We start from the raw sequence: 68,610 nt of genomic DNA, 5'->3' as shown, positions 1-68,610 counted from the left end.
TGAATAAGAAAAGTACAAGTAGGGGTGCCTGGGTGGCTCAGTGGGTTAAAGCCTCTGCCTTCAGCTCAGGTCATGATCCCAGGGTCCTGGATTTGAGCCCCGCATCAGGCTCTCTGCTGGGCAGGGAGCCTGCTTCACCACCCCCCCACCCCCGCGCCCCCTCTCTGCCTGCCTCTCTGCCTACTTGTGATCTCTGTCTGTCAAATAAATAAATAAAATCTTAAAAAAAAGAAAAGAAAAGAAAACTACAAGTATAGAACATGAAAGGCCTGGTCATTTTTATCTTCAGCTCTGAGAATTTGAAAAATGATACACTCACAGTGACTTTTTTTAATTCAAGAGTAGGGACTACCTTGTGTTCTGCTCATCTTGTGCTTCTTGCAAAAGCAGCACTCAGTGAAAATCACTATTATTCCCTTTAGATCCTGTTTCTCCCCTCTTAGTACCAATGTGTGAAATTCCTTGTTTGTTTAAGCAGGCTCCAACTTGATACTGTTACTTGCAACCCAAGAATCCTAACTAAGGTCACTACATTTGCCCTCTGAACTACTGCTCAATTTTCTCACTCTTTCCCCAAAGGGCCCGTAGTAGTGCCTGACAGGGCTTCCCCAAGAACCCTCATGCTTACTGTGTGGGCCACAAACAGGAAAACAGCTTTTTCACAGGTTCTCCCTGCAGTGGTAAATTATTTTGATCAGTCACTGTAACTTTCCTCTCCCTCCTTTAGGCTATACATTATACCTCCCATTAGCTATTTTGAGTTTAATGGGCAGCCCCAAATCCTAAAACAGCATTTTATCTCATTCTTGCATCTTCTAGCACCACACTCAACCTCATATTAGAGTTTATGGGCCTTCCTTCCCATCTGATTTGGGAGTCCTCCAAAATAGGAAGGGTGTTCAAATGCTAGGCAGCCAAAAATGTCAAATATTCTATATAACCCCATTAATCAGGACTTGAAGCATCTCCTTTGGAGGATGTTCTGGTCCTCTCCCTTGGGAAACTTAGAGCATTTTCTCTGGGGACAACCCCCATAAACATACGCTTGGCTTGGGTCCTGCCAATCACTCCTCTCCCCAACTCCACATTCATAGTTAGGGTAGTAATGATTTGTCCTGGACCATACAGTCAAATGTCACCATAAGCATGGTATCTAAGGCTTCCTGCTAGACCTGTCTCAGCGCCTGACTCTCAAAGGCCTGTGAGTATATGAGTGAAGAGAAATCACCAGCATGCTCACAGACCTACAGCACACAGTTACAAGAAGTAACCAGCCTAGCACTGGGAAACATGAGCCCCTGAAGTGTAGTCTAGTACCTGACACACCTGATCTGTCTCAGAACTTACCTGTGACTTCCCTCTTTTGATCCAGGAAAGCTTTTTTTAATAGTGTTGCTCCTCACTATTGGACAAAGTAATTTGGCACCCCTGGAAGCAAAGTTAACAAAAAATATAAACTTTTCCTCTTCTTTCCTCTTCTTTATTTTTCTAACATAGTCCCTACTCTGATACCCTCAAAAATATTATCAGGGCAGGTGGACAATAACTAGGACAAGCCTGAACTAAATAGATCATCAAGGTTACCAAGGCCATGAACTCCAGAAAGGGGTCGAGGGAGTGAGGGAATTGACTTCCTTCTGAATTTTTTTTTTTAAGACTTTATTTATTTATTTGACAAACGGAGATCACAAGTAGGCAGAGAAGCAGGCAGAGAAAGAGGTGGAAGCAGGCTCCCTGCTGAGCAGAGAGCCCGATGCTGGTCTCGATCCCAGCACCCTGAGCCACCCAGGTGCCCCTTCCTTCTGAATTTTAAGTTAATTTCTGAATTGGTGTTCTGGATCTGTCTTGATAATAACAAGTTAGAAAACAAAAAATGTTTCCAATGTAATCCTAGAAGAGTTGTTCATACCCATAAACATTATGAGTATTTCTAGTTTCCCATATTTGATAGGGTGGGACTAGTTATTAACAACAGATATCTTCTCATGACCTGTGTTTAGCCCCTGTGTAATTACATGTCATCGCCTTTCATTGAGATCAAATAAAAATACTCAAGTTGTAAAATCTCCCACTTGGTCTAGTATCACCATTATATTAGTGTGACTTTTTTAGCTATAAATGACAGAAAACAAACTTAAACCAAATAAAAGGGTGGTCTTACTTGACACACAGCTAAGTAGAGGTGCTCAAACAGTGTTAGCTGGAACCAGATTCATTCTCAGTTCTCCTTCCCTCTGAGGTTTCCCCAGGTGGTGACAAGGATAGTGTCCAGCACCTGCAGGCTACATTCTACCTGCTTAGCAACTCCATCCAGCAGAATGCAAGTTTCTCCACATAACTGCAGAAAAATTCTGGGGGTTGAGTCTTATTGGCTTAGCTTGGGTCACATGATCACCCCTGCACCAATCACTGAGTCCAGCGAGATGGAATGTCCTAATTGTACAGGCCTAGGTCATGTGGCACCCTTGGAAGCAGAGTATGGGGTCAGCTGCACCCAAGCTACATAGATTGAGAGTTTGGAAGGGGCAGTTCCTCAGAAACAATATGGGCAGACAAGAAACAGTTTCACTACTCTTGAAGAGCCATTGTTCATGCTTTTCAAGGTTTTGGAGAATTTACATATGAGTGTATATATATATATATATATATATATGTATATATAATGACTATATAAATATTATATATAAATGAATAAATAAAACACTTCCCGGATAAATTCACATGACCAATCATTTTGTCCAGTAACCCCTGAACAGGAACAGGGGTCCCGAAACCCCCACCCCTTCATATTGTTAAATCTACACAGGACAGATAAAATCCACCCTGTTTATGTCCTCTGAAGTCTAGGGACTTTATAATACCTGCTCTAACATCCAGTGCTGGAAACAACCAACTCCATAGGAAGTGGCTAAGCCATCCTGTATAAGGAACACAGTGTGCTGGACTATTTCGGACTGTCTATTCAGAGCCAGGAAATCCACACAATCCCAGATCCTACCTAATTTTTTTTTCTTCTCTGTCACAAAAGGGAATCAATGGGATGTGAAACTCAGAGATGGTGCAGTTAATCAGTAGGTCTTCAAAGTGAGCTAAAAAATCACACATCTCAGACGATATAGACTTCCTGCACTGTTTTCTAAAGGGCGTAGGTTTCCAGCTTCAAGCTTATGTTGCTTATCCTAAGCCAGTCACTCCTCATTCTTAGAGAAAATTATTCCTGGTTTTGGTCCTTCCATGACACCTTCTCTTTCCACTTCTGAATTTGGGGAATCCTCTAAATTAAAGCTTTAAGGTAGAAGATTCAAAGTGGAAACAGAGAGGGTGGGAATTTTTAGCTCTTCATTGCCTTGATTTTCCTGTGGCTTCTACTTCTGGATGAAGTGAAAACATCCAGAAGCTCTGTCCCTGCATACTTCTGGTAAATACTCTAGCCTACACTTGATCCCTACTAAGGTGCCTACCTCTCCTAAACACCACCAGGGTCAACATATAACTACAGCTTTTTCACCTCTTCCCTCATCTCCACAAGACCTGTAGTCTCACAATCAGGGCTAAAAATCACATCTGACCCACTGAATTTCTGTCATGGAAGGTGACTTGTGTGCTTGCTTCTTGTAAATTCACCATTAAGCAACATTTGGGACCTAATGACTTTCTTGGCTGGCCTTCCTCCTAGGATTCTGCCTCCATAAGACAAAGATGGGACCTTCTGGGAGGCCTGGCCAGGGCCTCCTCTTTTGAGCATTGAAAATAGCTTAAACTCCAGGCCCATCTTCACTTCCTCTTTCCCTGATGTTTTTCAGCTTTAGGGATGTTAGAGCCAGGATTTCTTCTTGGCCAGGAGCTCCCTGACCCCCAACTTCCTCCAGTGTTCTGCCTTTCAGAGCCTCAGAAGTGTCCATCTTCATACCTCTTTCTCTAGACCTATAGGGCCATCATTAGCACTTTCAACTGTCCCATTTAGTCCTCAGGTATAGTTGTCATTGGAGTCTTCGCTGGATAGCAACAATCACGTCAGTAGATTCAGTTTCCCTTACTCCAAGACTTGAGCTGCCTCCTCTCCTCCTTTTCTCATGTTACTTTCAACAGTTGGCACAATCTAAAAGACCACTTTGGGTATGGCAGCTGAAATTTTCCCTAAAGCCCCTTTCTCATGGGGGACCTGATTCATACTGCTTGGATCTTCAGCTCTTATTTCCTCCACCTTCTATAAAAGCATCTCTAGCCTCAATTCAAAAGCAGGTATCTTTTCTCATACTCTCTGACAGAGCAGAGAGAAAAAATCTGTGCAAACCTGTGGTTATAAATCCTGCAGGGGGTGCCTGGATGGCTCATTAAGTTAAGTGTCTGACTCTTGATTTTGGCTGCAGTCATGATCTCAGGGTTGTGAGATCAAGCTCCATGTCAAGCCCTACATCCAGCCTTTCATTGCGCCCTCCCTGCATTGGGCTCCATGCTTGGCATGGAACCTGCTTAAGATTCTCTCTCTCTCTCTCCCTCTGCCCCTCCTCTCTCTCTCTCTCCTTCTCAAATAAGTAGATACATAGATAGTAGATATTAAACCCCCTGAACTACTAATTTGGTCAGAACATTCAGCACTCAGCCAGCTGACACTGAAGCCTTGATAACCTTGAATACTTCCTTTGTCCCTCAGAGGTTCTGCTATCACTTCTCCACATCTGGTATCCACCACTCACAGCATCTCAGCAGAGCGCTCCACAAAGAACACACTTTCCTCATGCCAGGGATGGTCTTCCTCAAAAATACTCCCAACTTTTGGATCCTCATAAATCTCTATATTAACTGAAAGGCCTTTTCTTTTACCTGCTCCAGTCCCTAAGCCAATAATTCTGGTGGCAGCTGGGGCTCTTTTAATACAGGAGAACTTCTAACCATATCCAAGACAGAAACTCTGTTCCCTGTTATTTCCAAGACCGCAGGCTAGTTAACATCTTTAGCAAACTTGAGTAGGGCTGTGTTCTCACCCCTTCTAAAGACCTCACTGGACCCTCTTCATCTGCCTAAGTCCCTAGAAGAAGTTTGCACAGCTTCTTCAGTTTCAGGTTTTTCACAGTTCCACAATTTTTTCCAGTTTTCCACAATTCATAGAGGCTTCTAGAAGTCTTTTATCTACCTCCATGTGCAATTTTCAAATGTTATCTTGGTCACTGCCCTAAACAGTTTAGTTGGCTTTATTTCTAGCAGTAGTGATAAGTCCATGGTACAGATATAAACTTCAGGAAGATATAAAGATACACAGATACAGATATACAGATAGCATGTAGAAATCCCAGCTAGAACCCCCAAAACATAACCCACATATCCTCAGGCTCATTTGCCTGTATGAAACAAGGTTGTATTATTTAATAACCTTTTTGTACCAAGTTATTCTAGCATAAGCCCCCATTTGCCTACTTATAAGGAATTAACCCCACCTCAAAATGTCTCTCAGTTATTTCTCAGAGTCTCTCCAGGGCCTCTTGAGTCCTCAAGAATAAGTCCAAAGGCTGGTCATCTTGCCACGATATTTTCAGCTTTGGTGGCAGATGATTCCCAAGAGCTGGCAGCTCCCAGGAGTTTACTGTGTCTCCAAGGGTAGCCACAAGCAGCAACCCATTCCGGCCTCCAGGAGAGAAGATGCACTGTTGTCCTGGCTGTTCCCACCTTTGGAGTGGTTTCCTAAGATCTGAATCATTCAGCCTTACTCTCCCTGACGCCTCATTGGAATTGGATGTGGGAGTCGAGGAGGAAGGAAGATTGAGGGATACCTGTGCTCCCCTCCAACCCACTCCTCACAGAGAGCATACTATCACTACTTTGCAATTACCCCGTCACAGGCCTGTTTTTCTCTCCGGACCACAAACTCCTTGTTTACCACTGTGCAGGCCTTACATTAGGTTCATTGATGGAATAGAACACTATGGTAGCCATATATGCAGCGAACTGTGAGGCCACAGGGGAAGAAACAATTAACATTCCCTGGAAAGGATGCAAAAAGCAGTACTTAAGGCCTGGTCTTGAAGAATAAATAAGGGTTCACCAAGAAGATGAGGAAAAGTAAGAGTAGAAGCAAAGGTGCTCTAAGCCAACATACAGCATATCAAACAAGACAGAAGTTTTGTTTGTTTGTTTTTTCCATCATATCACAGGCCAGAGGTAAGCCAGTAGTCCAGATGCGGTAGAAGGATCTATGCATTTGCCCTCAGCTTAAACTCAGGGAAATCCTATTATTCAAAGCAAGGAAGGAATAGTAACAGCCACACATGCTGGCTTGAGGGGACAGACCATGGAAATGTCAGGAAAAGAACAGCTTATTTAGAGAACAGAAAAGTTCAGGATGCTTGGAGAGTAGAGTGTGAGGGGCAGACCAGTGGGAGATGAGGAGGCCTTGATTGTAAAGGTCCCCTATCTACTTCCGGCCTCATTTTCTTACCCATCTCCCTACACGCACTCACACCTTTGCATCATCAACTTTGGCCTTCCTCCTGTCAGGATCAGAGAGGCCTCAGGGCTCTCTCTGCAGAATATTCTTTATCCTAGTTCTTCATTATAACTTCTCATCATTCAAGTCTCAGCTCAAAAGTTGCCTCCTCAAAGTGGCCCTCCATGATGATGCTAGCCAAAGTAGTCCCCTTGAATCAACTTTTATTCCAGCACCTATTTTCATTTACTACTAGGACTTACCACAGCCTGAAATAATGTGGCTTGCATTTTTTTTTTTTTTTAATTGACTGTACCTCCAGTTAGAAAGTAAATTCTAGGAGAACCTGGGTGGCTCAGAAGGTGAAGTGTCTGACTTCAGCTCAGGTCATGATACCAGCATCCTGGGATTGAGACCCATGTTGGGCTCTCTACTCAGCAGGAAACCTGCTTCTCCCTCTGCCTGCTGCTCTCCCTGTTTGTGCTCAGTCTCTCATGCTCAATCTCTCTCTTTCAAATAAATACGATTTTTTTTAAAAAGAAAGAAAGTAGGGACGCCTGGGTGGCTCAGTTGGTTAAGCGGCTGCCTTCGGCTCAGGTCATGATCCCAGCGTCCTGGGATCGAGTCCCACATCGGGCTCCTTGCTTGGCAGGGAGCCTGCTTCTCCCTCTGCCTCTGCCTGTGCTTGCTCTCGCTTCTCTCTCTATGACAAATAAATAAATAAAAAATCTTTAAAAAAAAAAAAAGAAAGAAAGAAAGTAAGTTCTATGAAGTCAGATGTTTGGATGTATGCTTTGTATTTCTGTATAACTAATACCTAGAACACTGCTCCATAAATGTTTATCAAATGCACTTAGTTTCATTCCTTTGTTCTTTTTAATTGTGACCTAGAGAAGTTACGAGATTTGCTTGAAGCCATGGGTGTCTCAGTGTTCTCTAAGCACCTTCACATGTCTGAGTCATCAACTCTGCCACCCTCCAAATTTGTTACAATATCTCCACCAAAATGTTAGTTTTAGGTTTTAAATATTTCACAATCTTGGATGTGTTAAGCATGCCAGAACACTTACTGGACACATAATCATTCCAAAAGAATTCACCCTTAGGAATTTTATTTAAAGTGTGTGATTAGACAGTATGGTATTAGCAAAATTAGCATTGACACATAGATTGGTGGGACAGAATAGCGATCCCAGAAATAATCCCACACATATAAGCTCATTGATTTTTGACAAAAGTGCAAAGGCAATTCAACGGAGAAAGGATAGTCTTTTCAATAAATGGTGCTACAACAATTAAATGTCCACATTAAAAAAAAAAAAGAACCCCAACATATACTTCATACCTTATATGAAAATTAACTCAAAATGGATCACAGACGTAAATGTAAAACCTAAAACTGCAACGTTTCTAGAAGAAAACATAAGAGAAAATCCTTGTGACCTTGGGTTAGGCAAAGACTTCTCAGAAATGACATACAAGTACAATCTATAGGGGTGCCTGGGTGGCTCTTGAATTCAGCTCAGATCATGATCCAAGGGTCCTGGGATCGAGCCCCACATCCAGCTTTCTACTCAATGGGGAACCTGCTTCTCACTCTCCCTCTGCCTGCCGTTTCCCCTGCTTGTACGTTCTCAATTTCTGTCAAATGGATAAATCAAATATTTTTTTAAAAATTTAAAAAATGTAAAAGTTTAATCCATAAAATTAAAATATTGATAAACTAGACTTCCTAAAATTAAAAGGTTCTGCTTGCAAAAGACACTGTTAAGAGAATAAAAGAAAAGCTAGGGCGCCTGGGTGGCTCAGTGGGTTAAGCCTCTGCCTTCATCTCAAGTCATGATCTCAGGGTCCTGGAATCAAGTCCCGCATCGGGCTCTCTGCTCAGTGGGGAGCCTGCTTCCTCCTCTCTCTCTCTGCCTGCCTCTCTGCCTACTTGTGATCTCTCTCTGTCAAATAAATAAATAAAATCTTTTAAAATAAATAAATAAAGCACCTGGGTGGCTCAGTCATTAAGTGTCTGCCTTCAGCTCAGGTCATGATCCCAGGGTTCATCAAGCTCCCTGCTCAGCAGGAAACCTGCTTCTCCTTCTCCCACACCCTCTGCTTCTGTTCCCTCTCTCACTCTCTAATAAATAAAATCTTAAAAAAAAAAAAAGAAAGAAAGAAAGAAAGAAAAGCTATGGGCTGAAAGCAAATATTGGCCAATCACTTATCCAACAAAGGTTTTGTACCTAGAGTACTTAAAGAACTTAGTAATAAGAAGACAAACCACTTCATTAAAAAAATGGGCCAAAAATATGAACACTTCACCAAAGAAGAGATACAGGTAACACATAGAATGATGCTCAACACCATTAATGATTAGAGAAACGCAAATTAAAACTACACTGAGAGGGGTGCCTGAGTGGCTCAGTTGGTTAAAGCCTCTGCCTTTGGCTCAGGTCATGGTCTTGGGGTCCTGGGATCGAGCCCCGCATCGGGCTCTCTGCTCAGCGGGGAGCTTGCTTCCTCCTCTCTTCCTGCCTGCCTCTCTGATTACTTGTAATCTCTGTCTATCAAATAAATAAATAAAATCTTAAAAAAAAAAAAACCTACACTGAGACACCACTACACACCTATCAGATTGGCAAACCAACAAACAAAACCTGACGATACTGAGTGCTGGTAAGAACCTGGAGAAATGAAACTCTCAACCATGGCTGGTAGGAATTTAAAATGATACAGTCACCTTGGAAAAATTAAACATACAATTACCATATGATCCATAAATTATACTCATGGGTGTTTACGGAAGAAAAATGAAGACATATGTTCCCACAAAAACCACACACATGATCCCGGGGTCCTGGGATCGAGCCCCACATCGGGCTTCTTGCTCAGTGGGGAGCCTGCTTCCCACCCCCCCGCTCCCCCAGCTTGTGTTCCCTCTCTTGCTGTGTCTCTCTCTGTCAAATAAGTAAATAAAATCTTAAAAAAAAAAACCGCACACAAATGAAATCAGAACATAGTGTAGGTTTGTGATCATCCATGATCACAAAAAACTGGAAACCATGCAATATCTTTTAACTGGTGAATGGACACCTTGTGGTATATCCATATAACTGAATACTACTCAACAATAAAAAGGAACAAATTAGTGATACACTCAACAATATGAATGAAGGTCAGATGCATTATGCTGAGTAAAAGAAGCCAAGAAAAGTGAGTGGCTATATGATTCCATTTATATGTTATTCAGAAAAATACAAAATTATAGGAACAGAAAATAATGACTACCATGAACTGGGAGAGAAGGAGGTGTTAACTATAAAAGGGTAGCGTGAGAGACACTTTTTTTTTTTTAAAGATTTTATTCATTTAATTGACAGAGATCACAAGTAGGCAGAGAGGCAGGCAGAGAGAGAGGGAGGAGGAAGCAGGCTCCCTGCTGAGCAGAGAGCCCAATGTGGGGCTTGATCCCAGGACCCTGGGATCATGACCTGAGCCAAAGGCAAAGGCTTTAACCCACTGAGCCACCCAGGTGCCCCAAGGGACACTTTTTTTGAACAATACAACTGTTCTGTATTTTGGGAGCTTGTTCAGAGGTGTTAGCGGGGGAATGCAGCTACTAGCACGCCCTTGACCAAAGATCTGTCCTCCACTGGGGGAAGGTCATCCTCCTTGACAGAGTTCTGGCAGCTTCAGGAGGGACACACATGGAGCTGTGAGGGAGGGAGGGGATACCCGCCTAGTCAGCCAGATCAGCCATGTCAACCCTAGTGATGAATGCAGAGACAGATGTCGCAGCCAGATTGCCCTCACATCCAAGAACTGTTCTGTATCTTAATTGTGGTGGTGGTTAAATGACTGTACAATTGTTTAAACCAGTGATTCTTAACTGGGAGCAATTCTGGTCCTTAGGAGACATTTGGCAATGTCTAGATACGGTTTTACACACCTCAAAGGGAGAGTGGATGCTATTGGCATCTTTGGGCAGAGGCCAGGGATGCTGCTAAACATTCTGCAGCAGGACAGCCCCTACAAGCTAAGAATTATCTGGCCCCAAATGTCAATAGTGCCAAGGCTGAGAAACCCTGGTCGAAGCCAGAGGTCAGAAAGTATAGCCCAAGGGCTAAATTCAGCCTACCACCTGTCTTTGTACAGCCCACAGGCTAAGAATAGTTTTGAGATCTTGTAATGATTGGGGGAAAAATCAAAAGAATAGCTCATGAAAATTATATAAATCCAAATTTCAGTGTCCATAAATAAAGTCATGCTCATTTATTTATGCATTATCTGCGGACGTTCCAGCATTCCAAAAGTAAAGTTGAGTATTTATGACAGAGACTATGTATCCACAAAGCGTAAAATATTTACTACCTAGCTCTTTATGGTTAAGTTTTTTAACCATCTAAATCATGGAAATGTACACCAAAACAAAACAAAAAAAAAGTAGGTTTTACATACATAAAATTTTTAAGTGAATTTAAAAATGTGAAATTATAAGATGCCTACACTGATTTAGTATGAGCTGTGTGCCAACACTCATTTCTGTAAATGTGCGTGTCCTTTCTGGTTTTTCTGATAGAAGGTAAATAGTGAATAACAGAAATTTATCACTGATTGGGTTCTGATGTGAAATTTTCCTATTTAAAAAAAAAAAAAATCAGGGCACCTGGGTGGCTCAGTGGGTTAAGCCGCTGCCTTCGGCTCAGGTCATGATCTCAGGGTCCTGGGATAGAGTCCCGCATCGGGCTCTCTGCTCAGCAGGGAGCCTGTTTCCTCCTCTCTCTCTGCCTGCCTCTCTGCCTACTTGTGATCTCTCTCTGTCAAATAAATAAATAAAATCTTAAAAAAAAATAAATAAAATAATAAATAAATAAATAAATAAATAAATAAAATAAATTTAAAAAAAAATCATATGCAACATCTCTGACCATGAAGAATCTCATTCAGTTTCCTGGACACAGAGACAGTTCTCCAGAGAAAACATCTGTGATGAAGCAGCTAATACCCCGTGCACTTGTCATCAGATCAGTAACGGGGTCTGACTGGGTCTCTCTGACCGTGACTGTTCCTGGACTGAATGGGGCATTTATCACACTGTCTCGGGCAAACCAGCTGACCATCATGCACATGGGCCCAAGAGCCTGTGAATTAGCTCCTGTCCATTAGCCCCTGTCCAAACACTCTGGCCCTACTACCGTAGTCACGTTATCAGTCCCCTGCAGACCCTGGAAGCGTGATCAGGCATGAGCTCCCTGTCTCCTACCATCCCTCATCTCCACTTGGACAAACTGTCAGTTAATTAGCTAATGTGGGTAAAAATGCTCGTAGCTGAAAAAATGCTCAGCTGCGCTATTATGATAATCATCTGCTGGCTCCCCTCCCTCCAATTCCCTCTACCCCAAAGTCAGCCCACAGGATTCCTTGCTGTCTGCAGATGAGAAAACTGGAGGAGGTCATTGAATGGTCACCCATGTTTAAGGCCAGAGCCCCCCTAGCCTCCTGATGCTATGCCAGCTGGTATTGTAAATCCTGAAGCCCATGGTCTGGATTGACTTTCCTTATTTAAAGGAATTGGCAGGGCGCCTAGGTGGCTCAGTCAGTTAAGCATCTGCCTTTGGCTCAGGTCATGATCTTAGGATCCTGGGATTGAGTCCCACATCATAGGGCTTTCTGCTCAGCGGGGAACCTTCTCCCTCTGCCTGTTGCTCTGTGCTCTCTCTCTCTCTCTCCCTGCCAAATAAAGAAAATCTTTTTTTTTTTTTTTTTAAGATTTCATTTATTTAGGGGTGCCTGGATAGCTCAGTCGTTAAGCATCTGCCTTTGGCTCAGGTCATGATCCCAGGATCCTGGAATCAAGCCCCACATCAGGCTCTCTGCTCAGCAGGAAGCCTGCTTCTCCCTCTCCCACTCTCCTTGCTTGTGTTCGCTCTCTCCCTGTGTCTCTATCAAATAAATAAATAAAAATCTTTAAAGAAAAGAAAAGCTAAAATTTTTTAAAATTTTTCATTTATTTAGTTGAACGAGACAGAGACAGAGAGAGAACAGCAATAGGGAGGAGAGGGAGAAGCAAGCTTCCTGCTGAGCAGGGAGCCCAATCCCAACGGGACTTGATCCCAGGACCCTGGGATCATGACCTGAGCTAAAGGCAGATGCTTAACCAACTGAGCCACCCAGCTGCCATAAATAAAATCTTAAAAAAAAAAAAAAAAAAAGGCACCATGGCAGATCTAGGATTCCCCCAAATTATCAAATTTTGGGTGATGTTTGATTTCTTTCTTCAGCTAGATGGATCATTTAGAAAGTCAAAACAGCCTTTTGAAAAGATTATGTGGGAATCATAGCATTATCTGCTCCAAGTTTACAGAGCTTTAAGCCTGACATTCCTAGGGCCAAAACTCAATTCTCCACCTCTCAATTCAAGCTGCTTTGAGAAATCCCTGTTCAGAAAGTTGATCCCTAAAGGACAGGATGTCGGCTACGGTGCCCCGAGTTGCTGAAGTTTCGTGCAGTTATCAAATGCCAAAACAGGAAGGTGCCCAGGGGCAGACATGTGTTACTCCTATCCATCTCCCCTTTCTCAAAGGTCTTTCTGTGGGGTGGAACTGAAAATAGCCGACCTCAATTGCCCAAAGCCCAATTTCGGAAGAGTTAACTGCACAATTTCACTGTAGCCATATTTGGTCAATTCCTGTGTGTTCCCTGATGCTGCTTAGAGAGCAGTTAGACTATCTTGTTTCTCTCTGCCTATCATCCTTCTCCATCTCCTTTCCTAAAGTCCCGTCAGTTCTCACCAGAACAGCTGTTATGGCCTCTTCCCCAGGTCCCCACTACCATCCCATGCCCCTGCTGACTCCCAGCTCTCCTCCTCAACAGCCAGACAGATCATTCCAAAACACAGTTGTGACCAGTATCATCCACTGCCTAAAAATATTTAATGGCTCTCTATCATTGGCAGAGTAAGTCCGAACTCCCTAACCAGACAATAAAGTCCCTTCAAAATTTTGTCCCCACTCCAACACACTCTGCTTGTACCATACCAGGCCATTCCCCCTTCCCCACCTGTGACTTGAACATGCCAGGCTCTGTGCCCATGCTCACACCTTTTCCTTCCTTCTGGAATGCCCTTTCTACCTCATCTGCATCCATGAAAAACCCTTCTTCAAGAGTCAGCCCGAGGGTGCCTGGGTGGCTCAGGGGGTTAAGCCTCTGCCTTCAGCTCAGGTCATGATCTCAGAATAGGGATCCAGCCTGGCATCGGGCTCTCTGCTCAGCAGGGAGCCTGCTTCCAACTCCCACCTCCACCCCTGCCTGCTTCTCTGCCTACTTGTGATCTCTCTCTCTGTCAAATAAATAAATAAAACTCTTAAAAAAAAAAAAAGCCAGCCCAAATGCCACCTTCTCCAAGAAGCCTTCTATGAGCTCATCTCTGAACTGCCAGAGCCCTTTTTCTCTTGGGCCTGCTTTGCTTTCTATGGTGGATACTAATGTACAGATGCACTTTCCCCCACAGGACAATAGGCATATTAAAAAAAAAAAGTCCTATAACCTAGTGTAGCATATAGTAGGTGTTGGTAATCATGAGTGACAGATGAACAAACTGCAGTAGAAGATCATAGGCTAATAGGCTAACAGGAGCATGAATCAGAGGAAGGGAACTGGGTTGGAAGGAGAAGCACAAGTCACAAAAAAAAAAGCCAACAAGGTTGAAGACTGAGCCAACATCTTAATAACAATAGCTTGCAAAGTCCAGGAATTGTGCTAAGTATTATCCCCTTTACTCAACATAACCACTCTAAAATACAGATACTAGGGGCGCCTGGGTGGCTCAGTGCGTTGAAGCCTCTGCCTTCGGCTCAGGTCATGATTCCAGGGTCCTGGGATTGAGCCCCACATCCAGCTCTCTGCTTGGCGGGGAGTCTGCTTCCTTTCCTCTCTCTCTGGCTGCCTCTCTGCCTGCTTGTGATCTCTGTCTGCCAAATGAATAAATAAAATCTTAAAAATAAATAAATTAATTAATTAATTAAATACAGATACTATTATCATTGACATTTTTCAGATGAGAAACTGAGGCTCCCAGGGGATGAATTCATCATTTCAGCCACTGGCCTCCTTATTGGTCTTTAAATATATCCCACATACTCCCAGTTCTTTTTTTTTTTTTTTTTAAGATTTTTATTTATTTATTTGACAGACATCACAAGTAGGCAGAGAGGCAGAAAGAGAGAGAAGAGGAAGCAGGCTGTCTGCCAAGCAGAGAGCCCATTGTGGGGCTCGATTCCAGGACCCCGAGATCATGACCTGAGCCAAAGGCAGAGGCTTTAACACACTGAGCCACCCAGGTGCCCCTCACACTCCCACTTCTGAGTCTTCACACTTGCTCTACCCTCTGCCTGAAACATTCTTCCCCCAGTACAGGCAGAGCTTGCTTCCTCCCTTCTTGTGGGTCTCTATTTAAATATCACTTTACCAATGAGTTCTCTTCTGGCCACCCTATATAAAATGGCAAATAATCCCCCAATCAGGGCCAAAACCCAGATTTAAAACCAATTTTGACTCCAAAGCCAGATGACAAAGTTATAGTCATGGGGTGGGACGGGGTGGGGGGGTGGTGGTGTCAAAGGGACTAGAAATTCTCATCACTGAACCAATTACTGTGATGATTGGTTGGGTGGCCAGGTCTCAATGACCATCCCTGGAATTGGGCAGGGTAGGGGAAGGGAGGCCCATTTGAACTACATGGATCAAAATGGAGGAGGGATATTCCAACAAAAAATTGGGAGACTGCAAACCAAAGGAAGAGAGAATTCCAGGCAGGTAAAAACAATAAATATTCACAATAGCCAAACCCTACCAATTTAGTGAAGGAGACAGTCTGATCTGTAGATGAACTCACCAGTCCAAATGGACCAAATCATTGACCTAGTAGACCCACGTTGCTCTGGCCTCCAAGAAACTACTCAGCACCAAAAAACTGAGATTCCATTTTTTACTTATCAAATTAGCAAGAATTTTATTTTTAAAGGTTTTTTGTTTTTTTTTTTTTAATTTATTTGAGAGAGTAAGAGTGCAGGGAAGGCAAGAGGAAAGGGAGAAGCAGACGCCCCATAGAGAGCAGGGAGCCCAAGGCAGGGCTTGATCTCAGGACCCTGAGATCACAACCACAACTGAGACACCCAGGTGCCTCAAGATTTTTTTTTTAGTTTTAATACCTCTATCAGGATGCTGGAGTATAATCGGTAGAAACTTTCTTTCTGAAAAGCATTTTGGAAATACATATCAAGATCTCAAAAAATATTTTGATCCTCTCACCCAGTAATTTAACTTCTAGAAAAATTTGCAAAAAAATGTAATCCAAAATATGGGCAAAGATTTAGGCACCAAGGGGGCACCCAGGCAGCTCAGCCGGTTGAGGAGCTGATTGTTGATATCAGCTCAGGTCATGATCTCAGGGTCCTGGGATGAGCACCATGCCAGGCTCTGGGCTCAGTGGGGAATCTGCTTCAGGATTCTCTCTCTCCTTCTGCCCCTCACCCCACTTGCACACACACTCTCTTTCTCTCAAATAAATAAACAATTTTTTTAAAAAAGATTTAGGCACCAAGATTTTCACCACAGAGTTTTAATAATAGTAAAAAAGAAAGCAAAGAAGACAGACAGAAAAGAAGGAGGAAAGAAAGAAAATCTATATGTGTAAAGATTAGGGTTTGGTAAAATGTAGCTCCATATAGAATATTCAGTCATTAAATGATATGGGATAATTTGTATCAATTTGTCGAGTAAGAAAGCATGATACAAAACTGTCTACCAAGTATATTAACCATGTAAAAGCAAGCCACATATGCCCAGAAATGAAAAAGATAAATATATTAAAAATGCTGGTAGCATTTATCTCTCCACGATAGATGGTTTATATATTTTTTCTTCTTACTTGCATATATTTTCCACAATGATCAAATATTACTTAAACATTACTTTGAAAGTAACCCCTTCTTAGCTCCCAAGAATTTGGCCACCCACTTACCATTTCAGCCATTTGGACACCTATGGAGAAACACTTGGTGGGTGACACAAGAGGGTTAACAACACTTTTTGTGTCTTACAACATTTCCCCCATCATTCACAGAAAGATCAGTTTTTCTTGTATTTGCCGGTCCACCATTTGAAAGAATCCATCACTTCCTCATATGATGCTTCTTCTTCTTTTTTTTTAAGTAAAACAAAACCTGGGAATGGACCATAAACTTGTGCTGAACCCTGATATAAAAATGGGTAGGCCTTGGGCTTCCAGCTGCCAATGGAGTGCCAGGGCAGAGGTAAGTAAAAGTGCCCCCATTGTAGGCCTGAAATGCCTCCAAGAATTCTAGCCTGCCACTATTTGAGGTTCTGTGGACACAGTCTGCCTAGAGGGCCCTCAGAAGACAAGGTCTCCCTCACTGCAGGCAATGGCTAATTGCCAGTGATTGCTGACCTGGGAGACAGAGAACAAGATAATGCTTTTATGACAACACAAATGGCACTACCTCCAGGAAGCTTTCCCTGCCTCCTTCCCTGAGCCTCACTACCACTCCAGATTACATTTCTCCCACAAGGAGCTGTGGCTCTGGGTACTTCCCTTGCCCCTCTTGGAGCAAATGTCACCAGTGATGATGTGGCAGCAGGTACTGTGAGAAGACATCCCACAGACCTTGGTTCCCTCTCTGGCTCTGCCACTCAATTCCTGAACCTCAGTTTCCTCAGCTCTAAAATGGAGACAGTAAGCAGCACAGAGAACTGTCCCCATCCTGGGACCTGACAACCTTACCAGGCTTCTGTAACATGATTGTACCCAAAGAAACTGCCAGCCAGCCCAGAGCCACAAGAATACTCCCTAGGCCCAGCCCAGTGGTGGCAGCACCCCCCCCCCGCCCCCCGCCAACCTCCCCACCCAGACCTCCAGCCAGCCGCAGCCAGGGAACAGACAACCAGTGGTGGCTAATGATACCTCTCCCATCTTCTGGACAGAGTAATTGCCAGGTGGGATGGCAGGACCCCAATTATTGAGGGTCTGTCCAGGGGTGTGGTCACAGGCATGTCCAAAACTGAATTCAGCTTCCCCTCAAATGTGTTACCCTTCCTGCTGCACCACCCAGGGGACCCAAGTTGGAAATCAGGATAAGGTCCTCACATCTCCTTGTCTCCCATTCAATCCATCTGTCACCAAGTCCTGTCATTCCCATCTCTCAAATCCACATTTCTTTCCATTCCAGGGCTTCCTGCTGTAGTTCACATCACTATCCACCTCTTCACAGGTCTCCCAGACTTCACACTGCCCCACAGGGAGGCTCTTTCCTTCTGCTGCTGCTGAAGACCCTTCAATAGCTCTCAGAAAACCAGTCTCAGTAAGTTTAATCCCCGCCCCTTGCTCCAGTTTGGTCCAGGCTTACCTTTCTAACCTCATCTCCATTCCCCACCTCCTGTCTGTAGTTTCCCCTTATTCACTGTCCTGTTTCTCACCAGCCTGTTTTTGCTCATGTCATTCCCTGTCATTAATGTCCTTCTCTTCCTCCCTTTCCCATTGACTAGTTCCTTTTCATATTTTAAGAGTTAGCTCAGATTTCCATTCTTCCAGAAGGCTTTTTGCTCCCACATTCCCAACACACACACTCCCAAACTAAGTGTCCTCATTGTTGCCACTTAGTGTGAGCACTGTTTCAAGCACCTTTGATGCTTGTAACTCATTTAATCTTCACAGCAAACCCTGTGCCTAGGTTCTCCTATTATTATCCTCATCTTTGGATACGAAAACCGAGGCTTGCAGAAGTTAAAGTAACATTTCCAAGGCCAAATCAGTGGCTTAGCAGTGCTGAAACCAGGTCTATTTTTTTTTTGTTCAATAAAAAGACCTGCATTGTTCTTTTCTGATTGTAAAAGTACTGAGAAAGGAGTAAAAATCACTCTTCTTTTTGTCAATTTGGTGAATACCTCTGATCTGGCATGCAGTAGGCACTCAGTAAATACCATTTCTCTATGCCTATGTATACATGCTGATTTGGATAGCATTTTATATAAACTGCTCACACCAATCCTGCAGTTTCCTGAATCTGGAGCTCCTGGGAGTGCACCGAGCACCCCCCCTCCCGCATCCATCTAGTCCCTAGTAGCCTCAGGCTCCCGGGCCTCCGGCCTCCGAGGTCTCCAAACTACAGCTAGGAGGATAGGGATCGAGATGAGGACAAGGATCGCTAGAACTCGTTCTCAGATCACAAACCACAACTGTACAGAGACCAGACAGACACCAGAGACCAAGTGAGGTGCCCAAGCCGCGCTCAGGCTTGGGGTAGCCCCTCCTAGGCCGGAGGATTCCCCCTCGCTCCACCCCCAACGCTCTCCAGCCCTACACCTCTAATCTCTCTACCAAAACCTCCGGCCCAGACCTGGGGACCAGGGGCTCTACCTGCCCAAGGTGCTCCCACCCCCACACTCCCAGTCAGGCTCTCGGGGGCTCCCACTCTGCATCTCGGGTCTTCCACACCGCGGCTTCCGGCTTCCCACCCTTAGCCCCTCCCCCCCGCGCGATTAATTACAGCCCCGCCCCCAGGCTTAGGGCCGCGGCCGCCCCATTCCCGGGCTCCCATCGCCACCCCGCCCCCGGGCTGCTTCCCTGGCTGGGGAAAGTACCGTCCCCTCCCCCAGCCCCGTTCAAGGCCCTGGCGCCCTTGGGTCAGGGCGGGAGGAGGCCCTTCCAGACAAGTGCTGGCGCCGGGTGCGTCGCACTTTACGGAAAGGACGCCCGAGAATAAATCCGGAGCGGATTTGCATCACAGCAGCAGGGGAGGGCTCGCAGCCACCTAAGTTCTATAGCGAAGGACGTCCCCGTCCTGTCCCGGACCCGTGGCGGGTTTAGGAGCAGTGGGGGAGTAGGAGGGAAGCTGCTTCAATGGAGGAGGAGTGCGCACCGCCGTGAAACATGGGGCAGGAAGCCAGCTAGCGGGGAGTAATCTCTTCCCCTTGGCTGGGCGGACCTCAGCCTCGGCCTGGGTCCTCGTCGAGGGAAGTGGGGACGAGGTTTTCTGTGCACGCGTGTAACTTGGACTAAAGGAAACAGCCTCGGCCCGGGGGGGTAGGAGAGCTTAGCAGTCCCCACCCATACTGCTAAGAATCTCCCAGCCCTGGTCTCCTGCGATGCCCCGCCCTCCGTCCGCTGGGGCCCTTGTATCCCTGTGGCCTGCACGTCTGTGACTACTGTGTGCTCACAAAGCGACAGTCCTGACCTCGGGTCCTTGCCCGGGCTTAGACTGCAGCTCATCAGACTCCACTCCACCCCCATGGGCCAGTCTGCAGGGCAATTCATTCGCGTCCTTAGGTGAGGCAGCTCATGCTTTCTCAGCCACAAAGTCTTTTACTCAGCTAAAATGTTGCTCCTTTTAAGTCCAGCTCCAAAACCAGCTATACATCTTCAGTGAAGCCTATAGGGGTCTGTGCCCCCGCCTTTCTAAGCCCCCAGTGTCCCAAGTCTGAACCTCTCTTTTAACCCTGACACTTCTCTCAGTGGGCTACCAAGCATTAGGCTGCGAGTTTTTTTTTTTTTTTTTTTTTTTTTTTAAATATTTTATTTATTTATTTATTTATTTGACAGACAGAAATCACAAGTAGATGGAGAGGCAGGCAGAGAGAGACAGAGGGAAGCAGGCTCCCCACCGAGCAGAGAGCCCGATGCGGGACTCGATCCCAGCACCCTGAGATCATGACCTGAGCCGAAGGCAGCGGCCCAACCCACTGAGCCACCAAGGTGCCCCAGGCTGCGAGTTTTGAAGAACGAGACTTAACTGTGTCCTCGGTGCCAAGGGGAGTGCCAGATACTTGGTGGGGACAGCATTGGCTGCCTTGTGATCTTTGGCAGGTCCTGCTCCCTTTCAGGACTTCACATTCCTCCCTCACCCTCATGGTGAAACATTTGGATGAGATGGCCGTCAGGGTTGCCTGCCTCTCTGACGCTGTGAGCCAATGACTTACCAGATCTCCAAGCCTCCTGTGATGACCCACCCTGGGAAGGGCAAAAGTCAGGGCTCCATTTGAAATTCTTACACTCCGCTGAGTCAGTTAATAGAGACAACTGTGCAAGGTAGCTGAAGCTTAGGGATCCAAAAGGTTCCTAGAGGTGAGTCTAATGCCAAGGCACCACAATGCTATCCCAGCTGGAAAGTACCCCCAGCCCCACCCCAACACCCAGACCAGGTTCTTCCAGAGCCCTGAAAACCAGTTTCATTGGGGGGGAGGGGGAGGATGTTTAGGCCATCCCAGAAAGTGAAGAAGCCCCCATTCACCGCCCCTCCCCAACACATACACAGTCTCTCCAGGAGCAGTGGCAGCAGCCTCTCAAGCCCCTGAAGACCAGCCCAGGACCACCCCTCTCTCTCTATTCCGATCCCGCAGATACCCGCCCCAGTCCAGCTCTCAGTAATCTGAGGTGGGAACACCCGATAGGAAGAGACTCAGTTAGCTTTTCTCACAGCACAGACTGTCAGCCCCTACCGCACACTTCCCTAAACGGACCTCCCTACCTACCTAGGGCTGGCCACATGGACTACTGCTCCCTGAACTTCCATCCAGGGGTTTTCATTTGACCTGTTGAAGCTACATGGATTAATGCTAATCTGAAACCACAGCCCTCAGATTAAGACCATCGCTGAGATTCCAGTTCTCCCTCGCCTAATGACCTTGGACATGTTATTTATCCTCCCTGAACCTCAGTTCCTTCAATCATAAAATGGGAGCAATGATTTATATACACAGGGTGGTTGCAGGCATCATGTAAGATTTATAAAACACCTGTCATAGGAACTGAGGTATATAGGATGTCAAATGTAAGCGTTATTTATATTCCTTATTCCCTGCTTTCTACCCTGAAGCTGTCTAACATTTTGTCTGAAAGCTGAACACGGAGACATCTGAAAGGGAACAGGACAAAACCAGGAGTATAAAATGCTAAAACCTGTGCTTAGGACCCAATTATCAACTTCAAAAGAAAGCAAAGGTGGTTTGAGGCCTAGAGAGGGGACATGATTTGCCAAAAGTCACACAGCAGATGGAGGTAGGGAGAATGGCAAGCAAGCAGGGAGAGGGAAGCAAATGAGGATGTGGGTAGGGGTTGGGGCTGAGGTTTTGAGCTGAATCCAAGGACAGTCAGCCGAGCAAGAGGATCTCCAGCTGACATTGCCCCATTTTCCATGCCCAGAAGAGTTTGGCATTTGCCTCTCTCTGGAAATGCTCCTTCTGGGTTCCTGAGTTTGCAGTAGTTTCCCAGAAATGCTAGGTAAATATCCGTGTAGTTTACTGAGTAACCAACCCCATAATCAGGCGGGAGTCCCCATACCACGTGCTGCCTCCAGTTTGGCTCTTTCTGTAGAGATGCATCTCCCAGGCACCACCCCAGGGAGATGTCCCTCCCCCATGGGGTCCCTTACCAAGGCCTTGCTAGGGGCTCCGCACTCCACCCCACAGTGTGGCTTTTTTGGTCACAGCTCAGCATCCTCTTTGTTTTGTTTTTATGTTTTTAAAGATTTTCTTTCTTTATTTGACAGAGAGACACATAGTGAGAGAGGGAACATAAGCAGGGGGGAGTGGGAGAGGAAGAAGCAGGTTCCCCGCTGAGCAGAGAGCCTGATGATGATGTGGGGCTCAATCCCAGCATCCTGGGATAATGGCCTGAGCCCAAGGCAGACGCTTAATGACTGGGCCACCCAGGCACCCCTCAACATCCTCTTTGGAGAGTTGGCTCTTCCCAGCAGCCCCCCAAAATTGTGGTATACAGAATATTTTCTACTTAGTATTTTTCTTCCAAAAAAAGCCAGATGTGGCTTGCCATTCCAGTGTGATAAGATGTCTTACTAACATTTAAAAATGTCCTGGGCTGCTGTTAACTCCAGTCATGGAGAAATCGGGAGGCATTGTGACTGGTGTTACATTGTGACTGGCTAGGCTACTTGATAATATTTTCTTTAGGCTGTTTTCTTTGTTTCTATTGTTCCACTCTCTGCGTCCCCCTTCTGCTGCTCCACTCCCCTCATCCTCAGAAATCAAGAATGTGTTCTCTTGGAAGATGTCTGTCCTCTGTCTGATTTATTGCAGGCTTCTTAACTTATTCTAAGCTCATGTGTCCTGAGCTCTCTGCCTCCTCCTCAGTGTTCATGTATGAACTCCTTTCCCCGCCGCCAATGCCCGTCCTCTAGTTTAGACATTCACCTGAAGGTAAGGGTTTCACTAATTGACTTCTCAAGCCTTCTCTATTCGAGGATACTCTGACCTTAAGATCTGGGAATCAGTGATGCCAGAATTTCATATTTCTGACTCTAATTCAGATTTCACCACTCTAGAATTCTGTGATGCTAAGATTCCATGACTGTGGATTCTGTGCATTTAGAATTTTATGGTTTTTGTGTTTTCATGAATTTATCATGGACTTAGTGACCATAACCAGGACCCATTTGTCCTGGGTTTTTGTGTTTGTTTTCCAGAGGACGCAAGTCTCAGCTCTGGGCTTTCTTCTCTGTATTCGCTGAAGGCACAGGAAGATTGTTGGGTAAAAGGTAGCATTCCCACTTTCCCTGGGGCTGGAATATGCCCAGGACAGCCTAGTCCTAGTCCCCAGCAATCAGTCCACCCCACTCCTCCCAAGCTCCTCATTGGGGCTTCGAATATCTGACAGTAGCAGGAAAAGTAGGCTCCTGGGCAGGTCTTCCACTCAGCTTCCTTTCCTCCCAGGCCTGCCCCAGGATCCAGGGCCAGAAAGTTAACTGGGAGACTGGCCTGGTCAAGTGGGCAGAGGGGGAGGGAGGGTTGAGCACAGGGCAAGGAGCCAGCAAAGTAGGTATGGGAGATTCCCCAGGGAGCCCGGGAGCTTTCTCTGAAGGTGAGGAAGGAACAGAGGACGGAAGTAGGGGTGTGGGTGAGGGTACTGGTAAGGGTGGGGTGACCCATATAGCATTGTAGGGTTGGAGCTAGGCTTCCGGTCATTGACCCACTGGTGACAAGTGACCTCCAGCCTGGCGCCCAGGGGGCAGTGGTTCCCGTCCTTACCCATTGTCCCAAACACAAACTTTGTGTTTCTTTGCCTGAGTCAGACTCCCAGGAAAACCCAGAGGGCAGGAATTGGGGATGGGGAGACTGCCTTCTTGCACTCCTTTCTGGAAAGGGGGCAGGACTTTCCACGGATCACACTAGGGTTTAGGGTAGACAAGCACTGGAATTCTAGGCTCCTGCCTGCAGCTTAGAGCTATTCCCTCCAACTCCAAAGGGTCCGAGTATTACAAAATGCTACCCCAACAGGACTGCTCAGCCTGGGGCCTGACTGGACTCTGGGTTTGAAGATGAGTCTGCCCCCAGGCAGCCTCCCCGGAGCTGTCTGGACCTCCCCTCCAGCCTCTGGGCTCTTGCCGAAGCTGCCAAACCCGATTTTCTGGTGGCTGCCCAGAGGTGGGCTGGAGCAGGAAGCCTTCTCTGGACAAGGACCCCTCAGGCCACTGTCCTCCCCTCCTGACCCCATCCCTCGCTCTTCCCACATCTGTGCCTCTAGCGCTTCTTCCTCCCTCAGCCTCTCATCTCCTTGTGCTGCTGCCCGGGCCTTAGGAGGTGTGGGCCTGCCCTGCCCTCTCATCTACAGATGGAGGACTCAGGACAGGCTCCAAGGGATCACTCGTGGAAGGTTCCAAAGAACCACACCATGAATGGTGGGGGGCACCACTTGGATGCTGGTTTGAGGCAATGTTGGGAGCACTTCCTGGGGTACGAGGAGGAAGCTCTGCTCTATGGAATTCTGGAGTGTGGTTGTCAGGGTAGAAGGTGCAAGGTTGGGGAGGGTGCCCCTCTGGTTCCCTCAGGTTATCTCCAGGAGCTACAAAGAGACAGAGAACATCATCCCAGACCAAGTCCCCCTGCCACCAATGTTCGGAGTCCTTGCCACAGCCTGGTGCAGTACCTGTGTAATCTGTCTCATGTCTGTCTCCCACCGAGCTGTAACACCCCCCAGGAAGAACTCCTGCTGTCTTGCACACTGCTCTATCTCCAGAACTTGGCACCCTCCCTGGCACAGGGCAGGCACTACTGACTGAGACTGAGTTTCAGATTGAAAAGCAGAAGCAGAGGAACCCTAGGTGCTGGAGACCAGCCAGGTCTGCTCACCTAACCCAGGCCCCTGCTCCAGGCTGCCACATGGCCCAAGCCTCTTCCTCTGGTGTTCTCAACCCCCAGGAAGCTCTGGTGGGGTGGGAACGAGTGAACAGTACCCAGTCATGCAGGGGTCACCTAGACTGGAGTGGTGGGTGCCCTCTGGCTTCGGCTGCCTCTGGGAGCCTGGAAGGGGAGGGGCCCTGGAGGAGCCCGTCATTGCAGAGGGAGCTAAAAATAGCCAGAAGAGATGATGTCATCAGGTTCCCACAGTTCAGCATTCCCCACCCCCAGACCCCGTCTCTCTCACACTCACACACACACACACACACACACATACACACATTCTCAGAGACACAGATACACACAGACACAAGTGTGTGCGCACACACACACATACACCCACTCTTCTAGGGGAGGGAAGCTTCTGGGTTCCAGGGCTGCAGGGGCAGGGAAGTCTGGTGAGTGTGTCTGCATGTGTGCGTGTGTCTGTGTGTGCCTGGGTTGCATGAGTGTGATTGCATGTGTCCATCTATATGCTTAGGTGCTCGTTCAAGATGCATGCATGTTTATGTCAGCGTATGTTCTTTCATAAACATGTGTATGTGTGGGTGCATCTGCCAGCTGGGGAGGTCCACATGCATTAGTGGCAGTGTGTAGCTCTGTTTATAAGCCTGTACTTGCATGCACCTGTGTTTGTTGCATTGTGTGTATGTGAGTCTACTTCTGTTTACATGTCTGCATATGTTCACGGACTGTGACATGTGTCTTTAAACGTGTGGGCCCCTTGGTGGGCCTTGGGCAGCAGCCCAGCCATCTTCCTGCTTTGACTGAGGTTCAACACCACTTCCCCCACACCCGAGGAGCCTCATCCCCCAACCTGCGCAGTCTGGGTGCAATGTGGCAATGACGTCTCTGCCTGGTCCCGCCTCTCTGGGTCCTGGTGTCTGGCAAGCCTTGGAATCGAAGGACACAGAGACAATTCACTTTCTCCTCCCAGGCTTTTTGAAGCCCCAGGGGGCCAGGCCATGGCTTTCAGGCTTCATTCCCACCCCCAACCCTCAGGGAAGGGGAGCCCCAGACACACACCCATGCATACAGTGACACCTTTGAGAAGAGTCCCTCACAGTGTTTCCCGCCACTAAGACACAACGCCATGGAGACACACCCCACAGCAATCCAGTTACACCTGATGACACATGGGCACACACTCAGAAAGCCAAATGGAAAATCCCCAGGCCGGAGTTCAGCACCCTCCCCCTTTCTGGAATCGCTTGGTCTGGCCCCACCCCTAACCGCCCAGCCCAGCTGAAAGTCCCGGAACACACTGGCCTCAGGGAATAGCTCAGGGGTTGAAGGTGGCCTGCCCTCCCCAGAAGCAACCTCCTGCCTCAGGCTGCCCACACCCCATTCCTGACCTTCATTCCTCTCCGGGATGCCTCCCTCCGGCACACACATACCCTAACAAACACACCTGGATGCACGGAGGCACACCCACCCACACGTCCATTTACACTCCCATTGTCCTGGCCTCACATACACCCCGACTACATCCACACACTGACCACCGCAGCCACAGAGCCACATACAGCTCACACTGAAGCACTCCAGGAGTTAGACTCAAGTCCTAAAATCTCTCATCCGGTCCCTGTCTGATCCATGCCTCTACCACCCTCCTCAAGGACCTGGCTCCCTGTAACTTCCAAGATGTCTGTGGAAACCCTTTTCCCTGTGCAGTGGGGGGAAATGCCCCCTACCTCATAGGGCTGACCAAAAGCTGAGGTGTGCGTTGAGAAATGGTGTGCATTGCTGACCTTGTCCTGTCCTTCCGTTGTCTAACTGTGATCCCAGCTGTCTGCACTGAAGCCTGTCCCTGGGAGCATTCAGCCCCCAAACCCACCCTCCTACCCAGCATAGTTGTCTGGAAACCCCTTACAGTGGAGTAAGCAGCTGCAACAGAAATGATTGTATTTGCCTGCTGTTAACCACCCATGGCCCCTAGGAGATGCAGGTCTGGAGCCAGCCAAGCTTCTGGACTAGTTTCTGGACATTTCTAGAAGATCAGAAAGCTGCCAGGTTGACAGAGGTGTCTGAGAACTGAGGAGAGAAAGGAGAGGGGAGAGTGTGAGGAAGACAGCAGTCCCGGAAGCTCCACTGTTCTTAAGAGTCACAGTTCCCCAGGCCCTCCTCTCTCAGCCAATACACCCTCCATTAAGGCTCTCAGCCTTTAGGACGTCTGCCATTGAGACCCCACCATACTTTGAGGGTGGTATTTCACACAGGGTATGCCCCCTAGAGTGCCTCTGCAGGGCTAAGATGGGGGAAAACGAATGGTTTTCCCTGGTTTTCCCAACTGGTTTGGTTTGAAATCCCTGGTTTTCCGAACTCCCACCCTGCCAGGAGGCCCTTGGCTAACCTTGTGGCGGAAGGATCCACACACTGGTGGTGGCGGTAGGAGTGTCGTTGATATCTGTGGCCACAGTGGCAGGATTGGTGGCTGCAGGGGTGGCAGCTGGGCCTTGGGGTTTCTGCCGGTACGTTCTGCGGCTACGCTTGAACATCTTTGGAAATCGAGGCCGAGGCCAGCCTAGCCTTGGCCTACGGTAGGGGGAGCTTAGGCCCCGGGGCCGAGGGGCACGGACAGGCTGAGAAGGCCCCATGGGCACAGGAAGCTTCTGTAGTGTGCCGAGGGTGCGCCTGGACAGGGCAGCTGCAGCCTCTATGACATAGAGTCCACATAAGGGCGGTGCTCTTTTTTTATAGGTCTTGGTCCCCTGCCCCACCCCATGGGTCACAGTGCTCTCCATGGGTCCAGCCCAAGGGCCAGAAAAACCTCAGCTTGGCCCCTAGGAAAAAGGAACTCTGAGGAGGGGAAAATTACTTCCTGGCTTTCTCATTTACCCACATTGACAATATTAACAATGTTTCTTAACCATTTACTGTGGTGCCAAAGAGCAACCAGTACTTTATAAACACTCTCTCATTAATCCCACAACAACCTTACTCTATCATTATTCCTATTTCGTATACAGTCAGTTCTCATTCACAGTAGTCCCAGTCTAATAAAGTCCCCACCACAAATACATTAGTAAATGGAGCCAACGCTCCTACAAGCCTCTGGTCACATCGGCTATAAGGCCCACTGCAGCCTTCTTGTGCTCAGAGACACTAGATAGCACTTCAGCATTATTCAATAAACAGCAAAATCACCACCACAAGCACAAAAATGAGGAAAATGTGACACTGAATGGACCACAAGAACAGGTATACATTCTAAGAGGTCAAGCAAGGAGGCAGAGAACCCTCCTATTCAGCTTCCGCTAAGAACATGGGAAGGAGGCAGCTCAACATTTTTGCAGCTCTGCGAATGTCTTGTGAGTGACCGCAAAAGTGACATGAGGATTGGCATGGGGTTACAAATAAATTCTAGTGAGTAGGTCAATTCACAGATATGGAAGATATGGAAGCCATGAATAATAATCGGCTATATAAGGAAACTGAGGCTCAGTTAGGTGAGGTCACACAATTAGAGGCAGGCAGGGTTTCCTAATCCCTGATGGCTACAGTCCAAAGCCCAGACATTTAACTCTTGCTGTTCTGCACTCATTTATTCATTCAATCATTCAGGAATTGTTCACTAACAACTTCATATGTGCTGGGCGCTGGGGTCATAGATGGAGGTGACCTGGCTCCCATTCTTCCTGAGGGGAAAGAGAAAGCCATGAATTAGTGCAGCTGGAGGAACACCTAGGTCCTTAGGGCAACGTAAGTTGTATCAACCCTTTCTTATAGCAGACAGAAATGTGAGTGGCTCTGCCAGGCCTTGCACTGAGTTGTTGTGGAGTGGTGGACATTCGCCCCCTCTCTCTTCCCTCTTACTCCACCTCCAGCCCTCCTTCCAAGCTTCCATCTTCTCTGTTCCTGTAGAAACTTGCTAGGAGACTCTGGGGGCCTCAGCACCACCCTAAAAGTCCTCACACCCCTTCCATCTTCTATTGCTATCCTCAGTCTTAGAAAATGGTCCTTGCTCCCATCAACTTCTAGCCACTGCACCTATAAACCCACTTGGCCTTGGCCATTTTCTTCCTCAAGACCCAGCCCAAGGCCTCCTCTCCTGTTCTTTCTGGAAGTCTGCTCCTCCTCACTTAGAGATCCCATCACTATAGACAGTCGCTTGGTGGTTAAGGTAGAGACTCTAGCATCAGACCGACTAGGGGTGAATCCTGGATCTGCCACTTACAAGCTGTGTGATCATGGGAAGTACTTAACCTTCCTGTGGCTATGTTTCCCCATATTTAAAAAAGGGAGAAAAGAGAATCTATCTCATAGGAATTTTGTGACAAGGGGGGAAAAGACAATATATGTAATGCATTTAAAATATGATCTACACAGATATTAGTGTTATTGGCCCCTTCTCTCCAGTTTCTTCAGCTGTTTCCTCCCATTATAGAAAAACCAAAATTAGGGGTGCCTGTGTGGCTCAGTCATTGGGAGTCTGCCTTTGGCTCAGGTCATGATCCCAGGGTCCTGAGATAGAGCCCTGCATCAGGCTCCTTGCTTAGCGGGAAGCCTGCTTCTCCCTCTCCCTTTGCCCCACTTGTATCCCCTCTCTCACTGTCTCTGTCAAATAAATAAATAAAATCTCAAAAAAAAAAATTGGGGCGCCTGGGTGGCTCAGTGGGTTAAAGCCTCTGCCTTCGGCTCAGGTCATTATCCCAGGGTCCTGGGATCGAGCCCCGCATCCGGCTCTCTGCTCAGCCGGGAGTCTGCTTCCCTTCCTCTCTCTCTGCCTGCCTCTCCGCCTACTTGTGATCTCTCTCTGTCAAATAAATAAATAAAATCTTTAAAAAAAAAAATTAGTGTCAACTATATTTACATTTAAAAAAATTTTTTTGAAGATTTTATTTATTTATTTGACAGAATAGAGACATTGGGAGAGAGGTAACACAAGTGAGGGGAGTGGGAGAGGGAGAAGCAGGCTCCTTGCTGAGCAGGGAGCCCAATTCGGGGCTAGATCTGAGGACCCCAGGATCATGACCTGAGCCAAGGCAAACACTTAATGACTGAGCCACCCAGGCGCCCCTAAATTTTTTTTTTTTTAAAGTCCACCTCCTCCATCTCTCACCCCCTCTGGCTGTGACTCTCCACACTCTGACCTTCCCACTCTGTGGTCATTCCTGTTTGTCCCAGAGAAAATCTTATTTAAGGTCTTATTTAAGGGGTGCCTGGGTGGCTCAGTGTGATCTCTCTCTGTCAAATAAATAAATAAAATCTTTACAATAAAATCTTATTTAAAATCCCTATAGGGCGCCTGGGTGGCTCAGTGGGTTAAACTTTCACTCAGGTAGTGATCTCAGGGTCCTGGAACTGAGGCCCGGATCAGGCTCTCTGCTCAGCCGGGAGCCTGCTTCCCCCTCTCTCTGCTGGCCTCTCTGCCTACTTGTGAGCTCTCTCTGTCAAATAAATAAATAAAATCTTTAAGATCCCTATAACTATTTTCTTATATAGACCAGCCTAAGCTTAAAATCAAGACTAAGAAATCCACGAGCCCCCCCAAACCCCGCCCCAGGTCGCACAGTTAAGCAGCAGCAGAAGTAACATGGAAGTACCTGGTCTGAATGACTCCAAAGCCAGAACTTCCCCAGCACCTCGATATCCGGAGCACTGGAGTGGAAAGGAGGACCGGCAGTGGAAAGAGACAGGCAGGGGTCCAAGTGAAGCCCTTGAAGGGTTCACACTGGGACTGCGGAGTCTTACAAGTGGAGGTGATGCTTTTGTGGGATCATGGCGCCACCTGCTGGCAGAAAGGAAAGGGGCGCTTGCTGGACGCCCATTGCTAAGAACTCCGGATGGGGGGGGGGGGACAAAACCTCGGGAGGGAGACGGGTAAGGAGAAAAGAGGAAGGGAGGAGAAAGATGGGGAAACTGAGATTCTGTAGAGGGAAAAGGACCAGAAGTCATTTGCTCCTCAGAGAAGGGGGTAGAAGCTGCTAAACCTGGGTCATTTTCTTGCAGAGACGGGGAGACAGACTTTAGGTATGTCCCTCCGAGGTTGCTTTGTGGTTTCTCAGTTGCTGGGAGTCAGTGCACACACAGCACAGAGTGTGTGTGACACGTGCGTGTGCACTCATGGGCACGGCTAGGTGTTTGTGTGTGGATCTGTGGGTGCCTCCATAGACGGCTGCTTGGGCAGATGAGTGGGCCCGGGAGCGCACGGGGTATGGAGGAATGGATCCGCAGGCCAGCGGCTCTGTGTTCGAGGGCGCACGAAGTTCAGAAGGCCACTTGTTTACCCTCCCACTTCTCTTCCTCCTTCGGATCTGGAAGGGTGTTGCTTTGGTTGGCGTTGCCAGGCCGACGACCAGGAGGCCTGCGGCTCTGGTGGCTATGGGGACAGATCTCCAGGCAGCAGGGGGCAGCAGGGAAGGAAGAGGTTGGCTGGCTGTGGGGTTGGGCAGGCGGGAAGGTGAGCCCAGGACTTTAAAAAGGCTGCCCCGCCTGCAGGTGAGCGGTGGAGCGGGAGAGCCAGCCCCGTCTCACTGCCTGCCCACTGGAGTGGCAAATCCCTTGCGTAGGCTGTCCCCTCTGGAGCCTCAGCAGAGCCTTCCTTCAGAACTACCAAGAGCCCTGAACAGGTGATGGCACAGGATTGAGATCATCCTATGAAGTAAAATCAACCTGGAAACGGGGTTTGGGAAACTGGAAGGCCAATGGGGGAGGGTCTTGAGAGCCTAGGGTTGGATTGATGGAGGGGTCCAGGATATATTGGGGCGAGGGAAGGGCGTGGAGTGACGTATGGTATGGGAGTTGGGCTTGGGGTGCCTGTGGAGAGAGCTGGGGGATCAGTATCCCAGTGTCGGGTGCTGGGAGAGGACCTGGGCCCTACAGAGAGGCAGGGGTGTCAGGATAGGACTTTGGAGAAGCCCTGAGGGGTCAGAGGCTAGATGTAGGGGAAACGGGGTGATTTAGGGGTCCTGGATGCTGGAATCTGGTATGGCAGGTTCCCAGTGCAGGGGCCGGCCCAGGTAGTAGCAGAGGTGGGCAGCAGAAATCCCTAACTACCACTTGTCTGCCTCCCAGGAGCCACCATGCAGTGTTTCAGCTTCCTTAAGACCATGATGATCCTCTTCAATTTCCTCATCTTTGTAAGTATGGGAGTTGTGGGCTGTTCGGGCCTCCCTATGGGAGGAGGTCACAGCAGCTGGGCAATGGGAGATTGCTGGGCCCAGACTCTGTTGCACACTTTTCCCTTTCAGTTAGGGTGCAGAAGTCTCCCCAAATACTGAGTCCTGGTCTTAGGAGCAGCCCGGCTGCCATAGTTGGAATAGAAAAGCTTAGGAGAGGCTCCTCCCTTCCAGGAAGCTTCAGACCTGAATTAGGGCAAGGTGGGATAGGCTAACAGGAATGATTGCCGTTGTTTCATAGGCATTGGGGGCACAGGGAGGGGAAGAGTTTGCCCATGCTTACCTGGTGTACAAAGAAATTTAGTGGCTCTGTAGGACAGATGGGAAGTTGAAAGGAGAGAGGCCCGGAGACCTCAGAGCAGAGATCAAGAAACACCTATTCATTCAACAAACAGTTATGGCCTAAGACTCTGTGCTAAGTGCTGGGGGAAAGGTGAGTGAGCCCTTTCTCTGCCCCTGAGGATCTCAGGTCCAGCAGGCCAGGTAGACAGTTGCAACATATAATGTCTGGCCTTAGCACAGGGGCTATAGGAGACCCCATGAGAAACTTAAACCCTGGTCTGAGAAGACTATCTGGAGGAAACAGCTGCGACTGGGCATTTGCGCTGGGTGAAGGGGTTGTAAAGCATGCAAAAAAGGCCCAGAGGCAATGAAATCAGGTATTGTTCAGGAAACCAGGAACAGAGGAAACTGAGTAATGAGGCATGACCCTGGAGATGACGGTGGGGACGGGGAAAAATGGATGAAGGACAAAGCCCTCAGATGGCGGCTGAGGGACGGAAGGAGGGGTGAGGGAAACAGAAGCTTTGAAGATAAAGCCCATGTTTCTGGTCTGAGCAACCCAGGGGATGTCCTCCAGGCAGCTGCGTACCCAATGCGGTTGCAGCTCTGGTTGGAGCTGGACATAGATGTTTGGAAGTCACAGGACCACAAACAGTCAGTGAAACCATGGGAGCGGGGAAGAGCACTCTGCAAAACCCAACTTACAAAGAGTATGTGGAGAAATGGTCACCTGGAAGCAGCTAGAGAAAGAGCAACAAGAGGAAAACAAGAAGCCCACGATCTCAGAGACGTCAGAAGGGTCTGGCTCATGAAGTGTCTACCCGATTTAGCGCAGGATGGCACCACAGATCTTGGAGCTACATTAGAGGGGCTTACAGTGAATGGAAGGTGAGGAGGTGGAGACATGACCCATAGAGAGATTTGGAGAAATTGGGCTGTGGGTGTGTTACCTCTCAGACTCCAATATGGTGCATGCCTTGGGCCTCTTTTGGCTTCAGGGAAGTAGGCTTTGCCCATGTATCTGGAGAAGGCAGGGGTATCCCAGCAATATGGAGAGGCCCGAGGGGGTTAAAGGCAAATCCGGTTTGGTTTCTGGCCTCTGTTGTTCAGGCCTTGCCAGGCTGGGCAAGGCAGGGCAAGTCTCAGGCTCCTTGAAATTTGACCCTGTAGGCTGGGAGCCCAGCCCCCTATCCTTGGGCAAACATGCCTGGGATCCAGCCACAATCTGGCATCTCATTCCTGGTTCTAGCCTCAGTTTCTACACCTGGGGACTGGACAGCTAGGTGGAATCAGACTGATTTATCCACTGGTGCCTGGATCAGTGAGGCTTTTCTCTAAAAGCTATGGCATCTGGACAGTACCTCCCCCGATCTGGGCCTCTGGATTCCATGAGGTTTGGGGTTGAGCCAGAGAGCCTCTGAGAGCAGCCCCCAGTGGCACTCCATCCCTCATGCCTCAGTTTTCCCTGTGAGGCAAGGAGAGGTCTAGGTTAGATGAAGGGCAGGCCTGGAGTTTGATCCTGGAGAGCCCCAAGGTAGGTGTCCCTTCTCACCGAGTCCCTCTCCAGGGTTGGAAGCAGGTGTAAACCTCAGCCCCGCCTCTGTTACTATGGTGACTGTTGAGCCTGTTGTGGCTTCCATCCCACTGTTTCACCTGTCCCAGGACAGAGGCAGTCAGCTCAGCAAGGAAATGGGGTAGGGCCCCTCCCTCACCCCCCAGCTGGCCTCACCCACTTGTTTTCACTCCTAGCTATGCAGCAGTACCCTGACAGCAGTGAAGGAAAGTCTTGCCTTGCCCTCCCCCATTCTGTGGATATTTCTAGAACCCCCGATTCCATTTATATCTACATTGGTGTGCAGCCTGGTGCTGGCTTTGGGTGGCCCAGCTCCCATCCTTCTGGCTCTACAGAATGTTTTTCCTCCCTACAGGATGAGTTTTTAGGCTCCTTAGCCAATAAAGGGAGAAATTTCTCGTTTTCCATCTTCCTATCTCAAATGAGTGGTAAGGAACTGCTTGCCCACACTGCTTTAAGGCCTGCCTCTCTGTCCCCAGCTATGTGGTGTTGCCCTGTTGGCCGTGGGCATCTGGGTGTCGATTGACGGGGCGTCTTTCCTGAAGATCTTCGGGCCGCTGTCGTCCAGTGCCATGCAGTTCGTCAACGTGGGCTACTTCCTCATCGCTGCCGGTGCTGTGCTCTTCGCTCTCGGTTTCCTGGGCTGCTACGGTGCTCAGACTGAGAACAAGTGTGCCCTCATGATGGTGTGTCAAACCCAGCTCCCCGGGCCCATAACCAAGATCCAGGGTCCCCTCACCCTTGAATCCAGGCCCTGGAGATCCCCAAGCCATGCTCTGCATTCCAGGGCCCTCGGCAGAGGGAGCCGCTGCCTTGCCATACTGGGTGGTGGGTTGCAATAGGTAAGGCACAAGGGACCGCCTCTTTCTAAACTCAGACCTCTGGTCCCCATTCAGTTCTTCCTGATCCTCCTCCTCATCTTCATCGCGGAGGTGGCAGCTGCTGTGGTCGCCCTGGTGTACACCACCATGGTGAGGAGCAGGGGACGGGGCAAGGGGGAAAGATGGGGAAGAGCCCTGCAAGTGGGCTGTGGCCCCCAGGGCCCTGAGCACCGGCCTGCCCCATCCAGGCTGAACACTTCCTGACGTTGCTGGTAGTGCCCGCCATCAAGCAAGACTACGGTTCCCAGAAGGACTTCACCCAAGTGTGGAACACCACCATGGAAGGGGTAAGGTGGGCTGGGGGACATTTTGGGGTGGGGAGAAAGAGGCAAGGCCCCGCTGACCATCCTTCCCTCGTCCTCTTCAGCTCAAGTGCTGTGGCTTCAACAACTACACAGATTTTGAGGGCTCTCCCTACTTCATGAAGAACCATACCTTTCCCCCGTACTGCTGTGCCGACAACGGAAATGGCACCGCTGTAGAACCCTGCACCGAGGAGAAGGCTAAGGACAAGACTGTACAGGTGTGGTATGGAAGGTTGGGGGCTGCTTTAATGGCCGCAAAGTGCTGAATGAGGGAGGGGTGCAGCGGCTGACTCTCCCCTCTCCCCCAAGGGTTGTTTCAGCCAGCTTCTGTATGACATCCGGACCAACGCTGCCACTGTGGGTGGTGTGGCAGCTGGAATTGGGGGCTTGGAGGTAAGGGGGTGAGGAGGGTGGGGCAGGGTAACCCGACTGGACCAGGGTGCTTGACCCATCTTGGAGGCCTTGCTGGAGGAGAGAGACTTCTGGTGGGGTGTCTTGGAGGCGGGGGACTAAAAGCATAAGGGCCCTGATCACATCCCTCACCTCTGCCCGTTCCTTTCCCATCAGCTGGCTGCCATGATCGTGTCCATGTATCTGTACTGCAACCTGAAATAGTCTGCTTCTACCTCCGCCACCGCGGCTGCCACCCAGGAACCCGGGAGGGCACCCTGGCACTGCCAAGCAGCAGTGACTGGGGTGGGGACAGGATCCAACGGTGTCACTTGGGCCAGAGAGGGCTGGCCTTGCTGCTCTGGACTTGGGGCCAAACAGGGGACGGCCCACTTCAGGCTGTGCCTGACTTTTCCTTCCATGGGCGGGGGTGTGGGGACAGAAGCCCATACTTCCAGTCTGTCCCTCAAACCCTTGACACCCTGTGGCACCCAGGGGTGCTCTTGGTGATCCCAGCAGCCCCTGGGGGATGAGAGAAAGACACCCCATTGCACAGGCATATGTAAAACCGGCAGGCACTGGGCGGAGATGTAGAAGGAACAACAGAACTCATCACCCAATTAAAATGTCTCCATTTGGAACTTTCTGTGTATCCTTGGAGAGGCAGGACGCCTTGCCTCAGATTCCTGAGGGGCTGGTGACTCATAAGGCCCTTGTAAAAGTCTCAGAAGGGAAGTAGGGTGGAGGTAGGTGCCTGTTTCTCCTTCCCTTGAATTCCAGGCCTGGGAGGGAGCCTAACAGGGATGACCAGGTCACTCAGGGAGGACATGGGGGCTGGGCCAGTCTGCCTTCCTATAACATGTGAGGACTTTGGCCTGAAACCACCCCCCTCCTGAGTAGGGGCAGTGGACTGGAAAGCTATGAAAATAACAAGCCTTTGCCCAAGTGGGGGCGGAGTCACCAGAAATACTGCCAAGGCAATGGCAGAGGGTCACTTCTTAGGCTCTGGAAGTCCTCCAGAAGCCAACATCAGAGGATCCAAGCTGTCCACCCTTCTCACTGGGGCAAAGCCCCACATCTGTCCCTGCCTTGGGGATTTTAGAAAGAACTTTGTTTATTCTTGGTTCTGGCTTGCCTCTGGAACTCTACAGATCTGATCTCTTATTTAATTTTAACTACTCCATGCTCTAGAAACTGGGCCTAGAAAGCCCAAGTGACTTATTCCACATCTATAACCTTCCCAGAAGAGCTGGGCCTTGATTTGGGCCCAGGCTGTCTGACTCCAGGGCCTGGTGGGGTCCTGGCTGGTGTGGGGTCAGATTCACTTGAAAGCCAGAAGATCCCAAACATAGATCTGCTAGCTGCTGAACCAGGACTGACAGCACGAACGAGGGAGGCTATGACCAACAAGACCCAGGCTGGCAGACCGTGCTCCTCCTTGCTTCCCTTTGACCCCTGATTTTTCCTCCCTGGCTTTTCCAGGACAGCCCCGAACTATTTACTATCCCCTGCTGAGCCCAAGAAGGAACAACAACCTGGCCAGGGTCACACACAGTGCCTGAGAGTTAGTCTGAGGCCTCGATCAGGAGCCTACTGGGGGTAGGGGGCTGGCAGGGAGAGCAAGTCGCCACTAGTCCCTCTCCCTGCTTCAGCACCTGACCTCTCTCACACACCAGCTGCCTACACAGAGGCTGTAAGGGATTTGTTTGCGCAGGGCAGGGACTCTACCTAGTCATGGGCTAACTTCCCCTCAACCTTGCTGTTGGGGCACCTGAAGCACTAGCTCTATCTCCAGTAAACACTGAAGGCGTCAGGGTGGCGACAAATGGTCCAAGCAACACACCACCTGTGCCACCTGTGCCATCAGGGAGCTGGGCTCCAGGCACCACTGGGGGAGGGAGGGGTGGAGCTGGTGAAAAGGCGGGGGTTCTAGACAGTTCCTGCCTCCCCAGCCAAGGCTCTCCATCAGGAGCTCATGAGGCTCACCTTGAAAGGACTCTGCAGGCTGACCCCTTCTCAGAAAGCGTGTTCTACACTCAGCTTCCTGATCCTAAGTCCTGGACAAATCCCTTAAATGTCCTGCCCCCTGCCTTAGTGCTTTCTCATCCACTACCTCCAGACAATCGCATTCATTTCCTGGTGCTTCCAGAGCTATCTAAGTTATATCTTCCTCATCTCTTCGGGTCACTGGTTAGGTGAGAATCTGATGAAAATGATGGTTTTTCTCCTAACTGTCTAGAATCAGATTCTCCTGCTCTCCGGCTCCCATCACCTCCCTCATCCCCCAAGCATCTCTCTTTGCTCTCCTGCTCCATCTTTGGGGATAGGTACCTGCCCAGACAAGCTAGGCGAGATAAAAGCTCCGTAGGGAAGGGGCTTGGGGTGGCTGTTCTAAGCTCAGCCCGAAGTAGGGTGGGGCTAAGGTGAGGCTCTGTTGTCCTAAGGTGGAGCTTAGGGAAAAATCTTGGGAGTTTGAGACTTGGGCATCCCCTGGTGGCCAAATGGCCCCAAACGAAGCTAAACCCTGTGGAGGACAGTAAGGAAAACTATCATGACCATTCACTTTCCTATCCCTCTTTCTCTCTCTCTCTCTCACACACACAAATGCCCCCACCCCAAACCACCTCACACATAACCATAAGACACATCCCCGGAAGTTTTCTCCTTTTTTAATCAATGACCACCTTATCCAGCTTTGGAAATCTGGACAAAGGGGAGGCTGAAAAGAGGCCTGGTTCCGTGTCTGAGGGTCTCTGAGTGAGTCTGTGGCAGCAGGCCGGGCCCCAGCGGGCCTGTCCGTGGGTTGGGCACAGCAGATTCCTGAGTAAGAGCCAGCCCCATCCCCAGGGCAGCACCCCAGCCGAGAAAGGATTCCAGGCCCTCTGGGCTTCAGCCTGTTCCCAAGGCCCTCAGGACAGTCAATAAATAGGTTAGATTCTGAACCAGGCCTGGGAGGAGGGAGTGTGCAAAGGGCAGGATCAGCTGCCCAGGGACCCCAGTGATTCCCAGGTACTATCCTGGCCCTTCCCAACAGGGAAGTAAATAAATAGACCTCCAACTCAGGTACAGGGGCGTTGGAGCAGGGGAAGCCTCCCCTTTGAGTTAGTAATTAAGTCTCATGTTAAAAACAAGCCAACCCAGACCCCTACCAGTGTCTACAAAATCCTACAGGATGGGGTGAAGGGCTAGCCTGCCTGGGGGTACACAGTACCCAGCCCTGCAGGGTCCTGGAGGAGGTCTCATGTCTGTTCTGCGGCTCCTGGGGCTCCCTCTTCCTTTGGGGGTGGTTCCAGGAAAATTGGGGTGATTGATGGTGGCTTCTTCACCCTGGGAAGATAATTTGAAAATGTATTGGGAAGAGGTAATTAGCTATGTCCTCTAATGCCATTAGTCTCCCATTTCCCAGGGCAGAAAAGAGTCACTCACGAGTAGGGGGAGGCGGGGACGCCCACGACCAGGAAGTGATTCTTCTTTCGAAACAATCTCCACAGGCCCCGGTGGTTGCCACGCACATCCAGGTCCCAGATATGGAGGCACTGGTAAAAGTGGGGCAGGGGGAGAGACAGTGGTCAGAGAGCTGCGGGGAGGGGACACTGAGGACGCTTGGCCCAACCCCCCACCCCTCCTCAACAGTCTCCTCAATTTGCAAGATGTAGCATCTTCTAGAATATGGAACTGGACAAAGGGGTTGGAAAAGGGGTTCCCAGAGTATGAAGAGAAGGTTCAAGGGTAGAAGATGATCCCAGAACAAAGGCTCCCTATTTCTGGTGGGGAGGAGTAAGCCTGGGGTGGATGTATTGGTGGGGCACCTTGGCAAGCTGGGTCCAGGTAGTGAAGTCATCATCTTTCTCCATTCGGATGAAGGCCACATAGGTGTGGCCCTCTGTATCTGGCAGGAAAGAGTCTTCACAAGGGTTCTTGCTGTGGTCTAGAACCTCAGCCTCACTGTAGCAGGGGGTAGGGGAGAAAGGCCAAGACAGAGCCTGTGTCACAAGAGGGTACCCTAAGACCCCATGCTTAGTTTAATGCTCTGCTATTGCTGTCTTGAAATTCTTGATCTTTGAACAAGGTGCTGATTTTCATTTTGCAGTGGGCCCCAAAATTATGGGGCCAAGACACCCAATATTTGCCTCCTCACTCCTGCCATATATCCCTACTGGCAGAGGCCATACCTGAGCAGCCTGTGAATTTCCACTTCATAAGCTTCCTTCTTCAGACTGAAGGAGAAGCAAAAATGGGTCAGGGGAAGGGGTCACCCTTCAGGTTCCAGGGGCAAGGCAAGGGATCTCATGGGTACTGGGTGGCAGCAGGGCTGGGGGTTAAAAAAAAACAGGCCCCATGGCTGGAAGGGAATACTGGGGATTGGTCATCAAGGCTCCCAGACATCTTCCCCTTTGCCCTGTCCCCAGTCCCCACCTGTCCACGTTCCTGAGCTGGACACCTGGAACCGTGTTGAACTTGTGCTTCTTGAAGTAGGCCTCCTGGAGTGGGTGTGAGGGTAAGCATTAGGCCTTCCACGGTCAGGCCCACACCTGCCCACTGACCACATACCCACAAGGCCCCCAGATGAAGCTCTGGACCCACAGAGGTCCCTCTAACCCGCCCCTTCCCAGCCTCTCCTGTCTTCCCCATCCTCTTCTTTGTCACATCCTCAACAGGCTCTTACTAGCTTTAGTTTGGGCTCCACCATTGCTAGAGAGCTCAGCCCAAACCAGCAGCTCGTGCTACTGACCCCTGAGCTAGTCCCTGCTCCCAGTTAATTGTCCTGGGGTCTGCTGCTGTAGGGCCCCAGAAGCCAGAACAGGCCCTACCAGGCCTGGTGGGCAAAAGAACAGGCTGTGCTGAGAGGGAGGAAAGTGCTGTGACTAAGGTACTGACAGTGACCTCAGGTAAACGCCTACCCCTCTCTAGGAGATGACTGGGGTCTTGTATAAGCCAGCCTCTCAGGGTCCTTCTGGCTTCTCGGAGGTTCCAAGCCATCCAACTGTTCCTTTGGGCCGGGCTGTCTCAAAGCGTACTCTTGCTGTAACTGGGGAGTGGCCCTTTGGACACAGCCAGGTAAGGCATGAGGGCCTGGGGACATCCCTGTTCACTTCAGGCGGAGGCTTGAGCCCCCACATTTGCAAGGATGGGAGAGGGCAGAGCTGGCAGGGCTGTGTAAGTGTCTGGTGGCAGAAATACCCTCCCCACACCGGCAGTCTGGCACTAAGAATAGTAATAATAAAAATAATACCAGCTAACCCTTACATAATGCTTGCAGTCCAAAGTCTTTTCCATATATTAACTCACTTAAACCTCATCACCTCAAAACCTAACGAGGTAGGTAGGATTTTTATCCTCATTTTACAAATCAAGAAACTGAGGCAAAAGAGGGTACGGGATTTTCCCCAAGGTTTGTCAGTGACAGAGCTGGGATGGCTCTGGAGTCCACGTTCTTGCTCCGTCTATCACACGGTGCCTGCCTCCGCAACACCCCGCTTCCCACTCACGTGGAAGTAGCCGTTCATGTTGAGGCCAACGATGCCGAAGTGGTAGGACCGGGAAACATCAGGGATGATGCACTCTCGGCCCCGGCGCTGTTCAGGCATCCGCATCCACATGTCCCAGTCCCAGAGCTGCAGGCCCGGAAGAGGATGAAGGTGAAGAGGTCTGGAGTTGGCAGGGGAGGCTCCAGCCCACTCCCCCTACCCTGCCAGGGCACCTTTTCTGGTGTGGGCCACTTGGGCTCAAGCTCTTCCTTGTACAAGGACTTCCTGAGCACCCAGCCCAGCCCAGGCATGGTCTCCACGCGGTACAGCAGTGCTGGGTCCTCAGCTGTATGTTCGTATCCCTGGAGACGGGGGGAGCCACAGTGGGAGGTCTTAGCTTGGTGCTTATACCAATGCCCCAGCTGACTCCGTCCCCTAGGCTTACCTGGTCGTTCCAGGCAGAGATACAATACAGGCTGTCATCCTCCTCCAGCAGGTGGATGGACTGGCTCAGGAAACTGACAGAGGCAGGGTCCAAGGGTTCAGGGAAGGGCAAGGACAAACACAGTCACACAGTGATGCTGGAAGAGCTAGAGATGGGACTCAGGAGTCATGCCTGTGTGTCCCGTCCCCTACATCCCCACTGTCTTCACCCATCCTTTCTACACTCTACTCCAACCCCAATACCTGCCATCCTACCTTTGTGCTCAGGCTTTTCCCCCACTTTCGAGCTGACTTCTCCCACAGAGCTCTCCCAGACACCCTACTGCCTTCTTTCCTGGAAAGCCAGTTAAGCCAAGAGGCCTGAGGCAGCTCACAGAGGCATTTATGGAGTGGCACTCCCCTCACCTGAAAAAATCCACAGCAATGTCCAGGTCCTCTTCCAGAACCACCGCAAACCTGGCTTCCTGCAGGGAGAGGTAGGGGACCGCATGACCCCAAGGGGGCCCTTCCCATCCTGTGCCTCCTCCACCCTCATCTCACTTCTCAGGCAGCACTACCCCCATTTTCCAGATCAGGAGGCTGAGGCCCAGAGAGGGCAAGAGCTTGCTGTCTATTAAGACCAGACTTTATACCCATGTTTTCCCACCCCAGGCCCAAGGGCTTTGTCCTTACTACTCACAGGAAACAGGTTGAAAGTGGCAGTGAGGCTGGCTTTGTAGTGCTGGGTGGGGAATGGAAAGACGGCATATGAGCTTTGGGGTGGATGGTGGGGTCAGGCGTCTGCCCCTTCCATCCTTGCCTAGGCAGTACCTGAGACACACGGGCGTTCTTGATGCTGATGGGCGTGTGCTGGATACCCCTCAGACCAAACAGTGCCACCACATCCATTGGCTCCTGGGGGGCACGGCTACTGGTCACCATGTGAACCACCTGCCCCCCATCCACCTTGCAGGCTCTGCCATGCCAAGCCGTCCATATTGCACAGCCTTTGCCCGGGCTGTCTCTCTTGTAATCACTGCTACCCCGCACCCACCGCCCTGGGCTCTGCTCTTCCCATAGCCTCCAAACCCCACTCACCTCATAGTAGCCATCGATGAAAACTGTTATCATCTGGGGAGACACCCCCTGGGCTGACAGCAGAGAGCGCAGCATCCTGGGGAGCCCAGGGATGTGTTAGGCCTTTCTGTCCCCTCAGTTCAGGGCCCCTCTGTGCTAATCGATGGGCTCACATTCCCCCTGTCCACTCACATGGGTGAATGGGCCTAGAATCTGCTGCCTTTCCTCCCACCTCAAGAGTTCTTCCCGCAGGCCGATGAGCCCGAGGGTCCCCCGTGCTATTCAGCGCTGAACGGCCCTCTCCCAGGCTCACCTATACAAGTAATTGGGTCGGTTCCCTGCAATGACAGCCACAGGCACGTTGAGGACCTTGTTGTCCGGGAGCTGAGGGAGAAACAGTTTTTAGCTCTTGCCTCACTCCTTCTTCAAACCGGGATTCCCACCTAGGGAAGGGTTCTTTGGAGAGAAGGTGACTCCAGAGTAGAGAGGGAAATGGCAGAGGGTCTGTCTCCCTGTCCGGGCCCTTCCACACACTCAACCCAAATCCAACTCCAGGCCTTTGTTCACATGCCTCCCCTCCCCCGATCTTTCCGAGTCAAGGTAAGTCCCCAGGTCCAGGTTCCCTCTCTCGGGCTGGGATCGGCAGAGCCCAGCCTGGCTCTTTCCTCGATCTCCCTGCCAAGCGGAGAAGGGGTCTAAGCCTCCTTGTCTCAGGCCCCACTCACTGGGTCAGGGCTGAACTCGATGGGTGTGGGGTCCTTGCAGCTGCACACACTCCCATAGCCCTCCACCTTGCTGCAGAAGCGCCGGCGGCGACGGTTCAGCTCCGTGTCTGCCCAGTGGCACTCTGCCTCTGACAGAGGGATGGGGTCAACGGGATGATGTGTGAGGGGGCACAAGGTTAGTGTGATCTACAAAGCCCCAGGCACCCAGTCAAGAAAATAAAGCTTCATAAATAGGACCCAAGGCCCGCCTCCAGCCCAGGCACTGCCCTGGAGCCCAGTCCCCACTAACCCCACCTTCGGCTGAGCTCAGCGGCACATCTGTCTTCAGCAGGACTGGGTCCCCCCAGGAGGAGAGGGCAGGTGACTTAGAATGTTTCTCCCCAAGGACAGGACCTAGCAGGGGAAAGGAATGAGGTGCGATGGGAGGCCTAAGCTCCAGTTTTAAAGCTTCTTCCCAGCTCTCTGCCTACCTTCATCCAGCCCACCGCTTCTGGCTCCTCTTTGCCCCCAACCCCACCTGATCTCTTGGGGTTCTGCTCCTTCCGGGCCCCTGATACTACAGGGTGGATGGCCTATGGTGGCCGTACCTCCTTTGCGTCCCACGAAGGCCCACGTGTCCCTCCAGCCCAGGGCAGGGCCGGCCTGGCTACCCAGGCTCCTCAGCAGAGCCTTGGCTGTGTCCTTGAGGTGGAAGGAGCCCTCGTCCTGGGAGACCAGGGAAGGCAGTCAGCCTCACTGGCACTTTTCTGAGAAACCTGGCCGCATGGAGCACTCACTCTGTGTCAGGCACCATGCGAAACCTTTTATTTTACATTAGCTCACTAAACAGCCATGACAACTCTCTGAGGTTACTATCCTTTCACAGAAAGAAAACTGCTCAGAGAGATTCTGAGAGTTGTCCAAGGTCACCAGGCTAGTAAATCCTTACTAGGATCCCACATAATCTGCACCTCTCCACCCTCTTTTCCCACCACCCCCCACCCCTCCCTGAATCTACAGCTCCACGGGCACCCCTGCAGCTCCTGAAGCATGCCAGCACCTTCCCTCCTCAGGGCCTGCACCCTCGCCAAGTTCTTACCGAGACACTCTTCCTCCAGGTATTTGCTGGGCCCTCTCCTTACTTCCTTCCACTTTCTGCTTACATGTCACTTCCTTACAGAGACCTCCTCTTTCTAAAAGGAATCACCCATAACTGTCTTCCTTGCCTTACTGTCTTCATTAAGTTGTCGTTTCCTGACATTATTGGTGTACTGGGCTTTTTTGTGGCTGATCTTGCCTTGCAGAATGTAAGCTCCATAAAGGCTGCTTCCTGTTGTATCTCCACCACCCAAAACAGTGCCTGGCACACAGTAGGTGCTTAATAACTACCTGCTGAATGTAAATGACAAGGCCAAGACTGGAACATTCATTACCTTCCTCCAGAGGCTCCTCCCACTATGCTTTCTTAGGGGTAGAGAACCCGGGGCCATGAGCAAGGTCGGAGCTGGGGGCACAGACAAAGGGATCCAGGCAGAGTCACTGACCTTGACCGTACAGATGAGCACTCGGCCAGGTGCCACCATGTTGAGGAACAAAACCATGGCCTCGTCCTCATGAGGTGAGTATGTGTCAAACACACGCTTTGCCATCACGTGGCCCTGGTGGGGGACATATCTCTCGTGAGTTAATGTCACCAGCAAGGAGGGCTCAGCTTCAGTCCTCCAGGCCCCCCACCCCTAGAACCTCACCGTGGCCTGGTTGAGAACGATGACGTGGATGCCACGGCCCTGCTCCCGAGCCTCGTCCTCCAGCACCTACCGGGCAGCAGAGACCAAGCCCAGCTCTTCACACTGGCATTCGAGGCCTGTCTTACAGGAACTCAAAAAACCAGCTGTGGAAAACCTCCCTCCTGCCTGTGCTTCTGTGAACAGCTCTTTTCCAATCCGGCCTGAAGGCCACCCCTTCCAGAAAACCACCTTAACTTACCCATCAAAAAAGAGACCAGATCTTTCTACAACCCTCCTTTCCACGGCTTTCAAGCTCCTAGAGCCCTTGAATGTCTCTTCCTCATTCTGGAGATATCACAATTCATCAGACTGAGCCCCTCAAAGTGGAGCCAGTTCTGACTAACCCCTTGGTCCCCAATGCCCCAGACAAGGCCGAAGCCAAAGAAGGGACCATAAGATAGTTATGATAAAAATCAATCAATGAATTGTCTGCCTACTACTGCTAATGCTCACTTTTGATAAAATGCCACTACATGTAACACATTTTACACACTTTTCACCAAATCCTGACAAGCTAACATCACTAGTCCCAGCATAAGGGAAGGAACCAAGGCCTCCAGAGCCACATAGCTCGAAAGTGTCAGAGAGGCAGTACCCACTCAGGCCATGGATCCCGGAGCCAGGGAACCATACCCTAAGAATACAGGGCCGCTACACCAGACAGTGGCCCACTCACCGTAGTGCCATCCACCGCCACATACACTTTGCTGCGGCTTGAGTACACCTCCACATCCAGAACCCGTCGGGGACCACTGCCTCTGCGCCGTGAGGGCTCTAATCGGCCCAGGGCCTCATCTGTGGGGGTGCGACAGGTTATGGAGATAGTCTCTCCAGCAGAGTCTCATCCCTTGGCATCTGCCTACCATTTCAGCTATGAGATCCTAGGGGAACCCCACCCCCACCCCGCCCTTCACCCCGCCACCAATCCCATCCTTAGCCTGGACCCACCATAGTCTTGCTCTGGTTCTGGGTCTCCATTAGCCTCGCTGATTGCTCGCCGCGTATCCAGAATCAACTTGATGTTGACGATGACGGTGACCAGTAGGAAAAGCACTGCTCCTGTCTGAGGGGAGGGGTAAAGCTGACTAAGGAGGGGTGCCCCTCTAGATCACTGAGGGTCTTCCTGAAAGGAAGGCCCCTAGCTGCAATGAGGACACAGGGAGACCTGAGGCCTGTCTCTCCTCCTCTGTCCACCCGGTTCTACTCCCCCCCAACCAGGGTCCAATTTCAAGATCACTTCCTCCAGAGAACCAGCCCTGACCCTTCTCTTCATCAAGGCCTTCCCTACCCAGAGCTCCTGTATTCTTCCATTTGAGGCCCTGATTTCCTTGGTCCCCTCCACAATTAGTTCCCACAGATGGAGACAATCCCAGAGAACCAAGCTGGGGATCAGAAGACGTGGGTCTTAGCTCTAACGGCCTGACAGGTGGGTGCCCCTGAGCAAAGCCTTCCTGATTAGACTTCAGGTTTCTGTCAGAAGCCTAGGGGGTTGTACTTGGGTTCTGATTCCAGAACTCTGGGCCCAAACCACCACCTCGGAGGGGCATGACACAAAGAGGTTTCCTTTCTAGGAACCTGCTGCCTCCTTCCAGGGTTGGAAGCAGCCAAGGTAGGTCCCAGTGCCCATAGTGTAGGCTAGGGTAAAGCTGGGAGGGAGCCCCCAGGGGCGCTGGGACAGCTCTGTACCTGACAAAATCTCCGCAGAGCCCGTTGGTTGGTCAGTTTATACTTCCAGGTAAGATACCAGCTCCTCTTCTTCCGAGCCCCAAAGGGCTTGATGAGGGAGCTGGCCTTCCAGTCGTCCATGCCGGATTGGGGAGTCACCACTGCCCTGGCCAACCCATGCCTTCAGGAATCTGAGAGGACCAGAGGGTCATAGGGACTAGGGTGTACCTCCCAAAGTCTGATGCCTTCTGGGGAGACCAGGAGGACCTCCCAACAACTCTTTCCTGCAGACATCCAGGTTGTGTGACCTGGGAAAAGTGGCTCAACTGCTCTGAAAGGAACCATTCAGAGGGGTCGGGTCACCTGGAAACTCCCCTGGGGCTGAGGTGCCTGGGGTAACTGGCAGAGCTGCCCAGGGCCCCCAGAACAGAGGCCAAGTAATCGGCTCTCAATGTTCATCAGCCCCTAGAAAGACCAAGGCCCAGGACTTCCCGGTCCTGGGGTGGGCAAAGGGCACAAACACCACCCCCCACCAACCCTGGCCCCCAATCCTCCACCCGCTTGCTTGCGCTTTCGCCCTCTCCTATCTGGCCCCGCTCTTCTCCTTCCAGGGCTCGGAGCCGCCTGAGGACTCGGGAGACCTGCCCCGGCCGCGCCACCCCTCCCGGACTCCCGCCCAGGAGGACTCACGGCTCAGGGGGCCCGGGCCCCGCTCGGGCCCCTCTCCGGCCCGCACTGCTCTGCCCGGCGCGCAGCGGCCTCCGCCTCCTCCATGCCGCTCGCGGCCCCGCCCCGGCCCGGTCCGCCCCGCCTCCCCGCTTCCGCCGCCGCCGCCGCGGGGTGAGAGGGCGGCGGGCGGTGCTTAGGGCGGCGGCGGCGGCGGCGGCGGCGGCGACGACGGCGGGTGTCAGCGGCCGGCGAGCACTTGGAATACTCAGTTCCGCGGCAGCTTCGCAACTGGCGGGCGGCATGGCTGCTGGAACACAGCAGCAGCCCCTCCCCCCAACTTAGCCTTGGCCCCCAGCATCATGGATGGCGAACCCTAGAGCCTAGAGCCTTGGATGAGACTACTCGGGATGCCAGGGTCAGAGGGCCTACAGGCCCCGGCACAGCTACCCGCTTCCCTTGCTTCGGCAAGGCTTGCACCCTGGTCTAGGGTGTGCCTTTGGAGGCTAAGGAGAGTTAAAAATCTGATTCGACCACTACGCTAGACCTTGGGCAAGTCACTTCACGTCTCAGCCTGGATTTCCTAATCTGTGAAATGGGGGTATGCTTATATAATACTTACTCTATGCCAGTCACTGTTCGAAGTACTTTATGTACACCACCTTGTTTAATTCCACAAAAATCCCATGAGATGGGTACTGTTAGTAATGAGATCCAGTGTCACAAAGCTGGGAGCTAGAATTCAAACAGGCATCCCAGCTCGATTCCTCTCTCAACACCCCCTCCCCCTACACTGATCAGAATAATACAGATTTGTCCTGAAGGTTTAATGAGATAATACATACAAAGAACTTAGCTTAACACCGTAGTTCTTATATTTTACCTTGCATCAGAATCACTTGGAGGGCATCTTAAAACACAAATTGCTAGACCCTGTTCTTAGAGTTTTCCATTCGATAGTCTGGGCAGAGAAGAATACTGCATTTCTAACAAGTTTCTAGATGATGGTGATGTTCATCCGAAGTGAGTAGGTAGACAGGGAAGTTTTAAGCAGAAAAGTGATATAGTCCTATTTAACAGAAACTTTACTGTTTTGTGGAGAATGTTTTAAAAGGAAATGGAGGAAGCCAGAAGACCGGTTAGATTTTTTTGAGCTCTCCATATCCCACCTGCTTCCTAAATGGTGGGATGGTATCCCCCAAAATGTTAACATGGATCATTTTTACTGGTTTTTTTTTTTTGGGGGGGGGGCGGTGATTTTTCCAAATAGGTATGTATTAGAGAATAGAAGAAAACCCAGCACATTTTATTAGCATTTGAAAAAGATGTCGCTCAGGGCTCCTCTCTGATCTTTGCTGGCTCAGTCTCCCTCTTCACAGATCTTATCCACTCTCCTGACCTGTTAACCGCCTAGATTCTTACACTTGTATCTGTAGTCTTAACATTTCTCCTGAGCTCTAGGCTGACCTGTGTCCAGCTGCCTGCTGGACATCTTCACAGACCCCTCCAACTCAATGCCACCCCTGCTGTGATCATCTCTTCCCACTCCTAGTCCTCTTTCTGGGTTCCCTTCCTTTTTGAATGGCACCAGGCCAAACAGCTAAGAGTCACCCTTGAATCCTCTTCTCCACGAGCCAGTCCAGGTCTGTTTGCTCATCACGTATGCTCTGTACCACACACACTGGCTAGCAAATAGTAGACTCTCCATAATATTTATTGGAATCATTTGTTTTCTTGAACAAGCCATCATGAATGCCACTATAATTAAATGAATATAACCAGTCTTGTCTATCTTACCTCCTTAAGAGTTCTCCATTCTGGCCTCTTTTCCAACCTCACAAACAGCCCCTGGTCCAGGCCATTTCAGTTTCTTGCCTTCCAAACAGTTTCCTTGACTCCAGTTTTGTACCCCTCCAATCGTTTCTCCTTGCAAAATCCAGAGTAATTTTTCAAAAAGGCAAATCTGTTTTTTTAACCTCTGATAACCCTTCTGTGGACTGAGAGACACTAAGGAAAAATATTTTACTTAAAATTACAGAGGTAACCATTAAATGATCTAAAAATAGTGATAGAAATATATAGGGCCAGTGGAAGAGGGGAAGCACAGAGTGTGAGATAAATCATATTTATCATAATAGGAAGTCAGTAGACAATTTTTAAAATTAATAAATAGTAGTCCTGTGTAAGTGTATGTGGGGTTATATGTATAAACACCAGAAAAAAGTAGTTGAATGTGGTTGCCTCTGGGGAGTGGGGCTAGAGGTGGAAAACGATAGACCAAGTTAACTATCTTTACATTTGTAAATCCTTCTGTGACCCTGTGCTGGAATTACTTGGATAAAACATCCAAATCAAGCCAAAACAAAAAAAGTTTTTCATCGCTCCGCATTGCCTACAAAATATAATCCAAGCACCATAGAACCATCTTCTATTACCCTGTTACTCAAAGTATGGTCCCTGGCCCAGCAGCATGGCCATCACCTGGGAGCTTGTTAGAAAAGAAGCTCAGGCTCCATCCCAGATCTTCAGAATCACAGTCTGCATTTTAACAAGATTTGCAGAAAATTCATAACCACATTCAAGCTTAAGAAGCGTAAGTCTAGGGGTGCCTGGGTGGCTCAGTTGGTTAAGTGGCTGCCTTCAGCTCAGGTGGTGATCCCAAGGTTCTGGGATCAAGAGAGCCCCCTGCTCAGTGGGGAGCCTGCTTCTCTTCCTCCACCCCTCCCCTTGCTTGTGCTCTTTCTTTCTCTCAAATAAATAAATAAAATCTTAGAAGGAAAAAAAGCGTCAGTCTACAGGATCAAGCATGATCTGGCCCATGTGGACCTTTTCATCTTCAATACTGGTTGCTTCTCATTGGCCAGAAGAACCTTATTTTCTCCTCTTATTTAAACTCAGGGGCAAGGCACCAGGCTGGCTCAGTCAGAAGAGCGTGTAACTCTTGATCTCCCCGCTGAGTTCAAACTTTATGTTGGGTGTAGAGAAATATTTCGAAATAAATGAATAAATTTAAAAAAAAATCCAGTGGTTACACTGAAAGTGTGTGTGTGTGTCCGTAGCTAGCTAAATTCTAACCACTGTTGTACACCCAGCCCCTCTACTTCAGGAAGACTTTCAAAATCCTCTGCAGCTTCTGTCACCACTGTTTCTTTAACTCCCATACCCCTGAGGATGCTTAGCTTTTTTCAGCAAACATTTATCGGGCGCCTGCTATGTGACTGGCTAGACTCAGCTGGCAGTGTAGGGAGAAGGCACTGAACACTCCTAGTGCTCCTTCAAGTGCAAATTCAAGTACAAATCGCCCAGCCCCACCCATTCTAGGTACAGACGATGTGTGCGCAGCACTCGAACACACACACACACACACACGCGAACACGAACACACACGCGCACGCACACACGAACGGCTCTGCGCGGCTTTTCTGAGTGTTACGGCACCCTCTGCCCGCCCCCGCGCGGCGCGGGCGGGGACCCACTGGTTCCGCTCAGCACCAGCAGCGGGCAAAGGAGGACCCCCGGGAACGAGACCCCGCCGTCCGGTGGCCCAGTCCTCTTCAGCCTTAGGCCCGCATGGAGGGAACTGCGGAGTTCCAGACGCCTGACCTGCGAGATGTGGAGGGCAAGGTGGGCAGGAAGACTCCTGAAGGGCTGCTCCGCGGGCTGCGAGGGGAATGGGAGCCGGGAACCTCCAGCGCCCTGCTGCTCTCAGGGGCGCCTATTACCGGCCACGGCCACAGCCTGGGGGACAAGATCATGGCGTTGAGGATGGAGCTGGTGAGTGTGGGTTCCATGGGCAGGAGGACGGAGTCCCTAGCTAGGGTTGGAAGGGACAGACTTATGCCTCCAGAGTTGGACTGGAGACCAGCGAATTAGATAGAACTCCCTACCTAACTCCTCAGGATTCCTCCCAGATCAATCCTTAAATCCTGGGGTCCATTAATTGCCCCTCCAAGGGTGAGTGGGTCCTGAAGACTTGAGGTGGGAGGCACTAGCTCTTGGAAGTTTTTCCTGCCAGATAATTGGGAGGGGAGAGGCTGAGAAGCACCGAGAACCTAGCACAGCACAAATCTGCCCCCCCACCCCACCCCACCCCCACCCCGCCATCTATGCCCTGCCCCCCATTATAGGGCCCTCAGTTTCTTCTCCTACTGCACACTGGGCCCAGGGTTTGCTAGTCTGAGACCTGGGTGTTCATGATAGGATTCAGCACAGAAGAGATCAGGGTGAAAAACCCCTAGTCTAGGGCTACCCAAAACATCCTCCCTTTCCCCAACTCCCCCGACCCCCACATAAAGTACTTGGAAGTCCCTAGAACCTGGGTGGTCAGAGTAGCAGCACCATGGCTATTGGCTCCATCACCTCTGAGCCCCCCAGGTATACAGGATTTTTGCATCTCATCTGTACCTTCTTGGGGAGAAGAGAAGGAAATAGGCACCCTCCCCCTCCCCTGTTGCTGCTGGTCTAGATTCAGAGCCAGAAGGCCATTTGGGGCTCTCCAGGCTCCCCAAGGCCCTGGTTCCGGTGAAGGGGGTAATTTACACCTGCCACCAATTTACAGCCAGTTCTGGGGAACTGAAGAATCCTCTGGCTCAGAACCAGGAGGCCACAGTGAGTGTGTCAGCTAATAGGTCTTTCTGGAGCCCACCATCTGCCTAGCTAGGCTGTGAGAGAACAGAAAAGGAGGGCATGGGGGCTCTTAGGCAGGAAGGAGAGCCTTCTGGGCAGAGCAATCAGGGAAGGCTCCATGGGGGAAGAACTTAAATGCCATGTGTGCACTTGGCCCTGAAGGTTGGAGGTGAATGCCAGATTCTTCAGAGCAGGGCTGTGACTGCCCACCTAAGGGAGGGGCTTGCTTCGCTTCTTTGTACAGAGTGGTGCCAGGCATCATGCTGAGCACTTTACAAAATACTCACTTAATCCTCACAGTAACCCTATTAGCAAATATTTTATAGATAAAGAAACTGAGGCACAAAGAGATTAAGTAACTGCCCAAGGTCATACAAAAAAGTAAAAAGCAAAGCCAGGCTTTGAACTCAGATGATCTGCCTGCACTTTACATGTTTACCATTGAGATCTGCTTTGTGCCAGGTGCTTTAAAGACATTTTATGCCACTGAAGTGAGAAAAGCCGTCATCTTTAACCCCGTCCTGTAGATGAAGTATGCTTGCAGGTGTTAAAGGGGCTCAGCTGGGCTCACACACGGAGCCAGTGGAGAAGCCATGCCTTTTCTCTGGCTCTAACTCTTTTGCCTTTGATGGTGATTAGCTGTTTGTAAACTTGAAGGGCATACATTCATTTAACTTGTGATTAGGTCTCTGCGTTCTGGACCTAGCCTGGTATGGGACCCTAAGCTGCCCATTAAAGGCACACAGGAGGGAACCTACTGGGGGCCATAACAGGGAAGCACTCCTTACTCGATTCCTTTCTCCTTCCTTGGCCAAGATGTCATTGATGTCTTTGTGTACTCAGCCCTGCCCACTGTGGGGGGAGTGGCGGGGCTGGGCAGAGGGTTTCCCTTGAAGCCACTGGTGGCAGAACAGGTCCAAGCTCTCTAAGCACAGTCCTTCAACTGTCCCTCTCCCAGCAATCCTGCAGGGCCAGTGGCAGGGCCGCTCTTAAAGCCAAGGTTATTCCTGCCTCTAGGCTCTTTTCCTCTTGGTTCCCTCCCCCTCTCACAGGTTGAGTGAACCAGCCAGACTCTGGGATTTGTGGGAAGGGGAAATAAAGGAAACCTTCCCTACTTAATCCTCCTACTCAAAAAAACTGTTGCTGCGGGACAAACCACTCCCACAGAGCTGGCTTAAAAAAAAGCTTTAGGCAAGAAGGGGGAAGTCATGGGTTCAAGTTCTGGCCTAGCTCCGGAATCATTTTGAGATCTTGAGCAGAGCCCTGACTTTCTGTTGGCCTCAGTTTTTCTGCCTCTTTGAGGATGAGGGGGCAGGGGCTTGTGGGATCAGATAGTTCTTGTAACAGTTGTCTAAGAATCTCAATCCACGGCCAGGGAGCTGGGTCTGGGATCTCCCGGCTTTACCCCAGGGCCTGATTGGGATTGAGCAATAAGGAAGCCACACTTGTGACCCCAGGGCTGGGCAGAGTCTGATGTGTCTTTGTTAAGAGAGTTAGTGGGGGACCTGAATCCCCCTGGGAAGAGAACTGGGTTGGAATGGTCTTTGAGGCTGCATCTCTCCTGAGGATTATCCCCTTTCTGTTTCCAAAGAGGCGGTATGGAATGAGTGTTTCTTTTTCTGGCAAGAAAGCCTTGCTTTTTTTCTATTCTGGGAAGTGTTGCTGTCACAGTCAGGGAATCCCACTGTCACAGGACTATAGAATCTAGTTCTCAGATTCATTTCCCATCAGCACAGTAAAACTCAACCGGATGAGTCCTGGAGACCACCAGAGGGGCCAAGGATAGTGAAGGCAAGAGAATCACAAAGCCGGATCTGACCTATCCAGTCTGAGGCTAAGTGCCACCAATGAACTGTGTAGGACTGCTCTCAGGGAGCTCACAGACTGAGTTCACAGGAAGGAGGGAGACAGACTAATAACTGATACAGGATGATAAGTGTTTTTAGAACCCAGGGTGGGCTTCTTGGAAGAGTCTTCATTAAAGAGTGACATGGTCAGCTTGTTCTCTGGAGAGATGACGACACCTCCTCCTCCTTCTGCTCCTCCTCCTCCTCCTTCTCTTTCTTCTTTTTCTTAAGATTTTATTTTGGGGGGCTCAGTTGGTTAAGCGCCTGCCTTTGGCTTGGGTCATGATCTCAGGGTCTAGGGATCGAGCCTGCTTCAGGCTCCCTGCTCAGCTGGAAGTCTGCTTCCCCCTCTCTGTCTGCCTACATGAGCTCTCTCTCTGTCAAAGAAATAAATAAAATCTTAAAAAAAAAAAAAAAAAGATTTTATTTTTAAGTAATCTCTACACCCAATGTGGGGCTCAAATCTACAATCCCTAGATTGTAGTCATATGCTCTACCAACTGAGCCAGCCGGGCACTCATGGAAAGGCCACTTTAAATTGGAGGGGACACATACTGAGTCCCCTAGTTGGAATGCCTCTCTCCACTGTTTACTTGACTAAGTCCTATTCAACCTTTATGTCTCAGCTCATGTGCCTTATTGTAGGAAGCATTTTCTTACCTGCCTTGATTGGGTCATTGCCTTCTAGATAGCCATGGCCCTCTGGATAGCATTTGTTTTCCCTAGCATTTGCCATGCTGAGTCTGAAGTGTCTATATCATTGTCTTACCCTACCCATAAACTGTGAATTCTCTGAAGTTAAGAAATGGTGTCTTTTCTTCCTTGAACACAACGTGATGCCTATAAAAAGACTCTCTAAATATTGTGTCATAACTGAATGGATTAATTCTGTCTTAAGGAAAAGCAGGGAAGACTTCCTAGAGGAGGAAGGGCATTTGCTGGGGCTTGAAGGATGAATAAAATCAGCGGGAATTCTAATTCAAGATGGCGGATTGAACACAGGCATTTACCTCCATTTCCTTCTGAAATGTCACTAGAAAGCTAGTAGAAGGATTATTTTAAAAGCCATGAAACTATTATGATGACAAACGTAGGAGAGAAGATGATAGGAACAAAATTTTGGAAGCTGAAAAGCGGAAGGAAGTGTGGTAACTTAGAGGACCTGAGAAAAGCTGAATTCCAAGCCAGCATCGAGGAAAGCTGAAAAAGCAACACAATTTGCACTACAGAAACTCAAAGCTTTCAAGGAGTTGGAAGAAAACAGTGTTTAGGGAATTGGGGGCACAAGTGAAGCTAAAAACAAAAGGGTTTGTGAATGTCTGTTTACGAATTGTACTCTAAGATCCCCTCCCTAACTGGCCAACCAAGTGCCAGCCACTTCTTTATCCTAACAGAAGATTGGGGATATAAGTTTTGGAAAAGAATAGTACAGAGGGAATGGAGGAAGGGGAAGAAAGGAAGGAGACAATATAGCAGGAGAAACATTTTTAGTATGAGAAGTTTTGTTTAATACATTTAGTTTGGTTTTGGACTAGGACTGTTGGTTTCACTGTTAATTTATTTGTCCTCCCTGGGGTTCCTGGGTGGCTCAGTCATTAAGCATCTGCCTTCGGGGATATCAGGGTTCTGGGATCGAGCCCTGTATCAGGCTTCCTGTTCAGTGGGGAACCTGCTTCTCCCTCTCCCACTCTCCCTGCTTGTGTTCCTTCTTTCACTGTCTCTCTCTCTCTGTCAAATGGATGGATAAAATCTTTAAAAGAGGAAAACAAAACTTAGGGGCGCCTGAGTGGCTCATTTGGTTAAAGGGTCTACCTTCAGCTCAGGTCATGACCGAGGGTCCTGGGATCGAGCCCCATGTCATGCTCGCTGCTAAGTGGGAATCTGCTTCTCCCTCTGCCCTTCTCTCTGCTCTCTCTCTCTCTCAAATTTTTTTCTCAAAAAAGAAAAATTTTTCCCCAGTGTGAAATAATTGAAGATCATCTTTTATTGCATGTCATTAATAATCTGCATAGCCTATAGTATTTCAGTTATTTATGTCCATATCTCCTTATTAGAACTGCAAGTTTCTGTCAAGCAGGGAAAGTTTCTTCATGATCTTTGTTATTATTAGACAACCCAGGTGCCAAATATTCATTTGTTTAATTGGATTAGAGTTGTGATATTATTCCAAAATCACAAATAATTTCAGGTACAGAATTTTGTTCTGTGGTTATGTCATGGTGAATAAGTTGACCACAGTAATATCTAAAGCCACATAGCTACCATTCACAAACTGATACCTGCCAGGCACTATCCTGTATGTGTTAATATGTTCCTTCCATTTTTTTTTAAGATTTTATTTTCTTTTGACAGACAGAGATCACAAGTAGGCGGAGAGAGAGAGAGGGAGGAAGCAGGCTCCCTGCTGAGCAGAGAGCCTGATCCTGGGATCATGACCTGAGCCAGGGGCAGAGGCTTTAACCCACTGAGCCACCCAGGTGCCCCATGTTCCTTCCATTTTTTGATATAAACTTCTAAATGAGATAGTATCCTCATTTCACAATGAAGAAATGAGGTTTAAAGGGGGAAAAAATTCTAATTCCCTGTGGTTTTTTAATGGCAATTTGGAATTTGAATCCAGGTCTATTTAATTCCAGTGCCTATATTTTTCTCAATGTACAAATACTTAGTCATATTCTGGTTTATCATTCTACTTGTAAGACAGTTATGTCCTGAATAACTTAATATATATATATATATGTATACATATATATGTATATATACTTAAGATTTTATTTATTTACTTGAGAGAAAGTGAGAGAGATCACAGAGGGAGAAAGAGAAGCAGACTCGCTGCTGACTGAGCAGAGAGCCCAATGTGGGGCCCGATCCCAGGACCCCAAGATCACGACCTGGGCTGATAGCAGCTGCTTAACTGACTGAGCCACCCAGACCCCAATTGTTATATATTTTTTAAAAACTCGAACCAAATGTCTCCAGATTAGAGACAACAAGTTGAGAGCAAGAGGGATTAGGTAGGAGTGCCTGGGTGGCTCAGTTGGTTAAGCATCCAACTCTTGATTCCACCTCAGGTCATTATCGCAGGGTGGTGAAATCAAGCCCCACAGTGGGGCTCCATGCTCGGTGGGGAGTCTGCTTGAGATTCTTTCCCTCTCCCTCTGCCTTTCTCCCACCTCCACCCCCCACTTAACCCCCCCAGTCCCATTCCCTTGCATGCACACTCTATCTCTCCCTCTCAAATAAATAAATAAATCTTTTTTAAAAAGAGGGATTAAGTAAAAATGTACTAAATGTTATTAAATACCCTTCCAGCCTTTCCCCTTACTTAGCAGCTTTGCTTGCATTATATTCTTGAGATGGGTAGAATATGGTGAACATGGTGAACCCAAGGGAAAAATACTAGAGATACTGACTTCAGGGCTAACCCGAATAACCCAGCTAGAAAATTCCAAGTGAGGCTCAGAGTTGGCAAGCCTCACGTACGTATATAAAATTTGCAATCAGCTTTTTAGAGACAACTCTGAAGTATAAGCAGCTGCTAGAGACTGTAAGACATCTGATGAGACCCTCTGACTATTTAGACATAAATGAACAGAAAAAACACCTTGAATGAGGTGGAGATAATACTGGGAGATGAGAACTTATAAAAAAGCATTAATTATATCCTTAAAAAGATGAGAGGTACTATTGCAGCACGGCAGGAAGCTATAAAAAGGAAAGTGTTTAAGGGCGCGCCTGGGTAGCTCAGTCCATTAAGCATCTGACTCTTGATTTCAGCTTAGGTCATGATCTCAGGGTTGTGGGACTGAGCTCCATGTAAAGTCTGCAGGGGATTCTCTTTCTCCCTCTGCCCTTCCCCCACCCCACCCTGCTCTCTCGTGCCTGAACTCTCCCTCTCTCAAATAAATAAATCCAAAAGGAAAACATTCAGAGAACTAGAACAACTCTTAGAAATAAAAACATAGGAAAATATGAAAAACTCAACGGAAGCATTGATAATGTTGAAATACTTCAGAAACTAGAACAAATATAGAAAAAGATGGAAGAGGGGGAAAAAAAAAAAGGATTCATCCAGGACACCCTCTATTCAAATAATAGGATTTCCAGAAAAAAAAAAAAAAAATGGAAAATTAGTGGAGGAGAAATAATCACCAAAGAAATAAAGAAAATCTCCCAGAGCTGAGGGACATGTGTCTCCAATTTAAAAGGGCCCAATACGGGGCGCCTGGGTGGCTCAGTCGGTTGAGCATCCAGCTTTTGGTTTCAGCTCAGGTCATGTTCTCCCCCCATTCCCTACTGCAGCCCTGTGTCAGGGTCAGGCATCAGTGGGGAGTCTGCTTCTGTTCTCCTCTCCCTCTGCCCCTGACCCCCACTCTGAAATAAATAAATAAATCTTTAAAAACTAAAATTGCCCAGGGGCACCTGGGTGGCTCAGTGGGTTGAGCCGCTGCCTTCAGCTCAGGTCATGATCTCAGGGTCCTGGGATCGAGTCCCGCATCGGACTCCTTGCTCAGCGGGGAGCCTGCTTCTCTCGCTGCCTCTGCCTGCCTCTCTGCCTGCTTGTGTGTACTCTCTGTCTCTCTCTCTCTGGCAAATAAATAAAATCTTTAAAAAAAAAAAAACTAAAATTGCCCAACAAGTGGCCAATTCAGTGGATGAAAATAGACACACCATGGCAAATTATTGGGATAATTTAGAACACTGGGACCAAAGAGAAGATCCTGAAAACTTTCAGAAAAAATAGGAAGAAGGTCCCATATGAACGACCGGGAATCATAATGGCATCAGACTTTTCAAGTGTGACACTGAAAATTAAAAGTCCATGGAACAGGGGTGCCTGGGTGGTTTAGTTGGTTAAAGCCTCTGCCTTCGGCTCAGATCATGATCCCAGGGGCCTGGGATCGAGCCCCACATCGAGCTCTCTGCTCTGCGGGGAGCCTGCTTCCTCCTCTCTGCAGTCTCTGCCTGCCTCTCTGCCTACTTGTGATCTCTGTCTGTGAAATAAATAAATTAAAAAAAAAAAGTCAATGGAACAGGGGCGCTTGGGTGGCTCAGTGGGTTAAAGCCTCTGCTTTCAGCTCAGGTATGATCTCAGGGTGCTGGGATCGAGCCCTGCATCGAGCTCTCTGCTCAGCGGGGAGCCTGCTTCCTCCTCTCTCTCTGACGGCCTCTCTGCCTACTTGTGATCTCCTCTCTCTCTCTCTCTCTGTCAAATAAACAAATATGATCTTTGGGGGAAAAAAAGTCAATGGAACAATGCCTTAAATCCTGAGGAAAAATTATTTTTTACCTGGAATTCTATACCCAAGAAACTGTCAGTGGTGTGAGGGGAGAAGAATAGCATTTTACAACGTGTAAAGCTTCACAAATGTACCTCCTCTGTAGACTTTCTCAGGAAGCTACTGGAGGAACTGGAGGAAAAGCACCCACACACAATGAAGGAGTAAACCAAGAAAGAAGAAGACATGGACCCAGGAAACAAGGGATCCAACTAGGGAAAAGCCCAGGAGGCTAGTGAAGGGAGAATCCCTGGGGGACAGTTGTGCAACTGGTTCACACTGGGGCCGATCAGAGGGCTCCTGAAGAGCTGCCTCTAAGAACTAGCAATAGTTAGAATGTGATAGGTTTAAATGCCTTGAGAGGAAAATTCAGACAACTGGGAGAGGGTATGGGGATGACTTATTGACCACTATGTAGGAAATGAAACAAAAGAAGAGGAGTAATATTGTAGTAATAATAATATAACAATAATGGAATATATAAGGTATGCTATATATCATTTACTATTACTCTAAGGCATAATTCTAAGGAATAATAATAATAATTATTATTATTATTGGGACACCTGGGTGGCTCAGTTGGATAAGTGTCTGCCTTCAGCTCAGGTCATGATCCCAGGGTCCCAGGATCGAGTCCTGCATTAGGCACCTTGCTCAGCAGGGAGCCTGCTTCTCCCTCTGCCTATCGCTCCCCCTGCTTATGCATGCTCTTACTCTCTCTCTGACAAATAAATGCAATCTTAAAAAAAAAAATCATTTAAAAATTTTTGTTATTATTATTCTAAGGAAAACATGAAGTAAGGGATGAAAAGTAACCATAGTAAACTGTACAACTTAGCTGTGAATAGCATTTCCAAATCCTTATAAGGTAATCACCCAACAACTCATTTTATTGCATATGTTGGGAAGATTGGAATATGGGAAAGGTGTCTGTATAGCAGAGGAGTGGGTAGTAGGATGAGAGTTAAACCCTTAACCTTCCATCATGTGGGAAGTCAACAGAAAACACCTAAAACTCAAAAGTCACTAAGTAGCATGTTATTTGGAGATTTGAAGGTAAGTACCAAAATAAACAGCTTAAAAAAATGAATAATAGTTGTCTCTGGGAAGCGAGATTTAGGATTAGGGCTCAGGCCTTTTACGTCCATGATAAATCTCACAGAACTGTTTGCCTCTTTAATCCATGGGCATCCATTACTTTGATTACAAGGAAACCAAATAAAACGCGATCAGAAAGTCATGTGTGACAAGACCAGAGTCTCCCGGGTCAGTGAGCTAGAGGTGAAGCCGGAGAGACGCACAAGGGCTATATTGTGATAACTTTGGAATCCCAGCTGCTGAAGGGTTCGGATCTTCTTCTTCAGGAGGAGTGCAAAGCCTGGAGAGGCTCTTGAGCAGGAAAGGGACAGATTCAGACTTGTCTTTGGGGAAGATATTTAGGGCATCGGAACTGGGAGGGACCCTGGAGATTCCCCGGAAAATCAGACTTACTCCCTGTACAGAAGGGATACAGGTGTGTGGTAGAGAGAAGCCCCTAGTCCCCAGCCAGCAGGCTTCTGACCCTTTGAACAATAGCTACTGACACCCTGAAGAGACTGGGGGACCACGTTCACTTCCTCTTTCTTCCCCAGCTTTTGCCTCCCTTTGGCCCTACTTTGTAATTAACACCAGGCTCCCTATCAGGCTATTCTTTGAATCTGGACTGTTTCAGTAGTTAATACTTTACTTAAGTTCAAAGCTTAGCAGATCAGATTTCTTTTTTCTTTCTTTTTTTTTTTTTTAGCAGATCAGATTTCAATATTAAACATTTACTGAGACTGTGTCAAGCACTGTGTTGAATACGCAATAAATAGCATCTCCAAATTCTCATGGCCATCTTGTGAAATGAGTAATTTAGCCCTGTTTTACAAACAAGGAAACCAAGGCTCAAGGAATGTAAGAAAGTTGCCCACAGTCATCTGGCTAATCAGTGGTAGAACTGAGATTTTTTTTTTTTTTTTGGTAAGATTTTGTTTTTAAGTAATCTCTGCACCCATCATGGGGTTCGAACTTACAAGCCTAGATCGAGAGTCACCTGCTCCACTGACTGAGCCAGGCAGGCGCGCCCCAGAACTGAGATTTTAAACAGCAGTCTGTCTGCTTTGAGACTCCATGCTCTAAACCAGCCATGCTTCTGTTCCCAAGCTTCTTGCCTTTGAAGCATGGTTGGTTGGACTACAAAGCGGGGCCCCTGGAAACTTTTGGGAAACCTATGGCTCAGAACCTCAGACTGATTCCTTCTCCCACTCCCCCAGGCTTACCTGCGAGCCATCGATGTGAAGATCCTGCAGCAGCTGTTGACCTTGAATGAGGGCATCGAGGCTGTGCGCTGGCTGTTGGAGGAGAGGGGGACAGTGACCAGCCACTGCAGCAGCCTCACCAGCAGCCAATATAGCCTGACAGGCGGGAGCCCAGACCACTCAAGGCGAGGCAGCTGGGACAGCCTGCCGGACACCAGCTCCACTGACCGGCTGGACAGTCTCTCCATTGGCAGCTTCCTAGACACGGTGGTCCCCAGCGAGCTGGATGAACAGGGCCCCCCTGGGGCTCCCCGTCCTGAGACTGGGCAAAGGTTATACCCAGTGGGGACAGGGCCCAGTGGGGACAGGGCCAGGACTGAGGTGGACCTGACAGCCAGCAGGCTAGGGAATTTGAGGGCTGTATGGAAGCCCCCAGGGGAGGGGCTCCAAGGTGGACCTCCTGAGCCACTAGAGGATGAGAGTGCCAAGCTGGGCTTTGAGGCCCACTGGTACTGGCAGTGTCAGGATGACGTGACCTTCTTATAGTAACACTCCCACCCTTTTGTATTCCTGTGGCTCTTTCATTGCTAGGCCCTGGTTTCCCTGGAAATTTATTCTCCCTCATTCTGGGTCTAGGAAGAGGCTGCATCAAAATCAGTTACCGTGGAAATCTGACCTTATCATCCTTCTGGGCCCTAAGGAGGCTCTGCCTTTATCCCTCAATGATTGGGATCCTAGAACTATTTCCATAGATACATTGACTCTAGAGGTTTGACCTGTGGCTTCTCGTAAGATAGTAACTTCCCTTCCCCCTCCGTGCCCCCCCTTCCTCCCGGAACTAGGTAAGGATTTCAGGGATTTAGGACGCCTAAGAGATTGCTGATGAGGAGTTGGGGGTCCAATTACCTCAACCAACATCTAGGAGTCTTGGCCCCCCTCTTGGCCAAGATGGAGAACTGTGGAGGGACATGGACATTCAGGGCCAACCCTCCATGGATTGGCCCTCCCAGAAGTCTCTGGGGTTGATAGAACCATCCCTTCCTATCTGGTGAGTGATGTCATTTCCTGCCAGGATGGAGTAGGCTTTCCTCTGTACCATCTCTCAGGGGTGGGAGTCCGGTATTGGGCGGCTGAGCCCCTGCTGCTAGGCAAGACCATACCATTTATTCCCCATACCGTTACTTCTTGCAAGTGGGAACATACCCTTCCCCCTTCCTGGTAGGAAAGCTCACTGTCAGAGGTTTGTGTTTCTTTTCAGAAAGATTGTTACTTTTTTTTTTTTTTAAGATGTTATTTATTTGTTAGAGCACAAGTGAGGGGAGAAGCAGACTCCCCACTGAGCAGGAAGCCCAATACGGATACGGGACTCCATCCCAGGACCCCAGGATCGTGACCTGAGCCGAAGGCAGATGCTCAAATGACTGAGCCACCCGGGCACCCCAGATTCTTGCTTTTTAAATGGGGTGTTCTCATTTTATTCTAGAGGGTTCACTTCCTCTGTGGCCATACCCCTGTTGATGTGACACTCTTGTATCTGTGCTTTTAGGGAGGGAAAGGCAGGGGGCCCTCTACATACAGCTCTCAAAATTTGGCCTGCCCTCTTTGGCCCCTGTCTTTCCCTGTCCCTGGGTTGCCCTCATTCTTGTATTCTGGCTCCAGACCTGTCTGCCAGGAGGTTCAGCCTTTGTGTCTCCACACCTTCTCGGTTTCCACTTCCACAGGCCTTTTATATGCAGATGATCCCCTAACCACCCCCCTTCTCTCCCTACTGCTGATGGAAATCAGAGGAAGGAGACACTTGAAGTCTGGGAGCTCTGGGGGTGTATCATAATTTCCAAAGAGGGGAGGTGTCTTCTCTGATCCTGTGATTTCCCTTCCCCCATTCTGCCCTGGACCTTCCACCATTTGGTCACAAGGATGCCTGCCAGAGGCTGAGACACAAGAAATCCCCTTGTCTGGGTTACAATGAGTGGTGGTGGGGGTTGGGGGGGGTGTGGCAGGGAAAGACAGAGGCTCTTTGGTCCTAGGGCCCACGTCCTGGGAGGGGGAGAGATCCAGAGAAAGGCTGCTTTCCTTCCTCCCTTAGAGCAAGCCCTAGACTCCTGGGACCTGAGGAGAGAGCGGGAGACCGGCTCTGGGCCTGGGTCCTAGGGCCCTAGTGAATTACAGCAAAGAAAGAATTCACAGAAGCTGCCAACCTGGGGCCCAGGAGGGGACAGGTCTGAGGCGGGGGCTGTACCTGATGTCAGAGAATGAATTCTTGGAGATTATCCCTTTAAACCCCAGCTAATTGCTTATATTTTGGTCCTTATCTTTCCTGGGGCCTGAAACTAATTATTGAAAAGCAAAAAGGAGAGAGAAGGATGTTGGGTGATCCTTGCCTAGTTGCTGTGCTGTCTGTCGTGCATGGAGGAGTCTCCCCCAGATCCTAGAGTAACTTCTGCAATTTCTTTACTTTTCATTCTGGGGAAGGGAAAGAAGCTAAGTTCATCTCCACTTCCCCTAAATTCCTCAGGTTTTGTTCTGCAAGCACCATTCCAGTCCTTTTGGGGCAATGCATTCAGCCTATGGCTCTCTCCCTAAAGACCCTTCCTTCTCCCATCCCCTCAAAGTGATCCAATCTCTGAAATATATTCTTAGCCTCTCCTCCTCTGCTGCCTACCAGCCCTCTCCATGCTACCACCTCTCCTGGTCTTGGGGCTCCAGACTTCCCCTCAGGCTGGGAATTCAAATGTCTTTTTCCCGTCCCTACTCTGTTGCCATTTTGTAGCGTGCTCTTGGGTAAGCTACCTTTTCACTTAGAAGGCTTGTATCCCTTTTGAAGCTTGCGTGCTTGATTAGGCTACAAACTTCCGAGCTGAAGGGGTTGCGCGCCCTCTTGTGGCCATTATGCATCATTGCCAGGAGTAGCTGCATAGAACCTCCCAGTTTCAGTATAGCCTTAAAGAAGACCAGCCTCTCAGTGCACTAACAGGCTGTAGAGACGAGCCTAGAGAGGGCAGAGATTTCCCCAGTGTCGCCTGCTGTAGATCCATGGCAATGGCCCGGGTTAGAGAACCCAGATCCATAGTGCCACTTGGCCAGACTGATTGTTTCCCCACCCCACCCAGTCAACACCACTCAAGCCCAAAGGACCGAAAGCAATTTTTCTGGTTTAATATTTGGGTTCTTAACCCCACCCTAGAGAGGCAGCTTAGTGTTGGGAGAAACAGCCATAGGCTCTAAGGAAAGAGAACCTTGGCCCTCATTGGGTAAAGGGTTTGTGAATCTGGACTGCAGATACAAGAAAAATTATCCCAGACCAACTATTTTTCCAGGGAGGGCCAGTAGGCCCAGATATGATGGTGGCAGAGAGCTCAGCATTTCAGACTTGGAGGTTAGAAGTGGGGTGGGGGTGGGGAGCTTTGAGATGAGGAAATCCAGATGGGTCCTGTGGAGTTGGGGAGCTCCACAGGTCAAGGGAATACAGCACAGTTGGGATAGGCACAACTGGGTAAAGGCAGAGATGAGATGGCTCGTGGCAGCTGCATAAACAGTGCCTAGGAGGGTAAAGGGTGGGGCTGACAGAATGACGGACCATCAAGGAGATATGAGACCACGGGAATGGGCAAGGGTCAGGGCCCGCATTTAGGATGGGATGGTAAGGTTGAGCACTGGACAGACTGGAAGCTCAGTGGCAACTCGGGTGAGAAGTGCTAGGGGCTTGTAGCAGACAAGGCACTGTGTGCACGGGGCCAGGCCCTACTGGATGCTCAATGACATCTCCTGAATGAATGGAAGAATGAATGTGTGTAAACCCACAAGGAGGTATGACTTATTTTGTTAAAAAGTGGGTAATTAGGTAGTAGTAGTTAATTTAAAACATTCTATTTAATTCTAAGCAACCCTATAAATAGTGGATTATTAACAGTGTATTGTTGCTTAGACATTTGCTCAAGGTCAGATAGGTAATAAAACAACTGTAATATGAACCTGGGTCAGTCTGGCTGCTTGGGCTTCCAGAAAGTCTTCTCTGATTCCCCTCTCCTCAGTGTCACAGATGTCACTCCTCTAGAACAGGCTACCCTGCCCAACAGCAGGACCAATGTGCTAGCTTCCTGCTGCTGCTGCTGCTGCTAAAATAATGACCACAAACATCTTGGCTTAAAACAACACAAATTTAGTATTTTCCAGTTGTGGAGGTCAGGAGTCCCAAATCAGTTTCACTGAGCTGAATTAAAGTCAAGGTGTTGACCTGTCTGTATTCCTCTTGGAGACTCTAGGGGAGAATCCATTTCTTTGCCTCTTCCAGCTTCTAGAAGCTGCTTGCATTCCTTGATTCATGGCCCCTTCCTCCATCTTCAAGGCAGCAGATAGCATTTTCTCTCCTCTCTGACCTCTGCTTCCAACCTTTTTTTTTTTTTAAAGATTTTATTTATTTATTTGAGAGAGAGACAGTGAGAGAGAACATGAGCGAGGAGGTCAGAGGGAGAAGCAGACTCCCCATGGAGCTGGGAGCCCGATGTGGGACTCGATCCCGGGACTCCAAGATCATGACCTGAGCTGAAGGCAGTCGTCCAACCAACTGAGCCACCCAGGCACCCTGCTTCCAACCTTTCATCTCTTTCTAATTCTCTTTTCTCTTATGAGGATTATGTTGTGATTACATCTGCTTTGGATTATATTGGGCCTACTGGGATGATCTAAGATCCTCTCCCCTGTCGAGATCCTTAATGTAACCTTGTATTCTAGGCCCCTTTTGTCATAAAAGGTAAAATATTCACGGGCTTTGAGAATTAGAACATGAACGTCTTTGGAGGAAGGGCCATTATTCAACCTACCAAAGACAGAGATAGAAGGTAGGCGGATGGAAGCACCCAGGCCCAGAATGAGCCCCGATGTTTTGTCTAGCCTCCCTAGGCCTGGAGTGAAGGGTGGTGGCTGAGGTCCAGGTTCCGTGTCTGGAGAATGCATCATCACCACCAGGGAGAGCTGAGACTGAAGGGAGAAATTCCCAGCTTAGGGAATTTTCAGGCTTGACACTTTCCCGGTGAACATGGTGGCGAGTTCCAGCAGGTTCTGTCTTCAGTACTGCCTTCTCTCTAGAACCATTCTGTGCTCAAGGCAGAAGATCATTACCAACAAACTAGCCTGGGCTGTCTCTGGGAAGGGTAGATTCGTTGTCACCTTTTAATTTGGAATTTTTCCAAGATTTTATTTTATTTATTTGACAGAGCACAAGCAGGGAGAGTGGCAGGCAGAGGGAAAGGGAGAAGCAGGCTCCTCACTGAGCAGAGAGCCTGATGTGGGGCTCGATCCCAGGGTCCATGACCTGAGCCAAAGGCAGATGCTTAACCAACTGAGCCACCCAGGTGCTCCTCCTTGTCACCTTTTAAAATTATCATTTTTTATTCTTTAATAAGTTAAACCATGCTCCTTAGAGCATGATGAACTCTCATTCTCAGTTGATACTAGCTGCTTTATTGCTTTATTTTCTTCTTTTGATCCTTGATCCCTCTTCTCATTCCTCTCCCTGACCTAGGCATACCCTCCAATATTTTAGTATGTGTTTGGATATGTTTGTATCTTTAAATATGTGTATATAACTGTGTACTTAGGTGTTTTAATATATATAAATGGTATTCTTTTAAATAAGCTAACTTTCCTAATGAGTTGCCTCATATGTCAGTGATTCCACACAATAAAGATTTATTTTTCACTTACAGGGGATCACAGGTGTGATGCTTGGGCTCTTTCTCTTCCACTGTCCATTTCAGGTACCAGGCTACTTCCATTTTTCAGGTTGTGATAGCCTGATTCTGCATCATAAGCTTCCTGTCAACTTTTTGCCAGATTGTTTTAACATCCATTAAAGTCCGCTTTATAAATTGGCTATTTCACTAGAGATTACAAAATGATGACTTTTCTAATGCTATAATGCCCTCTTTTAGTAGTTCTTTCAATACAGAAAAGCTTTGGGCGCCTGGGTGGCTCAGTGGGTTAAGCCGCTGCCTTCGGCTCAGGTCATGATCTCAGGGTCTTGGGATCGAGTCCCGCATCGGGTTCTCTGCTCCGCGGGGATCCTGCTTCCTCCTCTCTCTCTGCCTGCCTCTCTGCCTACTTGTGATCTCTCTGTGTCAAATGAATAAATAAAATCTTAAAAAAAAAAAAAGAAAAAGAAAAGCTTTTTCACATCCTCTAGGACTCTTACGTTACCCTAAAATAAAGTTTGTATCAGAATAGCAAGATGAATGCTCAACTGTCTTTCCTTATTTATCACTTTTATTTTTTAATTTTTTTAAAATGTTATTTATTTATTTAGGCAGAGAGGCAGGCAGAGAGAGAGGAGGAAGCAGGCTCCCTGCTGAGCAGAGAGCCCTATGCAGGGATCGATCCCAGGACCCTGGGATCAGGACCTAAGCCGAAGGCAGAGGATTTAACCCACTGAACCACCCAGGCGCCCCTGCGTGGAACTTTTGACTCTGCAAGAACTTAACCACTAATAGCCTAACGTTGACTGGAAGCCTTACTGATTACAGGAAATAGTCGATTAACACATATTTTGTGTTATATGTATTATATATTTCTTTCTAACAATAAAATAAGCTAGAGAAAAGAAAATGTTATTTAAAAAATCATAAGGAAGATACATTTACAATACTATACTGTATTTTTAGAAAAACAAAATCCATGTATGAGTGGACCTGCACAGTTCAAACCCATTATTCAAAGGTCAACTGTATTATGTATAAACACACACTCTCTCTCTCTCACACACACATACACAGTAAAATATTTCATAAGTACATATTTATACTTTCAATTCAAATTCAAGATTAAAGAGCTTTTACTCAATCTCTTGTCTAGCTCCTTTTTTCTGTACCAAGAATCCTGGTTTTCAAGGACCCAGGTGATAATAGAATTAGAACACTCCATTATTACTCATTTCTTCGATCTCATCCACAAAGCTCTCTCAGAATAACCATATTAATAACACCACCAGTATGTGTACTGAAAACATGAAGAAAGTATTTTACAAATGCATTTCACATTCTCTACCTCATTAAAAACCTTTGTAGTAAATCATTGTCAGGGAATATAATCATTATATAGTATAGCTTTCTCTTTTTTTTTTAAGATTTTATTTATTTATTTCACAGACAGAGATCACAAGTGAGCAGAGAGGTAGGCAGAGAGAGAAGGGAGGAAGCAGGCTCCCTGCTGAGCAGAGAACCCGATTGGGGCTCTATCCCAGGACCTAGGCGCCCCTATATCTCTCCTTTTTAATCCTTATATAGCTTTAGCTCTACAAGTAATCTTATAATTAACATTAATCTCTAGTCTTTGGGGGTGCCTGGGTGGCTCAGTGGGTTGAGCCTTTGCCTTCCGCTCAGGTCATGATCTCAGCGTCCTCTGTTCAGCAGGGAACCTGCTTCCCCTCTCTTGGCCTGCCTCTCTGTCTACTTGTGATCTCTCTGTCAAATAAATAAATAAAATCTTAAAAAAAAAAAAAATCTCTAGTCTTTACATTGTTCTACTCACTTTGGTTGTTGGAGCTGATTTTCTAGTAGATTCCCCAGGAAGGGTACTTGGCAACAGTGTTCTCTGAGATCTTGCATGTTGATAAGTTTGTGCCCTTTAT

At 48.8% G+C, this 68,610-nt stretch overlaps 4 protein-coding genes and 1 long non-coding RNA gene across 7 annotated transcripts; 2 read left to right on the top strand and 3 right to left on the bottom strand.

Moving 5' to 3' along the window:
* Positions 1 to 26,494: 26,494 nt before the first annotated feature.
* P3R3URF (PIK3R3 upstream reading frame) lies at positions 26,495 to 27,272 on the bottom strand. Its single transcript, XM_032361018.1, has 2 exons — positions 26,970 to 27,272; positions 26,495 to 26,650 (listed from the first exon to the last, which is right to left on the bottom strand). Exons 1-2 carry the CDS (start codon positions 27,211 to 27,213, stop codon positions 26,607 to 26,609), a joined length of 288 nt encoding a protein of 95 aa, XP_032216909.1. The 5' UTR covers positions 27,214 to 27,272; the 3' UTR covers positions 26,495 to 26,606.
* A 187-nt stretch (positions 27,273 to 27,459) lies between these two features.
* LOC116600744 lies at positions 27,460 to 33,524 on the bottom strand. The gene is made up of 3 exons (XR_004289788.1): positions 32,970 to 33,524; positions 30,163 to 30,350; positions 27,460 to 28,254 (listed from the first exon to the last, which is right to left on the bottom strand). It is a non-coding gene; the product is annotated as an uncharacterized LOC116600744 (long non-coding RNA).
* On the top strand, positions 31,031 to 35,809 carry TSPAN1 (tetraspanin 1). 2 transcript variants are annotated; one of them, XM_032361016.1, is made up of 8 exons: positions 31,034 to 31,188; positions 31,634 to 31,698; positions 34,072 to 34,278; positions 34,489 to 34,563; positions 34,662 to 34,760; positions 34,841 to 34,996; positions 35,088 to 35,171; positions 35,346 to 35,809. In XM_032361016.1, the coding sequence occupies exons 2-8, from the start codon at positions 31,642 to 31,644 to the stop codon at positions 35,391 to 35,393; spliced, it is 726 nt and encodes a 241-aa protein (XP_032216907.1). In that variant the 5' UTR covers positions 31,034 to 31,188; positions 31,634 to 31,641; the 3' UTR covers positions 35,394 to 35,809. The 2 variants fall into 2 exon arrangements, with proteins under 2 accessions (XP_032216908.1, XP_032216907.1); XM_032361017.1 differs by lacking the exon at positions 34,489 to 34,563 and having other exon boundaries at positions 31,031 to 31,188.
* A 2,131-nt stretch (positions 35,810 to 37,940) lies between these two features.
* POMGNT1 (protein O-linked mannose N-acetylglucosaminyltransferase 1 (beta 1,2-)) lies at positions 37,941 to 47,092 on the bottom strand. Of its 2 annotated transcripts, XM_032361013.1 has the most exons (22): positions 46,983 to 47,092; positions 46,314 to 46,483; positions 45,576 to 45,690; positions 45,304 to 45,422; positions 44,589 to 44,654; positions 44,385 to 44,498; positions 43,449 to 43,566; positions 43,156 to 43,254; positions 42,862 to 42,989; positions 42,450 to 42,520; positions 42,158 to 42,233; positions 41,891 to 41,974; positions 41,760 to 41,801; positions 41,486 to 41,544; positions 41,082 to 41,154; positions 40,870 to 40,998; positions 40,658 to 40,783; positions 39,585 to 39,649; positions 39,341 to 39,385; positions 38,978 to 39,113; positions 38,595 to 38,704; positions 37,941 to 38,495 (listed from the first exon to the last, which is right to left on the bottom strand). In XM_032361013.1, exons 2-22 carry the CDS (start codon positions 46,431 to 46,433, stop codon positions 38,408 to 38,410), a joined length of 1,983 nt encoding a protein of 660 aa, XP_032216904.1. In that variant the 5' UTR covers positions 46,434 to 46,483; positions 46,983 to 47,092; the 3' UTR covers positions 37,941 to 38,407. The 2 variants fall into 2 exon arrangements, with proteins under 2 accessions (XP_032216904.1, XP_032216905.1); XM_032361014.1 differs by lacking the exons at positions 46,314 to 46,483; positions 46,983 to 47,092 and adding an exon at positions 45,916 to 45,939.
* A 2,999-nt stretch (positions 47,093 to 50,091) lies between these two features.
* LURAP1 (leucine rich adaptor protein 1) lies at positions 50,092 to 61,897 on the top strand. Its single transcript, XM_032302451.1, has 2 exons — positions 50,092 to 50,732; positions 61,005 to 61,897. The coding sequence occupies exons 1-2, from the start codon at positions 50,529 to 50,531 to the stop codon at positions 61,533 to 61,535; spliced, it is 735 nt and encodes a 244-aa protein (XP_032158342.1). The 5' UTR covers positions 50,092 to 50,528; the 3' UTR covers positions 61,536 to 61,897.
* Positions 61,898 to 68,610: the final 6,713 nt, after the last annotated feature.

This window comes from Mustela erminea, chromosome 10 (assembly GCF_009829155.1).
Source record: "Mustela erminea isolate mMusErm1 chromosome 10, mMusErm1.Pri, whole genome shotgun sequence".
Taxonomy (NCBI): Eukaryota; Metazoa; Chordata; class Mammalia; order Carnivora; family Mustelidae; genus Mustela; species Mustela erminea.
The sequence above is the reverse complement of the archived record's forward strand: the minus strand, read 5'-3'. Positions and strand labels throughout refer to the sequence as shown.

What these genes read in the sequence shown, in the direction of transcription:
- TSPAN1 (XM_032361016.1), top strand. Translation starts at nt 31,642, where the DNA reads ATGCAGTGTTTCAGCTTCCTTAAGACCATGATGATCCTCTTCAATTTC. An exon ending in ACAAGTGTGCCCTCATGATG is followed by an intron (nt 34,279 to 34,488) that starts GTGTGTCAAACC and finishes GTCCCCATTCAG; the next exon opens with TTCTTCCTGATCCTCCTCCT. An exon ending in CTGGAATTGGGGGCTTGGAG is followed by an intron (nt 35,172 to 35,345) that starts GTAAGGGGGTGA and finishes CTTTCCCATCAG; the next exon opens with CTGGCTGCCATGATCGTGTC.
- LURAP1 (XM_032302451.1), top strand. Translation starts at nt 50,529, where the DNA reads ATGGAGGGAACTGCGGAGTTCCAGACGCCTGACCTGCGAGATGTGGAG. An exon ending in TGGCGTTGAGGATGGAGCTG is followed by an intron (nt 50,733 to 61,004) that starts GTGAGTGTGGGT and finishes CCACTCCCCCAG; the next exon opens with GCTTACCTGCGAGCCATCGA.
- P3R3URF (XM_032361018.1), bottom strand. Translation starts at nt 27,213, where the DNA reads ATGGGGCCTTCTCAGCCTGTCCGTGCCCCTCGGCCCCGGGGCCTAAGC. An exon ending in GTGGATCCTTCCGCCACAAG is followed by an intron (nt 26,651 to 26,969) that starts GTTAGCCAAGGG and finishes TTCTCTCCTCAG; the next exon opens with TTCTCAGACACCTCTGTCAA.
- POMGNT1 (XM_032361013.1), bottom strand. Translation starts at nt 46,433, where the DNA reads ATGGACGACTGGAAGGCCAGCTCCCTCATCAAGCCCTTTGGGGCTCGG. An exon ending in GCCGCTGAGCTCAGCCGAAG is followed by an intron (nt 42,990 to 43,155) that starts GTGGGGTTAGTG and finishes TCCCTCTGTCAG; the next exon opens with AGGCAGAGTGCCACTGGGCA. An exon ending in CCTGGACCCAGCTTGCCAAG is followed by an intron (nt 38,705 to 38,977) that starts GTGCCCCACCAA and finishes CACTTTTACCAG; the next exon opens with TGCCTCCATATCTGGGACCT.